This window comes from Cheilinus undulatus, linkage group 3, assembly GCF_018320785.1.
Source record: "Cheilinus undulatus linkage group 3, ASM1832078v1, whole genome shotgun sequence".
Classification (NCBI taxonomy): domain Eukaryota; kingdom Metazoa; phylum Chordata; class Actinopteri; order Labriformes; family Labridae; genus Cheilinus; species Cheilinus undulatus.
Window position 1 is genome coordinate 54639531 of NC_054867.1, and position 60948 is coordinate 54700478.

The 60948-nt window shown below is 40.9% G+C and overlaps 2 protein-coding genes across 2 annotated transcripts; both read left to right on the top strand.

The window, feature by feature from the left end:
• Positions 1-23748: 23748 nt before the first annotated feature.
• Positions 23749-34834, top strand: LOC121507345 (CMP-N-acetylneuraminate-beta-galactosamide-alpha-2,3-sialyltransferase 2-like). Its single transcript, XM_041783628.1, has 6 exons — positions 23749-23973; positions 24067-24263; positions 26630-26809; positions 31134-31167; positions 31245-31364; positions 34660-34834. The coding sequence occupies exons 1-6, from the start codon at positions 23749-23751 to the stop codon at positions 34825-34827; spliced, it is 924 nt and encodes a 307-aa protein (XP_041639562.1). The 3' UTR covers positions 34828-34834.
• A 1154-nt stretch (positions 34835-35988) lies between these two features.
• On the top strand, positions 35989-57213 carry LOC121507346 (CMP-N-acetylneuraminate-beta-galactosamide-alpha-2,3-sialyltransferase 1-like). Its single transcript, XM_041783629.1, has 7 exons — positions 35989-36120; positions 46754-46996; positions 47075-47262; positions 49336-49512; positions 53182-53215; positions 53289-53408; positions 57046-57213. The coding sequence occupies exons 1-7, from the start codon at positions 35989-35991 to the stop codon at positions 57211-57213; spliced, it is 1062 nt and encodes a 353-aa protein (XP_041639563.1).
• Positions 57214-60948: the final 3735 nt, after the last annotated feature.

Consider the following 60948-nt stretch of genomic DNA (forward strand, 5'->3'; position numbering starts at 1 on the left):
AGGGAGCGTGAGAGCGCCCCCTTGTGCCAGCCGTCAAAAAAACACTTTGATGTATATACGTCAATGGCACTCAATGAGTTAAATTAGATAAAATCTTTTTTATAGTTTGTAATTTGTATAATTATAATATCCCAGTCCAAGCCAAACATATTTTTACACAACTTTGTATAAAGCTAAAAATGCTTGAGAGCAAATACAAACAAGACTAGGTAAAAACCTACAATATGACTGACTGTAACGATCTGGAATGACTGTTGAAATGCCTGTCTGGCAGAGTGATTTTGTCATTATTGTTATTTTGTGAGCAAATTTTATTATGGCTACTTAAATGTACATAGCTACATGCTGTCCTCTCTCTCTCTGTCTCTCCTCTTAATAAAGCTCTTCTCTGTGTTCATATGAAACTCTACAGAGACATGAGTCAGACTTCACTGATGGAGACAGACAGTGTCACTGGAGATTATTTGTTTTTTTGTCAGATATGTCTTTAATGGTAGTAGTTTTATATTAACAATAAAACAGTAACTGTTATGAATGGTTTAAATAAAAACTGCAGCAGGTTTCATGAACATTTCTAATATTCCTCCGACAGGTGTGTAAGGGTCTTAATATGTGTAAAATTAACCCGAATTTCTACTGTAGTGTGCCTATCCTTTATTATATCTGTTAATTATCTGTGAACAGCACATTTATCATATTCCCTCCAAATGAAGACGTGCTCAACGTTTAAGTAGCATTCTCTTAACACACAAAAATGCAGAGATTTTAACTTTTATTTGTTCCCCATAAACATATAGTATTAAGGGAATATTTAACAAATATTTTTATGTAACATAGGACACTCCTGGCTCATGTGGGTGACACAGACACACACAGCTGAAGCGCACACACACAGCGCTGATGCGCTGGTCCACCATGGTCAGAGAGGAGCTTTAAGAGGAGAAAGTTCTGCTGATTATCCTCCAGTATTCTGAAACTTTTGTCCTTAACAGATAGAAGCCTTGAGTCTACACTACCAACATGTTAGCGCCAAGGGTGGACTTACCATTAGGCAAACACAGGCAATTGCCTAGGGCCCCAAGATTTCCAGGGGCCCCCAAATGTCTCATAAAAACTGATTATTGATTTTTTTTTCTTCAATTTAAATTACATATTATTCGCCTGGTGTGTCAGGTACCAGATGGATGTGTGAAACACATCCATCTGGGAAAGCTTCAATATGACACATTTGGGAAAAGGCAAAGGCTTTGAAAAAAACTTGGAGGCTGATTGGATGAATGTTCTCTGTCATATTTCTACGGGCCGATCAGTGCAACAAAATATGTGACATAGCAGCTATCAAGCTGCGCGTGCGCAGCTACCGAGGAATACCACCAAACATGATGACTATACAGTACTATAGTATTGTGTATAGTAGTATGTCAGTACTCGACTTTTGTCGTTACTGACAAGAAAACATCTCACTGCTGTTCTTTGTTCTTCTTTTAACGAAGAAATATCAAGTTCTGATAAAACTTACGCTTTAGCAGCATCCACGCTCATCTCTTCCACCATAATTGCATCAGCCTCTTGCTGCTGCTTGTTTATGTCACGACTCCGCCGTGCCTCAAAGTACCGCCCCTCGTCGCTGATTGGTCCTGTCACTTTCTAACTGGGCCAAAACAGTTCAGATGGGAGATTTGCAAGATGGATTCGCCAGTGAAAAACAAAGAAACGGGCGTATCCATCTGCTCTGCAAGGTTAACAGATTATTGTTTAAGTCTTAATTCACATGCTTAAAAATAGATCAAAATGCTTAATCTATCATTGTTTTGACTGCTCCCCCCTCCCTTCTCATGCAATGGACTATTCCATGTTATGGCACATGTGCAGATTGATTCAGGAAGACGGTAGCAAAACAAACTTGTTGGCGCGGTTTGGAGAAAAATGAAGCGGAGTTACCCCAGTGTTGCGGAGAAGACAAGAGGAAAATTAACAGTTTTTATCAAAATTACCAAAGGCGTCAACCTTTTTCACAGTCACAACTAATGTAGACACGTGACAACAGCAAGAGCCAGATGCACAGCTGAGGAGGATGCAGTAGTTCTGGAGATGAAGTGGAGAGTGACACGAGTGATGCGTTTCATCACAAAGACGTGAGTATTAAAGCGGTCGAAATGGTAAACTATATTAAATGTTGATTAATGTTCTTATCAATTACAGTAAAAGCATAATAAATAATTCACTGGACGGGGGGCATATTAACATGGTTTTGTAACTAGCAACTTAAGCTGACAGATAACTGTAACAGATTTCAAAAGCAGGAAAAAGTGGCCTAACTTGCACACTCAGCTTTTGTAAAAATTGAACTAAAGTACAGAACTTGAGGAAATGCATTTAATTACGTTATGTTACTGGGTAGAAGATTAACACTGTTTCATGTGTTGATTCTCAGATTGAGACGGTAATGGAGCCAGGGGAAAGCCAGTCTCGAGGAAGATGAAGAGTTGGATTGTGAGACTCCATCACTCTCTCAGCAGTTTAGCAATCTCCAGGCTGAACCTACTTGCTGCTGCCACATTGAAGACCTTGTGTTGAGGTGAGAATAAAACTTTTGTAAGTGCAGTATGAGGATGTGGAGGGCCCTGGTTAGCGTGTGTTTCAATGTAGGTGTGAGCATGAGTGCCGCATTTGTGTGTGTGTCACTCTTATGCTGCATGAAAGCAGACGAGGGGAGGAGAGCAGCCAACGACGTTGCAGAAAAGACAGGAGTGACAGGGGGACAGGAGCTCATGATGGAAAAATTGAAAAAAGAAGATTGTGTACGAGTCTGAAATCACGAAATATATTCTCTGCACAAGACAAGCTGTCACTGTGGCTTTGTGCTCTGGATTAAAAAAGAACAGCGGTCCAGTTCGGAGTAAACAGCAGCGGTCTTAAGTCCCATTTATACTCCCTTTATGTACGAAAATGTATACATCCTTTACAATCGATGTTACTGTCACTGCTCACATACTTCCACGCGTCCTTTATGTTGGCATGGATGTTAACCAATAGAGTGGTGCAGTCATGATGTAATTTTATAGGCAAACCCGGAAGTTAGCGTTGCATGGGTTCCCTCAGCGCCCAGAGTAAGAAGTTTATGACAACGACAAACTCAAAAACAAACATGGCAACTGTGGAGGAGGTATTGATAATGTATCTCTTGCATTAGAGACAAAAACAGAGGCAGCGTTTTTAACCAACTCGCACAAATCTTCCTCAAAAAGTTTCGCCATTGTTATTTATTCTCTGTGTCTCACTAGAGCTACGTATTGAGTAGTGACCAGTACCACTGCCCCCACGGTTTGCGGTGGTACTGCTCCGTTTGGCCCGTATCCGTACCATGCAGAAATACAGACAAAATGAATGCGGAGCACAGACAGACGGCTCCGTCCGTATCCGTATTTAAGGTTGAGCATAAATGGGCCTTTACAGTGACGTCCAAGCTAACAGCAGAGCTAATGCCGGACAATGCAGGACAAGCCCACCGCCATGATCGGATAGCCATGCTGAAACTGACGAGAGTAGAGCGAGAACATTTGTTTGTCACAGAAAGCTTTCAGTGTTGTTTTCTGCGCCTGTTTGGATTTAGACTACGGGGATAGATTTGTCTCAAAATTATGCACAAATATATGTCCATGATTTACATGTGTTTTTCAGATCCTCAAATACATCCACAATTTACACGTTTTTTTTTGTTGTGTGTGTGTGTGTGTGTGTGTGTGTGTTTTTTTTTATCATGACTTATCATTTGTAAATCTTCAGTTCTGCTTGTGAACTGTTGAAAGTGTGTTTGTGGATCAACCAGCACACGCATCTATTTTTTAGACAAACATCACGCAGTTTTGAAGAGATTCACACTAAAGTGGAGTATATTCATGTGTGGAAATTGCCGCCCCTCCATCTGCTGGGCAGCAGCGTCGCTGTCTCCGTTGGTGACTGCATTTCATTTCACTGGGAGTCCGACCCATAGACTGGTCCAACCCCGCTGAAATTTCAACCGACTATGGCTGAACAAGGCGGACAACCGGCCACTGACGGGCTGCCGTCATCAGTAAGTAAAATAAAAAGAAACCGCCTTTCTCATCTGTCAGCAAGATACTAAAACCAGCTTATTATTACAGTGTTTAAATAATTATTCATGTTCATGTGTCCATGAAACATAGGCCTAACACATCTCTGTCACGTGTTTATTAATTCATTGCATTCATTTAAATAGACTTGAACAAATTTACCTAAAACATGATCTAACATTAATATAACACTCTATTGTAGAATGCATCGGCTACAACTAACAGTAGTGAGGCTACCAACAAGTTACAGGACATGCAAAGAGTAGTAAGCAAGCTATAACCCTGTCTGTAGGGCAACATTAGCTACATGTCAGAAAACTAGGAGTGAGATAAGACTGGGCCCTTCTGTGAAGTGGGCCTGGTATAAAAGAATAGAGCGTATATTAGACACGTTCTCTGGTTCAGACAAAAGCGTCACTGCAGCTAAGTACCAGCTAACAACTAGCAGGACTGCTAGTCATTAGCTGGGACACGACAACTCAGCGGTATACAACAACTGACCCTTTCCCTGTAACTATCCCACAATCATGCCAAAGCGGGGGTACAGTAGAGCAACAACAGTGCTCAGTGCTAACTCTGATGAAGAAATGTGTTGGTCTGGCTAAGGCTAACATTCAGCTAGCAGCCGTACTACCCCTTTCCCCTTCAACTATCACAGAACAGCAGAGCAGCAAAAACACTTTCTGATACAGAAAGCTTTTAGTGTTGCTGTCTTTACTTGTTTTAATAAAACAAGGGGTGGTGGCTGGTCCAATAGCCCGTTGCGTGGTTAGCCATGTCCACTATCCCTCGTTTGTTCTTTTTGGCCAACGCCTACAGCCCTTTTATTTCATTGATTTATTAACTGTTTGATTAATTAATTATTACTTTCAAAAATAAAGCTTGGCATATTATTTGAAACTACAATCGTTTGTCTGTCCTTTGTATATGTTACTGGTCTCTTTTGTTTGAGCCTTATTTTGTGATTTAAATTAATTTTTTAAGAGGCCATAACCAGAGATGGCAAAAGTACACAGATTCCTTACTTGAGTAGAAGTAAAATATCTATGTAAAAAAAACGACTTGAGCAAAAGTAAAAAGTACTGATCCAAATATCTACCCAAGTAAAAGTAAAAAGTACAGGCTCTGAAATGTACTCAAAAGTACTTTTAAAAGTAAAAAGTATTTCTATTGCACAATTCACTGGCTGCAAAGCTATTAAACACAGGATCATTTAAATGCAATCTACTTTAGCAATGTTATTGTTTGAACAAACACTACCTGCCTAGTATACTAATGTTCTTCACTATATTCCTTTAGGCATTTGTATTGTACACTTAAAGTTAACACATCACACTTCTGAACATTGAATTTTGGACCAGGATTAGCTTCTAAACTATGGTGTCAAAAATCATGCTCATAGGCCCAACTCTTAATCAACCTTTTTAGTAGCACTTATATTAATAGCACATCAGGCAACGGGTGTTGAACACTGTACAGGTGTGTTATTGTGAGTGACACACCTAGGGACTACAGATGAAAATAACTAAGCTTCTCTAGCCATTATGTCCCTGCCAATTAAACTGATAAAAAATGAAAAGACAAAACAAATTGTACACTGTGCATTCAGTGAAGCTCAATGAAAAACCCTTCACATTAAAGACACAATTCTTGTGCTCCTCAGATAAGAAACTCATTATATGTTTATACCTACACAACACATACTAGACCCCCTCTCCATCTCTGTACACTGCATCTCTCCATCCCTCTATACGAGTCTAATGTGAAGGCATGATAAAACAAATCTAACAAAACCTTTTGTTAAGCTTCATGAGAAGCAGGTTTTCCAAGTTCTCAGAAAGTAGCTTAGCCCTCTTGGGTCTAAAAATCATTCCTGCCTGTGCTAAAAAGCCTCTCACAGGCAGCTGAGGCAGGTAGTGGTGTGTTGAGCTTAAGAGACAGGTGGCACACAGATGGAAATGTTTTCAGGATGTCCATGGTATCAGTTGGACTGGCCAGGTAGGACTCTAATTGCTCAGTGTTACCGTCCCGTTGATCTGTCTGCTTGATTGTCGAAAAGAAGTCCTCCTCCTCCGCCAACGACAGAGAGTCACCGGACTGGGCTGCACTACTCTGCTCCTTCAGGTGGGTTTTGATGTAGTCAAGGCCTATGGGGGATTCAAAACCAAATGAAGAAACAGAATTAGCATACAAGAGAAGGGGATGGACAGAGAAAGGAGGGACTGAGAGCAAGGGAGGGCGAGGAAGCGAGGGAGTATGGATGGAGGTGTGGAGGAGGAGGTAGGGAAGAGTTGTGGGGTTGTAAGTGGTATTTAACGGGTGCAACAGTCGGTTACGATCCACTTTGTTTGAATGTACATATAGACGTGAGGGGAGTGAGTTTTAGGGTGTTAAGCATTTTAAACATAATTTAAAAAAATATAACAATACAATAAAAGAAAGTGATGCAGCACATACCACATTTAAGGATGCCTTTATCAGTAGTCCAGCGCGTCCTGAACTTGGGGACAAGAATGGCAGCAGCAACCAGCTCTGGATCAGTGAGCATCTCTCCAAAGCGACGTTCAAGCCCTGCTTGAAGAGCATCCACCAATGGCCCACAGTACTTGGAGGTGGTGTGAAGCTTCTGGAGCTTGGACTTGAGCAGTGTGATGGTGGGTACAAGCCACCCCATCTGCACGTTTGCCTCGCCCTGAAGAACATCAACTGCCTTTGCAACTGGGTCTTCGCATATTCTGTGAGAAAAGCAATCTCGGCAGGACTGAACCTGAGAAACACACACAGATGCACAAAACCATCAGTGTCTAAACAGTCAAACATGTTTACATGATGGAATAATAATGCCAACAACACCTAAAACTATCCAAGGCAGGCAGTTAGTGTTGTGTTCTTTGCAAGTGCATTCTGGCATTATTACCCAGTTCTACTCCCTGTTAGGCCACTAGGTGACACTATAATTTAGCACTACAGGTTATCACCTTCTTTAGTGTTGCTAGAAGAACAGCAGCGAAGAATGTATCACCTGAAAAGATGGTGAATAATGAAACTAGCTGCTCTTGTTGATTATCTCCCACATGTTTACTTACACCAGCCAACCCTACAGTTAGGTGGTAATGCAAAGTAAACTTACGTTGGAATCTTAAGCGCGCTGCAGACCGCTGCAATGGCTGCTTCTCCTTGTTCCTTCACGATCCGTACAATCCTCTCAACAGCATAGAAGAGAGAATTCCACCTTGAAACAATAAAAAAGAATACATAATATTTGTATAGTGCTTTACATCTGAAACAGATTCAAAGGGTTGAACACATCTCAAAATGCAAAGTGTACCTTGTTTCACAAGGCCTCAGGAGCTGGAGTTTGCAGTGTTCTTCAATGATCTCTGTAGCTGGGGTGGATCTGCTGCTCTTGTTCCAGAGAGCCTGGCACTTTGCAAATGATGAGTGGGAGAGCTTCATGTAGACCCGGTCTTCATTCGCTGCTTTGACATCAACTGTTGCCACCTGTGAATATCAAAGGACCGTGTTGGGAATAAGTGTTCAAACTTACATGTCATCCCTTGGATTACCGTTTTTACTCAATCCATAAACTCAATCAATCACCCACCAGGTTCATAAGATGACAGGCACAGCGACGGTGCTTTGGCAGTTGGTATTCCAGGCCATCATCCTGTTCCAACAAGGGACCGGCTTCAACAGCCTCCATCATGATCTCTTCACCATCCTCGTCTCCTTATTAATAAAATAATATATTAATTAGTAGGGTGCTTTTCAAGATATCTAAACACTTGACAATAGTTAAGTCATCTTCACGAACCAATATAACACTCACCTGATTCATCTGGCTCTGCCCCGAGTGGTTCTGCGTCGTTGTTTTCATCGTCGACACCGTACACTCTGAAGGCTTTCAGGAAAATTGGACCCACTATCTGTCGTCGTACGTACAATCTTGTCTCTGATGTTGAACTCTAGACAGACAGACGGGTAAGAAAAAAGGCATACAGATACGTTATTGATCCCACAGGAAATTTAAGTTCACAGCAGCAAGGGAAAAAGCACAGACACATACACATGATTGCACACATTAGCAGTTAAGAATCCAGATATTCAAAGTTAAAGCCACAGTATTAAAATGAATGAATGCAGATGTGACAACAAGCCTAAATATTTAAACTGGATTGGACTCAAATAAAATATTACTAAACCTACCAATAGCCTACGTACCTGTATGGATCTTAGTCAGAGCATCTGCAAGTGCAGTGAAGTTGTGTGGTCCTTTCAGTTGCTTGCATGCTAGTACAGCAGAGCACCACTGCAGACTTGTAGGCTGTATCCAGTGGGCTGTGACACCGATGAAGCCCTTTCTGTTTGCTGTCCAGCAATCAGTGGTGGTCCCGATGAACTCCACATCGTGCATCGCCGCCTTGAGATTCTCTTTCATCTCTGTAGTTGCTTTGTTGATTTTGCTCTTCATGGTATTGCGAACCATGACAGATGCATTGGGTTGGAGGTATTTAATTAGACGTTTAAAACCCGGCTCATCTACGACACTCAGAGGGTGCAGGCCATTAACCACAAAATCAACAAGACGCTCATCCACACCTTTCTGTGTCACGCGAGGCATATCCCACAGTTTCAGCTGCTTGGGTGCTGCTTGGTCATTCAGATCTTGGTCATGCTTCCTTTTCTGAATAGCTAGCTTGGTGTACCTCACCAGGTGTCTCTCATGCTTTCTCTGGAGGGACAAATGTAGGAGAGCCATTATGAGTCAAGTGATACAAATGTGAGTCGGGGCAGCCTACAATGTTACAATGTAGTGGCGCTCATTTTTTTCATGTCTGAGTCATGGTTCAGGTATTTTTTCTAATTAAATAAGATTCAATACAAAATTGGCAATTGAATAAAACCTACAGATTAACATCTGACTTCATGAAATGAAAAAGAAAAAACCCCCACAAGTTTCACTATAACATTACTGCTGTTAACAGTACTGTTTACCTTTTTTGAATTTTAACAGTAGCACCACCTACTTAAAATCATTTCCCCAGACAATGTTTGTATCCCTAAGAACAAGAACATGAATTCATGTTAATCTAGATGTTCATAGCAATGATGTCTGCACTGTAAAATGTTAGGTACTCAAATGAGGACTAACACACTTGGATGTGGTGCTCATTTTAATATTTTCAGTGCTCATGAGTACAGAGCACCAGCTTATGTACAGCCCTGGTCATAATACTACAGCTGACTAGTAGAAAAAAAGCGCAATTTCGGCCGTTTCTGCTCAAACCCAAACTGACGGTGGCAGCTACCGTTAATGCTAGCCAGCTTTCAGCACAGTCTGATAACGGTAGCTAACCTAGCCTTCTGCCCGTGCAAGCGCTTATCTTTGCGCGCTCTAACATTAGTGCAAGCTAACTAGCTAACACGTAGCTAGCGCTAATGACTCATTTTTATGTGTTTCCTGAGGTTTGACGGACTGTTCTTGAACGCCAATACTTCCTGGAGTTTTGGTTTGCACAAGATGCAACGCATTCACCAGGAGTTTTTTTTAGCACCGACAAACTCAAACAGCTCTGTTAAATAAGGCCATGGGTGCTGCTCGTCGACAGACTGCACCGGTGACTGTGTGGGATCCTCACCGTTGTCCATTTCGTGCAGCTGCTCTAACGTTAGTGGAGTAAAAGGTGTGGGCGGAGTGGCAGACCTGCTGACACACACCACACGCTCACGCTTGCACGCACGCACACACGCACACGCACACAGAGACAGCCGTGTCTCTTCCTGCGTCTTTCAAAACCCAAAACAGTTGACGCACATTGGTGTCGCGGCGCCAAAAAAAAAAAAATATATAGGCTTAGGCTATTTAAAGTAACGAGCCTTTTTGGGAAATGTAAGGAGTAGAAAGTACCGATATTTATGTTGAAAATGTAACTGAGTAAAAGTAAAAAGTCATCAGAGAAATTAATACTTCTAAAAGTACAAAGTACCTGAAAAATCTACTTAAGTACAGTAACGGAGTATTTGTACTTTGTTACTTGCCATCTCTGGCCATAACAGTGTGCAATTGTAAAGGGTCTCTTATTTTTACAATAAAAAAAATAAGATTGCCATAAAGTGTAGCAGATTTCTCACTCTTTTAGATTTAAAAAAAAATTGTCTTAATGTTGCAAACATGTTTGTTCAATTACTACAGGGCCCTTTATTTGGGTTAAATAAGACTGCCTAAAGGTTGCCTGTCTTGTGAAATCTAGAAGGTGCTCTTTTAAAGTTAAAATTACTGTTCAATCATTGCTGAAGTAGTTGATCAATTCAAAAATTGCTTGTCAATTTTTGGTAAAAAATTTGACTGTCCTAAAGTTCCCAGTATATTCATGCAGTTTTTTAAATTCTCTCTTATTTGGTTAAAAAGCAGCCATCCCAATATTGTCAAAATATACCTGCACTTTGAATAGTGGTTTCTCTTTTTGGTCCAGCATATGACTGTTCAATTACTGCCAATATAATTGTGCAATTTGGACCGGGATCTTTGTCTTTGGTCGAACTTGGATTGTCCAATTGCTATTGGTGTATTTATGCTATTTAGGTTGTGCTCTTTCCTTTCGTCTGGTTGAAATTTGGAGAGGCATCTGGCTGCAGACTGCTATGGTGGGGGGTATAGGAGCAGACCACTGGGGCGTTGACATACATTGCCCGAGCCGCAGACCTCTACACCGGGGCGTTGATGGTTGCTGCTCTCTAACGTGACGGACAAACCAAAGGAGCACAAGAACACATATAAAAACTTTTTTAAAGCCGTTTTTTGTTTGTTGGTTTTAACCAAAGTATTTAATCTGTGAGGAAATGTTAAGGATTCAAAACGGAGTAACTTTTCCCCCTATGAGGATTACAAGACATGATACCATCATCTTTATGTAAAAATAAGTGATAATACAGACAAAAATGTAGACTATTTTACCACTAAAGACACAAAAAAATGTCTTTTTGTGTGTGTGTGTGTGTGTGTGTGTGTGTGAACATTATGTTCAGTATCAGTTTTCAGTGAATTTCTACTGTTAATTTTGATCCTCAGCCATTGTCATGGAAATCTACCAGCCATTTGTTTTTTTTAACTTTATAACAATTATTGAAAAATACAAAGTGTAGATGAGGAAATACAGACACCAGAAACAATTCAACTGGATAAAAAAAAATTGACAAGGCAACAAAAATGAACTGGGGGGGGGGGTTGAATAAATATCAAATCTACAAGCCGTTCATAATAAACTTTTCAATTGTGAGGCAGCGATGACAGCATTTCCCATGGCCAGAGTAGCGTCCGAAATCATTTTTGTGTTTTGCAGTTTAGTCAACTAGATAGTCCACTGTATGCTGCTCAGTGGATTGGTAGTACGGAATGAGTGTGTGGTTTCGGACACAGCCATGGCTACTTTACACAACCGCACAGTTTTATTAACAAAAAAGATCGAAAATCTGACAAGTCTTGTAATTTCGGTAATATATGTCATCGCCCCAGTGTATAGGTCTGCTGCTGAACACCCCACCATAGAGGTATGCCAGATCTTCTTGGAAATTTGTGCCTAAGGAGCTGAAATTTTTCCTTTTTTTGGATAAAAACACAAACTTGTCTGATAATGGTAATAGGTGGGAGGCTGGTGTTTGTTAGCTAGGTCCACAGCAGTCAGGGATCCAGAGGAACCTATGAGACGAGGGGGTCACAGATCTCCCAGGAAGGTGAATGGTTGATGACTTCACTTGTTTTAAGCCTGTAAACATTGTATGTTTGTTTGTTTGTAAGTCTTTATTGTCCCCAAGGGGCAATTCGGATGCAGCATAACCGAACATACACACTAGACAAAGTGCACAAATACAAATTAAGACAAATACAGATCTAGAGGCCACAGTTTAACTATACAAGTACAAGCCACCTACCAGTAATCGGATAGTGCAAAGCGGCATCATTTACAGAAACAGATAATAATGCATAACATGCAAGCATGGGTCATCATTTGTACAAGACCCAGTTTTTTTTTTTTTTTAAGGTTTATTTTGGGCATTTTTGTGCCTTTACCCGATAGAGGACGATAGTGGATAGAGTTGGAAACAGGGACAAGAGCGGGGGAGAGATGTGCAGTAAAGGGCCTCAGCCAGGCCGTCCGCATACATGGGGCACGCCTTAACCACTCGGCCACCTGTACCCCACAAGGGCCAGCTTTTACTGGAAGACAGTGAAGGGGCCAGGCTTCCCAAAAACTACATTTCAAGGCTTTACACCATCTCTCTGATACCCATGTAGTAGCTTCACATGGTTACAGCTCAAAAACTCATCAGTTTCTCACACTGGCACTCTGAAAAACCCTTATTTAACCTCTGTTAAATGTCTGCTTCGTTTTCGCTGTTGCCCCCCCCCCCCCCCACGGATCCGGCTTTCCTCCAAATGGCCGATTTGCCGGAGGTTGGCTGGCAGCAGGACTCAATGTTTTGTGCCTGCCACCCTTCAAAATAGCTATGTTTACGTACTTGTAAACTTTGAATGAACCGGTCCGACTGAGTGAAATATGGCAAATTTTGATATACGTCTGTACGCGTTAGACCCGGAGTCTGATCCTGATAGTTTGGTGAGAGATAATCATGAAATAATCATGGAACATTACGAGACTGAGATGTTTTAAAGCTAAATGCAAAGCTGGAACTACACTCCAGACATGGCTGCTGCACTGTCACTCCGCCTACTGATTTACTCAAGAAGTAGTTCAGAGTATTTGCTTCATGTGTCGTAATGTTACATAATTAGGGCCCGAGCACCGAGTGGTGCGAGGACCTAATTGTATCTGCTAGGATTATTCAACATATCATTTGCCGTCATTGCATGGACTTTTGAGGCCCTTTACATTTATGAATTTGCAGGGAAACTTTGCACGTACATCCGGTCTTGCGAAAATTTCGATATTTTTTGGGTCTCCAACATGAAAATTCAAAATTGCAAAAATAGCGCCCCCTAACAGGTTTCAAAGTTAAAGCCCCCTCCTTTGACTTTGTCATAGATTCATCAAATTTTGTGTGCAGGTGTGGCTTGGGGAGATCTACAAAAAAGCCTCTTGGGCCTACACTCTATCTCCAACAGGAAATCTGTCATTTTGAATAAATAAGCAAAAACGGGGCTGTTTTTGGCCTTTTTCAGGTGTCATAACTGAACAAACTCGTTCGAGGAATTTCATCAGATCAACTTGTACTTCGGCACAGAGCTACATGAGACATGGCTGATGAAAATTTATTCGGGGTTTTTTCATTAGTTGAAAGGTGTGGCCATGGCAAGCCCTCAAATTTGCGTATGATTCTGGTAAACAGGAAGTAGTTTATAACACAGCCGTGTATTGTCCGATTGGAGTCATATTGCTCAGGTATATTGGCAGTCATGGCCTGCACCCATTTATATGGTCAGATTTTTTAACAGATCAAAGCGCCACCTAGTGATGACAGGAAATGTCAAGGTTTATGGTGCAAGCTGCAGTTTAAAAACTATCCAAGATATCCACTTCAAATTTGTGTCAGGATGGACTAAAGAAGTGGGTTTAGCTTTCTTGAAAAATCAAATTGACTTTTCGTCAGAGGGCGTGGCCAGTATGGGGCGACAAAGTGAAGAGTCGCCATTTTGTCTCATCAAAATTATTTAAACAGTCATAACTTTAGTATACATGGTCATATCTGAGACAGATTTCATGTGCTTGGTAACAGTCCAGGCCAGAATACATCCAAATTTGAAATTTTGAAAAATTGTACAGCGCCACCCTCTGGCAACAGAAAGTCAATACTCCTGAATTTCACATTGCAGAGCCTACATGGTTGGGCAGATCATTCTGAAAATTCACTCAGGCTGTTCCCTAGGAGTTGGCCTTACACATACACAATGGTCAAATGTCTACGTTAAAAGGCGTGGCCATGGCGATTTTTTGTTTGCCATGAAAGAGGAAGTAGATTTTTCAAATGGTTATAAGAAATGTAGAGTGATGAAACTTGCCAAAAAAAATCTCATTGGCATGCTGACATGATTGATATTCATTTTGTAGGTGGGCGTGGCCTATTGGTTCAATGGCGCCCCCTACAAATGTTCAAAAATTTGGCCCCCCCAGCAGGTTAAACCCAGGCTTATGAATTTCGGTGTGCATATATGTTATCATCAGTCCTACAAAAAAGCTCTCTGGTCCCATGCCAAAATCTCAACAGGAAGTCCACTAGCCTCATTGGATGAAACACAAAGTAGAATTCTCAGGAGCTTGTGATATGTGTAGAGCAATAAAACTTGGCAAAAACATTCTCATGAGCATGCTGAGATAATTGATGTGATGTTTTTAGGTGGGCGTGGCCTATTGGCTCAATGGCGCCCCCTACGACATTTCAAAAGTTCAGCCCCCTCAGCTGGTTTGACCTAGGATTTTCGAACATGTGTGGGCAGATGCGTCATGTCAGGACGCACAAAAAGTCCTCTTGGATCGATATCGTAAGTCAAACAGGAAGTCGCCACTTTGAATTTTTTGGTAAAACAAGGCATATTTTAGGGGTTGTATTTGAATGAACTCGTCCAAGGGCGTTCATCCAAACTACTTCATCTTTGGTGGAGAGCAAGAAGAGATGTCTTCGGTCAAAAGTTATTCGGGGTTTTCTCATTAGTCGAAAGGTGTGGCCATGGCGGCCCCTTATATTGAAATGCTTCATCATGTGATAAAAGTGGCTGATGCTCGCTAAAAAAATTTCCATTTATTACAAGATTGGCCAAATCCTGCTGAAATTAGCCCAGAGACATTTTTCAAGGTAGTTATTACTCAGATTTGATGGTCAAGAGTCCTTACCTAAAATGGTGTGGTGGTGACAATTTTTTCATTCGCCATTTAACAGGAAGTAGAATTATTATTATTATTATTATTGGCAGGAAAATACTCAGTAGCAAAATGAGAGGATTGATAGGATGAGTGTTGGGTGTGCATGGCTTTTTGGCTCAGTGGGGCCCCTACAATTTTGTAAAAAATTCAGCCCCTGCAGCAGGTTTAACCTAGGATTTTGAAAATTGTTGAGCTTATACATCATTTTAATTTCTGCAAAAAAGCCTCTTGGACCCATGCCGCAAAACAAACAGGAAGTCCGCCATTTTGATTTTTGTGGTCAAAAAGCAGCACATTGCAGACTTCACAATTTTCAAAATTCCTCATGAGAAATCATCCAAACACCATCATGTTAGGGATATTGTAAGAAGACATGTCAAAGTTGAAAATTTCATTAGAAATTTTTCATTACTCAAAGGGGCGTGGCCACGGAGAATTTTTCCTCCCCATGAAAAGGAAGTAGAATTATCCTAGGCTTACAAAACTTAAGAAGCTATGAAACTTGGCAGAAAAATACCAAATTAGGAAATGAGAAGATTGATAGGATGATTGTTGGTGGGCGTGGCTATTTGGCTCAGTGGCGCCCCCTACAACATTTCAAAAAATCTGCCCCTGCAGTTCATATTACCTAGGTGTTTGAAAATGCTTCAGCATATCTGTCATCTCAGGATCTCTTGGACCCAAATTGTAAAACAAAAGCAAGTCTATTTTTGTTATTTTCCATGTTGAAATGTTTAAAACTCTGTCCTCTCTTAATGGAACCGAAATCAAGGCTATGCTGCCATCTTTTGATGATACACAGCATTGCACCATATTTAAGGACAGGGTCCAAACAGCAAACAACACATTACAAAGTATACTTCTGTCTATCCATGAATATGAGGTAAATTGCCAAAATGAGATAAGATATAAAAGCACTGAATAAAATAATGAAACAAACATGTACGCATCTGTACCTCTGTATTTTATGCATCTTTATCTGTTTATTTTACACATATGTCGCAGTGGCAAAACATTAAAAGTCATGAAAAAAAAGGTAGGGGGAACTAAAAGAACTGGAAAAATATCTTCAAAAATGAATGATTTAGCAAGAGCAACAGTCTAGATATAAAAGAATTAGGTTTATTATAAAGTGTCTGTAGTCAAGATCTTTTAGACTGTGATCAATAGTTCCATGTATGCATAGACAATTCTGAATCCTGCGTTTCAATTGTGTCATGTCAATGGGTGAATTTGCCAAAATGTTGAAGTATCTCTTTAAAGCCTGTTGGGATTTTAAAAAATAAAATTCCCTAAATACCACAAGATATTTTCATCTGCACATTTTCTGATTTTAAAAAATTTCTGGGGCCGGACTGGAAGCTGTGGTGGCCTGATGTGGCCCCAGGGCCCCCGGTTGATGATCACTGCTGTAAAGCTCCTGGAACAGTGTTCTATAAACAAACCTGCCTTACCTTGTTATATTCCCTGTTTGTTGTTACTGCCAAACCCTGGTAGCTTGTGGGCTTTTTGTTCTGTAGCATCTGACTTGTTACCTTCACTCTGTCCTCAGAAACTTGCTGAAGCAGTTTGGCTTACCCCGTCATAATTATTGGTTTCTCAGATGGGAACAACCTTGAATAACTGCATTCCTGTATTGCAAAGGAAGATGATTTTCCATAACGCTTGTTTTGTCACATCAACTGCCTGGGGTACAGCTGTCTGATGAGCTCTGTCACCATCCATGCCTTGCTGCTGCATGCGTTGTCAACAGGCTTAGCAACTCTGTACCTTTCTGTGAGGTGAATCAGATCTAAAAAAAATGGAGAACAGCATAGGAACAACAGGCCGTGATTGTGATTGGTCCATCCTCTACCTGTTTCCTATTGGTTGGGTTAGAGAAAAATCAAAGAGCAGAAATACATTTAGAGCTCAGAGAAAGTTTCGTACGCCACAGAGAAAAATCAAAGCCGTTCAGACAAACAGGTGGAATCAACGTGTTTGAGAGAAGATGGCATTGAACTGAAACAAGATTCAAGATAAGCAGAGAATATCTAAGAACAAGGAGGCCGTTTAGAGCACAAAGGCAGGTGTGAACAGAAAGATAAGAGAAAAATCAGAGACCAACATCAATAAGACATGATCTCAAAAGTTTCTGCATTGATGACTTCACAGAATACTGCAGACCAGTGACCTAGGGCCCACATCAGGTCCCCAACAGCCTCCAGTCCAGCCCCAAGAACGTTATTTAACTCAGAAATGGGAGATGAGAAATGTCTGGTCTTATTTCTGGTATGTACACTATATTTCCAAAAGTATTCATTCACCCATCCAAACAATGTAAATCAGGTGTTCCAATCACTTCCATGTCCACAGGTGTATAAAATCATCACCTAGGCATGCAGACTGTTTCTACAAACATTTGTGAAAGAATGGCTCGCTCTCAGGAGCTCAGTGAATCCCAGCATGGTACTGTGAAAGGATGCCACCTGTGCAACAAGTCCAGTGGTGAAATTTCCTGGCTCCTGAATATTCCACAGTCAACTGTCAGTGGTATTATAACAAAGTGGAAGCCATTGGGAACGACAGCAACTCAGCCACCAAGTGGTAGACCACGTAAAATGAGGGTCAACAGATGCTGAGGCACATAGTGGGCAGAGGCCGCCAACTTTCTGCAGAGTCAATGGCTACAGACCTCCAAACTTCATGTGGCCTTCAGATTAGCTCAAGAACAGTGGTAGAAAGCTTCATGAATGGGTTTCCATGGCCAGACAGCTGCATCCAAGCCATACATCACCAAGTGCAATGCAAAGCGTGGGATGGAGTGGTGTAAAGCACGCCGCCACTGGACTCTGGAGCAGTGGAGATGCCTTCTCTGGAGTGACCAATCGTGCTTCTCCATCTGGCAATCTGATGGACCAGTCTGGGTTTGGCGGTTGCCAGGACAACAGTACTTGTCTGACTGCATTGTGCCAAATGTAAAGTTTGGTGGAGGGGGGATTATGGTGTGGGCTTGTTCTTCAGGAGCTGGGCTTGGCCCCTTAGTTCCAGTTAAAGGAACTCTGAATGCTTCAGCATACCAAGAGATTCTGGACAATTCCATGCTCCCAACTTTGTGGGAACAGTTTGGGGATGGCCCCTTCCTGTTCCAACATGACTGTGCACCAGAGCACAAAGCAAGGTCCATAAAGACATGGAGGAGAGAGTTTGGTGTGGATCAACTTGACTGGCCTGCAAGGAGTCCTGACCTTAACCCCACAGAACACCTTTGGGATGAATTAGAGCGGAGACTGAGAGCCAGGCCTTTGGTCTTAATTTGAGAGCCTGGCAGGGTCAACATTTAACCATAAACTGTCAATCTTATTTTCAACAGTAATAAATTATGGGGAAAAATTAGCACTGATGATAATGTGGTGATTTGTGTAATCGGTTGTTTGTATAAGAACCCAGGAGCAGAGCCAGAGACAGTTGAAGCAATTAAAAGGGTTTACTGGGCAAACACAGGAGTGAGGGAGGGGGAATCCAGGGTCCGGGGAGTGAGAGAGGGATCCAGTGAGACGTGAGGGGAGGCGGTGGAGGTTGTGTGAGGGTCCGGTGAGAGAGTGTGGCAGCGTGGCAGAGCACTGACGGCACGTGGAGGCACTGGAAAGGCGAGGAGAGATCAGGGTTAGTCACAGGTAACAGGAGCACAGAGCAATCTTACAAAATGTTTCAATAGAGTGTCAAAAAGTCACTAGAGAGCCGAGATACCACATGTGAGCAGGAATAATCTGGCGCTGGAGAGAGCAGAGCTTAAGGCGGGGTACGCACATAATGATAATCAGGCTGTTTTTGTCCTGATTTTCCCCCTTCCTGACCAAGGACGGCAAACACCCGACTATCTTAGGTCTTATAAGATCATCCTCTAAGATTATCCTGTGGTCCGAGGTGTGTTAAGAGTGAATTTGTCCCCATAATCATCTCCAAAAATGGTCTGGGCTGACGATCGTAAATATTAAAGGTGTTCAATATTTACGACCAAAAATCTTCGTGTGTGGGGAAAGCTGACGACTCCAGAGTCATGACTCCGCGAATTCTGACGTGGAACAGAATGTAGCCAATCAAGAAGCGAGTTGATTGACAACAACCATTATGCAACAACCGACATTATATACGTATATAATGTCTATGACAACAACTCACCTCTAGCTCGCCCAGTAGACTATAAAGTCCGTGTTCGCACTGTCTCCAGGATTTTCTCCACCGTCTTTTTTTTTTTTTCTTTCATGATTTTTCTGTTAAAAATAGTCCCAGGAACACCATCATTCCCTCTTCTTGTATGTCCTCTTCGATGTTGCGTGCTGTGTTTTCCGGTTGTTGCTATGTTTCTTCTTCATAGTTTTTGTTAGATCACGTGTGATCATGCAAGATTTCTGGCTTGGAGGACGAGATTCTAGATCAGTGGTGGGACAGAGTCATGATGGGTGTGGTGTGCTGTGTTGGGATTATCGAAGCACGCCACACACAGTACAATCAAAAGTGTTCAATGGCTGATTTTTTATCTTCATGTGTGGGGTCTCTAACAGATAAAAAATCACTTAAGATTTAGAAAATCCTTATGTGTGTATGATTGGGTGATTGCGGTGATTCCATGCAGGGTTGAGGTGCCAGAGACAATCAGTGCAGGTGACGCCCAACCTCTGTGAAGAGAACAAAAAACAGTCAGAGCAGGAAGCAGTCCACAGGAACTTGTCAAAATAAAACTGGAAAATGTGCAATCACCACAGATAAATGATTTTGAGATTAAAAGAAGTCAAAATGATAAGTTAAAAAGGCTCAAAATCTGAGATAAATAGTCAAATGTATTAGTTCAAAAGTTCAAAACTCATAATTAAGTCTCAAAATAATGCTTTAAAAAAGGAAAATATGAAAAAGGAAGTCAGAATGATGTTTTAAAGGTCAAAATATGAGATAAAATTTTAAATTGTGGGGGTTAAAGGTCAAAATATGGAATTAAAAGTCCAAGTGAGGAGTTGAAAAGGTCAAAACATGACAAATAAAATTTAAAAAATGAATAAAAAAAATTAAAAATATGACTTAGAATTTAAAATTATGACCTAAAAGGTTTAAAAAATGACATAAGTAAAATCTAAAAATTTTAAAAAGGCAAAATATGAGAATTTTATGAAAATAATAAGTTTTAAGTCATTATTGTGAGATGCAAAATTGCATCACCACCCAAGCAGGCGTTCCCCAAGGTTCAGTCCTCAGCCCCCTCCTCTTCCTCATCTACATATCCGACATCTATTACCCCCCACCCACCATCACCAAAGTCTCACAGTTTGCCGACGATCTCTGCTACTGGTCCACATCCAAATCCCCACAGCTCGCTGCCTCAAAACTCCAACAATGCATCACTGAAATAGAAGACTGGTCAAACCTCTGGAGAACCACCCTCAACCCCGTCAAAACCCAATGTGTCATCTTCACCAAAAAACCAACACCGACAGTTCAACAACATCCACCTCACCCTTCACAACCAGCCCATAACCATCAGCAAAGAAGCAACATCCCTCAGTATCACCTTCCAAAGCAACATGACCTGGACCAAACACATCAATACCCTGGAACACAAAGCCAACAATAGATTCAACCACCTCAAAGCCCTCTGCGGAAAGCATGGTGCCTCACCCTCCACAATAACCAAAGTTTACCTTGCATACATCCGTCCCCTGTTTGAATACTCCGCCCCTGTCTGGATCACCGTATCAGACCACCAACTCAACCGCCTGCAAAGAACAAAGCACTGAAACTGGCCCACAGACTCCCACCATTCATCAGCACCCACTACGTCCACTCCATATCCGGCATCAAAACCATCAAACAACATAAAGCAATAGCCATCAAGTATATTTCATCTGCCTCACAAAACCCCGCCCTCAGGAAAACCATCAAAGAAGCTTACCAATCAGTCAACACCCCTCTGTCACTCATCCTTCAGTTTAAAGACCCCCAGCCTCCCAACCCGCCATAACCCTGATCACTGCTGCCTGAGACAACACACAACATGAATATACACTACACAGCACTACACAACACCATACAGTACCACACCACACATTACACAGCATGCACACGCTCTGATCATTCACATTTACTCAAATAAAAAAAATCAATAAAGACCAAAAATCAATAATAATAATAATAATAAAACAAACAAAAAACAAAAACAAAAATCAGTAGAAAACAAATAAAAAATAAGAAAACAAAACAAAAACAAGCACCCCTCAACACCCCCGCCCTCTCTCTCTCTCTCTCTCTCTCTCTCCTCTTTATTTTGTTACTTTGCCTTGGTACCCACATGTGTCTCATCCTCTCGAGTCCTCTTTTTCCCTCTTCTTCAGCCAAAATCTCAACCCTACCATGGACAGAAAAGGGCACAGGCCCTGAACTGTCCCTCCAGGCTCAAGACTACCTTTGACCTTTTGACTTTGCTCTGGGCTCATTCTCTCTCGGACAGTCTACTGCTTGGACCCTGTCCCTGTCCCTCACCACCCCCCACCCCCCCCCACCCCCCCCTTTTCCTTACTCTCTCTCTCTCTCTCTCTTTCTCTCTCCCCCTTTCTCTCTCTCTCTCTCTCTCTCTCTCTCTGTCTGTCTGTCTGTCTTGTAATGCTTACTGACCGCTGTACATGTGATTTATCTTATAATAATAAGCCTTTTTGTCGGCCGGCAGACTTTCTAATATATCTTTTGTTCACCAGCAGCAATAAAGAAAAATTTCATCCACACCCTTTAGGTCTCTCTGTCAGTCCACGCCCTCATAACTTTACGCCCATCTCTAAAGACACTCCTTTTGCTTGGCACACGGTAGCATGTTAATAGAAACCCCACCTTTATCTTTGGAATCCATCTGCCGTGTGATGTGATTACACAAGCATGTAGATGTGGATTCTGTCGCTCTTAAATGGAATTTTAAAGACGACTTCTGAGGACTAAAACCAAAAACACACTTAGATCAGGTAAGAACTGAAAGAGTTTGGAGGTTCCAGACCTTAATCTGCTTATGTGCATATTTTGTTTTCTTATCTTGTCAACAGCTTCTGTGTCTCTATCATTCGGGTCTGAGTTCTTTAGTTTAACACCAAGAGAGCGAGGGAGAGAGAGCTCCTAGTATCCAGTGCTCACCTGGAGGCCTGACAGTCTTTTAATGATAATTTAACTGGTTTCAGGCTAAATATGTGTAAACTTTGGGTTTAAAACATCATCAAATTGAACTTTGGGACTTTTTAAAGAACATTCTATTTATTCTGTTTATCTTCCCAAAAGTGAAGGTATAATACTGTCTTTATCAATAAATGTTGTTATTTTCATTTTGAATGCGGTTATTGGGTACTTATTAGTGGGAACTTTTACTCCACATTTTTTCAGTAAATTATCTTGTCCTCATTTTTTTTTTCCAAAAAAACAAATTTACATCAAAGATGAATAAATCAATTGTATATTAATTTTCAAAATGATTTATCCTGAAAATGTAAGTGTATTTATAAGACATGACTTAGTTAAATCATTTTTACTTCTGTCATTGCCTCGGCCAAACTAAATATTATGTATGTTGGATTTAAAAAGTCTGTTCTCCACTTACAGTGAGAGCAGTAAGGAGGCGGATCAGCGAGCAGGAGTCAGACTAGGGGCGCCTAACAGGTCAGAAGGGTGGCAACGAGGTTGACCAGGTGGACAGAGTAGGTCAGGAGGGACAGGGGGGAAAGAACAGGTCTGGGGGGGGTGACAGTAAGGTGGAGTGGGGGAAGATCAGGTCAGAATAGTGCTAAGGAGGCAGACCTGGGGTCAGGAGGGCTGCAAGGACAAACCAGGACTGTGGCATTAGGTTAACAAGGGGGCCAAACAGGTCCGGAGATCGACAAATCAGTGGAACAGGGGGCATGGTGGGTCAGGAGGTTGGACCAGGGGAGAACAGGACTGGAGACAGGCAAGAAGGCAGACCAGAGGGTAGGGCTGGTCTGGAGGTAGGCACAGACAGTGGACCAGGGGGTAGGGCTGGTCTGGAGGTAGGCACAGACAGTGGACCAGGGGGTAGGGCTGGTCTGGAGGTAGGCACAGACAGTGGGCCAGGGGGTAGGGCTGGTCAGGAGGTAGGCACAGACAGTGGACCAGGGGGTAGGGCTGGTCTGGAGGTAGGCACAGACAGTGGGCCAGGGGGTAGGGCTGGTCTGGAGGTAGGCACAGACAGTGGGCCAGGGGGTAGGGCTGGTCTGGAGGTAGGCACAGACAGTGGGCCAGGGGGTAGGGCTGGTCTGGAGGTAGGCACAGACAGTGGGCCAGGGGGTAGGGCTGGTCTGGAGGTAGGCACAGACAGTGGACCAGGGGGTAGGGCTGGTCTGGAGGTAGGCACAGACAGTGGACCAGGGGGTAGGGCTGGTCTGGAGGTAGGCACAGACAGTGGACCAGGGGGTAGGACTGGTCAGGAAGGTGGAAAGAAGAGGTTGGCCAGAGGCTAGAGCTAGCCTCTTTTGATACTCTGATTTTATTTTGCTGTGTCACGTAATTTAAAATGAAAAAATAAGCTGTCTAAACATAAACACATTTTTTGTGTGTGTGTTTTTGTAGTTAAACAAATTCTGATTTAGAGATTTTGTTTTCATTTTAGTTGAACTGGCACCAAAATTACAAAGATTTGGTCAGGGCTGTGTAGATGTTTTATATCCACTGTTAGTTGTAAACAACCCTCTGTTAAAATAACAGGACATGTTTTTTTTGTGATTTTTGACTCTTTTGCAGAGTTTGGGACTCAGTGGAGGAAGATGAAAACTACAGTGAAGCTTCCTTTCCTGCTGTGTGTGATCCCATTGTGGTCGTTGGTGGGGATTTACGTGCTGAAATTCTCTTCTAAGTCACAGTCCGACTGTTACTGTGAGAAATGTTTATCAGAAAATGAACCCTGGTTTAAAACTCGCTACAACAAATCAATCCCAGTCTTTCTGACTGCTGACTACCAACTACCAGAGAAGGATTTCAAGTGGTGGAATGTGAGAGATGGCTTTGATTACGTAACCATTTTATCATCATGTAGGTGTCATAGCACTGGTCTAATCTGACAGCATTGTTCCTGTGTTCTTCAGGTCTTACGAGGTAAAGGAGGAAACTACAGCACCTACATTGAACTAGTAGAGGAAGTATTTAAGGTGATCCCACATCGTCCCAGTGTGATGAACGAACGCCCTGGCTGCTGTAAGACGTGTGCTGTCGTTGGAAACTCCATCAACCTGAAAGGATCACGCTATGGACCGCTGATAAACTTACATGATGTGGTCATGAGGTAAATATATAGACACTAGGAAGATGTTTTAATGTTTTTAGCCCCTCCAGGTGGGGAGTGAGTCTCTGCCTCAGGTGAAGTAGTTCAGGTATCCCCGGGTCTTGTTCGCAGGGAGGGTTTAAAGGAGCGTGCGATAGATTGGTGCAGAATCAGCTGTACTGCGGGCATTGTGGTGAAGAGGGAGCTGAGCCAGAAGGTGAAGCTTTCCACTTACTAGTTGATCTATGTTCCAACCCTCACCTTTTGTCACGATCTCTGAGTAGAATGAGATTGGGGAAACAAGCAGCTGAAATTAGGTTCCTCAGGAGGGTGTCTGGACTCAGCCTTGGAGATGTGGGGAGCAATCCAGGTATTCAGAGGGAACTAGTGCCCTGTTTACACGACAACGTTTTCAAGAGAAAAACGCAAAAGTTTTGTGGTGTTTTGGCTGTCCGTTTACACGGCAATGATGTTTTGGTGTCTGTAAACAGAAGTTTTCGGAAACAGGCTCCAGAGTGGAATTTTTCAAAATGCCCCCATCTCCTTCTCCTTCTCCGTGTAAACAGGGAAACCGGCACTTTCTGAAAACAGACATGCGCCTGGAGGCTGCTGGTGGTTTGCAGGCCCTTGGGATGTCCACAGTAAAACCAGGGGCTTGGGGCAACCCTACCTGAACAGTACACTAGGCTGAACATGACCTCTAGGAGTGGACTTTGCTATTTTCAAACAGTCATATAAACCAAGGTTGTGCGAGTCCTCCTCATGATGCCCAGGCTCACTTGCCACTACACACCTTAGTTTGTGGGAACTGTCCCTGATTTTGTTTTTTTTGTTTTTTGTTTTTTGTTTTTTTTTTAAAAGTCAGTGTCTGTGCCATGGCGAGACATCAAAGTTTGACAGGTCACAAGAAAAAAACTGTGTTTTGAACAAGAGCTGAATTATAGCTTTTCACAAAGGCCTCTTGTAATGGACATCCAATTTAGAAATCAATGAATGTTTGCCTTTGGAAGACCTAATCCTTGAGGGATCCCTGGAAATTCCTTTTTTTCCCACTTTTCATCAGATTCAAAATAGCAGATAATGACATATAGCAATGGCATGTTGAATATGTGCACCACATTACAAAATCCTAGGTTGAACATGCAGTGGGAGCTGAATTTATGAATTATTCTAAGGGGCGACAGTGAGCCACTGAACCATGGTGACTGACAATCTGTAACAATCATCTCCTTCTGCCAGCAGGAATTTTTCTAACAAGTTTCATGGCCAAAAAACATTTTTTACCCCCTGATAAATTTACTTCCTGTTTCATGGCGAACAAAAAAACCCCATGGACATGATAAATGAATGAATGTAATGGATAAAAAGCCAAGTCACAATGGTACATGGTGAAAGTCTTTGGATGTCTTAAGGCAAATTTGGGTGGCATTCTATAAACTCCTTAGAAACTGGGTAAAAATATAGATGTAGTAACTTTCTGGTTCCAGTAAGTGGCGCTATGATGAATTCAAATGTTTAAAAGTCACTGAGTTCAGGATGGTAATATGGCCAAGCACATGAAACTTAACACAGATATGAACAATTAAAGCCAAGTTATAACACTTTAAAATTTTATGGTGACGCATCATGTCCAAATGGAAATTTGCATCTACACCCTCTTAAAGCAGTTTTGATGTTGAAAAACTCAGTAGCTTGAAGATAGACAGGTCCGTTGTCATTCAAATAAAGTTTGAGCCAGATATCATGATGAACAGACGAGAAAAAACTACTTCCTGTTTACTTTGTTTACTTTTTGTACACAAGCCAGGTATTCATCCATCTTTAAGGTCTCTTTAAGTTGTCTACCAAAATTTAGGTTGACTAGATGGGTGCCCTAGGAGGAGTTCATCTCAGAAGGAAACGGACAAAAACAATAATTGTGTTATGGTGGACTTCCTGTTGGGAATTCTCCATGGCGATAGACATTTTAAAGTCTCATGATGCTGGATATGTCTACCAAATTACATCCTTATAGGTCAAACTCATTCCAGGGTTTGCCACCTTGAAAGCTTTTAGGGGGCACTAACGAGCCAATTTTCCCCACCTTTTTTGAAGACCTACAAAATATCTTCCTTTTTACCAGGCGTGATGTACCTACCAGGTCTGATGGGTTTTTGAGCATGTCTCAGTGTTGATAATTGAGGAACTGAGTAGAAATAAGGAATTCTTAGGGTTTTATAAGGTCCTCACACCCTCAGTGCTAGGGCCCTAATTATGAACCCATTATTTCCACTGATGATCTTTATGGGGGTTGTTGGGGGCAGGAGCCAATCTCAACTGTCATTGGTTGATCATATTGCTACTTAAATGTTGTTCTTCTCTTCCTGCACCCCCATCTGACACTTTAGGATAAATTATGCTCCAACCAAAGGCTGGGAGGCAGACGTTGGGAGCAAAACCACCCACCGTATCATGTATCCGGAGAGTTCCACACATTTGGACAACAAAACTCGTCTCGTCATGTTTCCATTCAAGTTGGAGGATCTGCTGTGGCTGCCCAAGACTTTAACCACAGGGTATTTTGTACGGTGAGTCTGATTTCTGAAGACTAGACAGCGATTAACTCACTAGTAAACTGAGTGTGGATTTTATGTTAAAGATCACATACTTTACCCCGTGAGACAAGTTTACATCGCTTTCAGAGGTCCCCCCTACATGCCTGTGAAGTTTGTTGCTGAAAAAATCAAATATTAAATCTTTTACATCTATAAACTCTTCTGTTTCAGCCCTGCCCAGAACAAGCTGTTTCTGTGTCTGTGGCTTTAAATGTTACTGAGCTGTCTGACTCCGCCCCTCTCAGGGAATGAAAAGGTTTTTTTAAAAAACCTTATTAGTATGATATGCATTCAAACTATGAACTGACAACAAATCCTGGCAAACGTCCTATGCATTTAGTCATGCCAAAAAAAAAATATAGAAATATAAAACTTTGACAATAGGAAGCTTAGAGAAGGATTCAGAGGGCAGGGCTTTTCTCTAAGAGGGGGCGGGGCTAACCCCCCACATAATGCCAGAAGGGAAATTCTGAGAATGGCTTGTCTCGGCACACATTTTATGAAAGGTAGAGGAAGAGAGGGGGGTAAGGAATGGATTTTTCTGATTCTTGTGAACAGGTCAGGGGTCTTTAAAAACTCATCAGTAAAAACAAAAAGAAACCCAGGCGGGCTATTTCAGTGGGCGGAGCTTACTGCTCTCATACTGACAGTGGGAAGTGGCATAGTCCAACTTCAGGCCCTGTTTTGTGCATACATGTTTCTGAATGAGCCCCCGGTCTGTCGTCTTTACTCAGATGTGAGTCCGTCCAGCCTGTCACCTGTTTAACAGTCCAGGTATTTTCCTTTGCTGTTAGTTCTGCGTTCTTTTTTCTAAATGAGAAGTGAATCTCAGACTCTCCTCGCCGTCTTTGTGCTGTGACCCAACTCTGGATACAGAAATAAATGCAGTACTCCCAGTTTATCAGGGAACACCCAGAGTCTATGTAGACGTGACTGTTTCATACCAGCATGAACAAACCAGACTGGTTAGAGGTGACGCTGTCCTGACATTACCTTCATTCTGAAAGAGTTTAGTCTCTGTTTCCATCTTGATCAGGGATGATTCTATCATTTATAGATTTTATACTGATGTAAACAGGGCTTGAATTGAACTTTTTTGCACACTAGCAATGGTGACTAGTGGTTTTGCAAACTTACTAGCCACTCGATATTTCCACTAGCCACTGTTTTGGTCTTTCGAAGTTGTATGCCAAATTTGGATTCTCAGGGTTTTTTTTTTCCCTTCAATGGATTTTAGGTTTACGCTGATATTAAAATACTGACTGCTTATTAGGAAAAAACTACAGCAGATCTCCAAGAACATCTCTAATCTTCACTCTGACAAATCTCCACCAGAGAATATTTATAGTCAAACTTCTCCTCGTCTCTATTTTCCTTAAACTTTAAAGAGGAAATGTTTTATAGGTGTGAACTATTGGGACTAAAGAATTAAAAAAATATCATCCTGCCAAAAAGTCTTCAAAATATTCACATTTTTACAAAAAAGTCCTTGCACTTTTGGCAATTTGAGTCGGTCATAGCAGTGGTTTTCAACTTTTTCAGCCCACGACCCCAAAATAAAGGTGCCAGAGACCAGGAAACCCTGAAGGTGGTTGAACACAGCCATGCACAATCAAGAATAGTCATGTGCAGACAAGGTCATCCATAATGGGGGATAATTAGTGGGGATGCTCAGTAAGCATCCACACTATTGATATTTGCGTTGGCCATTTTGTTTATTATTATTCTTCCACGCCAGCTATCTCCTCCTTCATACTTTGTTGTATTGACACTGTTTAAACTTAAAAAATTTCATTTTCATTGTCATTCGACTGCTATGACTTTTCTCATTTCTAACTTGTATAATTTTTAAAATATTTAACTTTTTAACAATGTTAAACAGATGGCCAAATTTCACAAATCTGCACTTTCTTCAACTCATAACTTTGGCATTCCTTGGGCTATTTTCATCCTATTCAGCTTCTTGTGCTCTTTTCAGCTATTTATAATACTTTTTTGTACTATTAACTATTTTGCTTTTTCTAAAACTAAAATAACATCATCTCAGATGGGCCAGCTATTTAAACCCTCTAAAACTCCTTCAACTTCTAAGGCTTATAACTTCAGCTCACTTCCACACACAGACGTCATTTTTGCTTTAAAACATAGACAAACTCTTCAGCTATGTAGGACTGATTCACATTTTTGATATCTTCTATAGATTTCTAAAAATCACTGATCAAACTTCATGTATATTTGAGCTCTCTCAGACGTTTACAATGGGGGTAAATGGAGAGGCTTAGAGTGATGACATCACCGCTACAGTGGAGGAGAGAAGTTGAGCTTAGAGGCAGCACTTCCAAACAAACTACGATCCTGAGAAAAATACTGGCTCCAGAGAAATAATTTTAACAGCAAAACGTAGCCACACGTCTCCTCTTGCTCACAAAAAGATTTGAGGTCACAGGGAACAACGGTTTTGGCACAGTGATCTTCAGAGCGTGACCGGCAGCCCTTCGGCTGCCATCTACGGCAATACAATTTTGGACTCAGATCCCTGACTGTGAGCTTTCAGAACCATGTTTTTAACTAACGATTGAAGCATGATTTTTCACTTCCCACACATAAAAAAAATATCACCACGCTCAGCTGCTTCTTCTGATTCTCACGATACCTTTGGTTTTCTGCTAGCTTTCATAACTACAGCTTAAATTGACTTTGTTTGAGTGCATGTGGTGGCCAATCAACTAGGTTTTCTGAAGTGTCTCAAACAGAACCTTTAACAGGTGTCACTAATTACTTTGATCTAAGCTGTGACTGATGACTATGATGTAATGCTGGCTTTGATCACCATAGCAACCTGGCGGTCTCTCAGACACACCTCACACATCAACACTCTCTTAAACTGACACACTATGAAATTTATTTTTTTACTGCCATCACTAGCATTGCAAATAATATTTTTAGGGCTCTTTGAAGACATGTACTGCATCTTTATTGTCAGATTCTACTCTGTCAGTGAAGCAGTGTTTTACTTTTCAAAATTCTTTTCTCTAATTAATGGGGGGGGGGTTCAGTAGTTTTTTTTTTTTTACATTTTTCACTAATTAGGTGTTGCACTCCACAGCTTTTATGATATTTTCAACCATTTTAATGCTTTTTAGCTATTCATATGCCTTCTTGCTATTTCATGCTACTTGTATGCTATTTTCAGCTATAAAGCTATTTTATGCCTTTTTTGAGATGTTATGCTATTTTTAGTCATTTTTATCCTATTTAGCTATTTTCAGCTATTTTTATGCTATTATGCTACTTTATGCTTTATTCATGTATTTTTAAGCTATTTTAAGCTATTTTATGCTATTTAGCTTTTTGGGGGGATTTTTTTATGCTATTTGCAGATATTTTTATGCTATTTAGCTATTTTATGCTATTTTTAGGGATTTTATGCTATTTGCAGCCATTTTTATGCTATTTAGCCATTTAATGTTATTTTTAGGGTTTTTTATGCTATTTGCAGCTATTTTTATGCCATTTGGTTATTTTGTGCTATATTTTAGAGAATTTTATATGCTATTTTAAGTTTTTTTTATGCTATTTTGCTGTTTTTTGCCATTTTCAGGGATTTTCAATGCTATTTCCAGCTATTTTTATGCTGTTTAGCTATGTTATGCTATTTTTGAGGGTTGTCATGCTATTTGCAGCTATTTTTATGCTATTTAGCTTTTCATGCTATATTCAAGGAATTTTTATGCTTTTTTGCAACTATTTTCATGCTATTTCGCTATTTTATGCTATTAATAGAGATTTTTATGCTGTTTTCAGCTATTTTTATGAGTTTTAACCGTTATATGCTATTTTCAGCGAATTTGTTGCTTTTTCAGCAATTTTCAGCAGTTCTTTCACAATTCATCTCTCAGCATCCCCACTCAATTTCAGCTGAAAATGCAATTTTGATGTAGTTAAGAGAGCTTTCTGGGGCCCATACAAACTGGGGGCTCGTGGAAGGCAGCAAAATCATGGTCCACTGTAAAGTTAATCTGTGATAACCATATTTATATTCAACTTGAATAATAACCACTCTTGTCAATAAACATTTTTTACTCTTTTGTGCCATAGTATATAGCCTTCTTAACAATGTAAACCCCTTTTCTTAAAACAGAACTGAAATGGATTTAAAATGACTAAAATTGGTTTAAAATGGAAAAAAATGGCTACAAATCTTGGCTTTGAGGGACATTATCAACCAGAAAACTACTCAAAGTATTTAACTTAATTCCAGCTTTTTCATTTAATGTCTTTCTCTTTACTTTGACAGCTATAAGCCAAAGCTACGAGCTAACAAGACCTTGGTGAGTATTTTAATCACTTTTATATTAAAACGTACCATCTGTCAGTCAGATTAATGGTGATGTCTGATTAAAAACAGGCAATGGTGGTTAATCCAGCCTTTATGAAGTACGTTCATGAGACCTGGCTGGAGAAGAAGGGCTACTATCCTTCTACAGGGTTCCTGACTCTGATGATGGCTGTGCATATCTGCGATGAGGTGAGTTTACCTTTCCATTATTACACTTTATCAGACAAGAATGTTTAAAGCCTAAAACAGTGCAACTAAGATCTGGTCCAGATCTGAACCGGCCTTGACTCTAACTGACAAATGTTTAAATTTACACCATCGTAAACTGGGGGCTGGTCCAAGCCTGAACAAGCCTTAAATATAAGGATATCAAAAACAAATGTTTAAGCCTATAGCAGCATGATTATGGGGCTGCCCCCATCCTTTAGGATACCAGTGAGTAATGTTAGAGCTAATGCATCCTGAACTAGAGGCCGGTCCAAGCCTGAGGTGGCCTTTAATGTATGCTTTACCATAGCTGATTGTTTTTTTGTTTGTTTGTTTGTTTTTTTCTTTAAAGATTAATTTTTGGGCTCTTTCATGCCTTTATTCTATGGAGGAGGACAGTGAATAGAGTTGGACATGGGAGAGACATGGCAAAGGGCCACAGGCCGGATCTGAGCCCAGGCCACCCACATGCATTGGTAGTGCCGTAGACCGCTAGACTATCCGTACGCCCTACAACTGATTGTTTTAATCCTATAGCAGGCAGTCCCTCATTATAGCCTATAGCATCATTTTCTGAGGCCAAGTCAGAGCCATCTCTAACTACAGGCTTTTTCAGCCTTTATTGTAAGTACACTTAGGTTTCAGAAAAGGAGATGTTTAAGGTTAAAGCAGCCAATCCAGGCCTGATCACACCTTTTGTAAAGGAGTATAAAAAGAAATAATTAAGCCTATTGCAGCACAATAAAGGACACCCATCTTGATCCAGCCAAATCAAAAAAGGGTTGTTTTAACACCATTAAGCGCCAAGGTTGCAAAATTGCGACAAGCAACATTGCTGAATTAAACAGGCTGTAGCTGCAAATATGGAAATAATACTGCAAATAATACCAAGTCTGGTGAAACCATGGGTAAGACTGATGGTGTGTCTGTGAGCACCAACAGCGCGTCCATGCGCCATGATAGTCCACAAGCAGCACATACCAAGGCCGATGCTTTGCCTCACCGTGGCGGGGGAGGGAGGGGACATTATGGGGTATCGGGGGTGGTCAAAACACTGCAAATAGTGACGGAGGTAGGGAATGAAAAACACTGCAGAGGTAGAGGCAGCCATGTTAGAAGCCGTGGGAGAAACACAGCCAATGGCAGCGGAGACCACCTGGTGATGTCAGAATGTGCAAATTAGATGCGTGCATTTACTCCCATCACAAACTTTGGGTCATACTGAAGATTTTTCTCATTTACAGTATGCCTTTATCTCTAACCACTTTCAAGCTACTGCCTTTTGAAATCTTGATATCAAAATTGAATATTTTCTTGAAAAAACTCTGGCGCCCACAGAGTTAAGTCTCTAGGCCTGAACCAGCCCTCACTATATGGATACCATTAACAAATGTTTAAGCTTATAACTTTCTCAACTAGGGGCTGGTCCAGGCCTGAACCCTTGGTATAAGCTCGACAGACAAGAAAAGCTTCAGCCAATAGAAACATGATTTGGTCCAAGCCCCAGCCACTCCTTACTAAAAGGATATGAATGCTAATGATGATGATATCCTTAACTGGGGGCTAGTCCAGGCCTGACCTAGCCCTAACTATAAATATATCAATAAGAAATGTTTAGCGTATAACTTCCTTAACAGGAAGTTTGTCTGAACCTGCACTCTTAATGTAAGATACCTTTTAAGCCTATAGCAGCAGGTTCCATCCTGAGCAGGACTTACCTTAAAGCCCTTTTCACACTGCCGCGCAGCAGCTCACTCCCTGTTATTTTAATGAGGGATAGGCAGCAGATGGAAAGCAGTTTTAACCGCGGAGGTAGGACCCAGAAGCGGTTGCTGCCCACGTGAACGCACACAGATTTTGCCCTGCCGGAGTTCAGCGTGTTGAACTTTCTGGCGGCAGCCGCCTGGCAGCAGCCAATCACTTCAGAGGAGGGAGAGAACCCAGAAATAGCAGGCTTCGTGGGTCCAAGCACGCAATGGAGGAGCTCATAACGTTGGTGTATCCTGAATATCCTGAGCTCTACAACACGGCTCTACCGTCGTACAAAGACAACCAGAAGAAAAATTGTTGAACCAACCACTGAAACGTAGTTTCTACTGGGAATTATTTTGATGACGGAACTTTATTTTTCCCTTTGTTTTATTGTACACTATACATGTTAATATACAGAGATTGTGAGGTACTCTACATGTTTTTGAGGAGGGGGGTGTGATGGACTTGTGAGTGGGCTCTGCTGTGACATTCACTGAAGCACCTCTACGTCATTGCTGCCTCGTACCGCGGCGCAGCAGCCGCTTTAAAAAACACTCGACAGGGAGGCGGTTTTCAGGGTAGTTACCGCGCGGCACTGTGAAAAGGGCTTTAGGATAATTATAAAGACATTTTGCCATAAGGAAAAATAATAAATGTTAAAGCCTATAATATTCTAAAGTGGGGGCTAGTCCTGGCCTGAATGAGTCCTGACTTTGAGGATATCAGTAACAAATGTTTAAGCGTATTACTTCCTTAACAGGAAGTTGGTCTAAGCCTGCATTCTTAAAATAAGATCCATTGAAAAAGTAAGTTTTAAGCCCATATTAGCCGGTGCCATCCTGAGTAGGACTTACTGTTAGGATAATGATAAGGAAAGTTTACCATAAGGAAATATAATAAATGTTAAAGCTTATAGTTTTCTTAACTGGGGGCTAGTCCTAGCCCCAACTATATGCTTTATCACAATAGGCATGTTCTAAGCCTATACAGGGAGACTCAGGGCAGGTCCAGGCCTGAGCTAACTCTAAATACGTGCTTTATTGAAAGGAAAGTTATAAGCTTACAGCAGCATAACTAGGAGCTGGTCCTGTTACCAACCAGCCTGTATCATCCACTTAATGGAGAACAAATGTCTTAAGCTAATAGTGGCATAATCAGTGCTGCCCCAAGCTTAACTTTGAGGTCAACATAATACTTTTCTTCTAGAAAGGGGAGTTTTAAGTCTACTTTTAAAAACAGAGATGGTATATCCCCCACTGACCTTGACTATTCGATGATTCCAAAGGAGAAGGAGCTGATAACTGATGGCTCTACCTCCCATACTACTTTTAGAGACTGAAGGTACCACAAGCTTTAGTGTTTTTAAGTCTAGTCACTTTGTTCAGGTGTATTTATTAGACAAAAATAACCATGTTGAATCCTGAGTAGTGCAATATGATGAACATTTGTAATATGGATAATTTAATTTTCGATATAACTCAGAGTTTGTTTGTTTTTTTGTTTGTTTGTTTGTTTTTTACCACAGATCCATGTGTTTGGTTTTGGGGCAGATAAATTTGGAGACTGGAAGCATTACTGGGACATAGGACGGTATCATTTGAAAAAAACTGGAGGACATCATGGAGTTTTTGAGTATGAAATCATCCAGAAGCTCACCCAGCATCGAATCATCCAGTTTTTCCCTGGATGGTGATTTTTAACTCAGCATTCAAAGAAACGTGGGAGGAGGAACCAGTCAAGGCCGAGAGGGAGGACGCCAAAAGTGAAACAACTGAGGGCGCACTCACACTAGGTCATACTGTGCCGTATTCTAACTGTGCTGAAGCCCTCCCCTTTTCCCCCTTTGGGCCCCACTCACACTACTCAATGCATCCAGGCCTGGGCACGGATACGTCATGCGCTGACATCATCACATGAATCATCCACTGTTGAAGAACTTAAACGTGTTGATGACTCAGTATAAGTAGTGTTTTTTTGGCTGTAAAATAGCAACAGATTTATACGATATCTGATCTGACACCAGGGTTATTTCACCTGACCTGGGATCAGTAGGCTACGTTAACTATACAGAGCCCAGTGAGGAGACAGCGAGAAAGCGGTTCATAGCAGAGTTATCACTCACAGCATATAATCTGGAGCCTGATCAGAGTTCCAAGCACTTCTGCTGAATGAAACCCTGACTTTTTAGCTCATATGAGCCCCTACAGTCAATCTTCTGTGTGTCCGTGTACTATCTGAATCCCCCTGGCATTCCTTTATGTGCCATGAACTGTGCCATCTCTCAGCATAATTTTGGATGCCTTTCATTGCTGCACCAAACAAGCTGTGATGTCACAGGACAGCCTGTGTCCAGAGCAGGATTAAATGTTCAGTTAAAATATTTTTCTAACCATGAAGAGAGCAATTTAACCATCTGACGAGAGCTAGAAGTGAAAACGCCCAAGGATTAATAAACGATGCTCCATTCAAACGTCAGCAATAAAGGTCACAATTTCTCTTCATAATAACATGAAATAGAATCATAGGTATATTAATTCAGTGGGTGACATTATGGTATAATTTTATAACAGAGGTTAAATCAGGTTAAAAGTGGACAAGGCTGGGATCCATTAGAACAAGGTCATATGGAGCTGTGCAAAGTTAAATTCTTCAGCTCTGATAAAATCTTTGTAACTTGTTGAAAAACAATGAGACAAAATAGCCTATATAGTTGTATCTTTCTAGGAAAAATCCTGCTGTCTTTAGCATGCAGCTGCTGCCTGGTGTGCTCTCTGTGCTCTGAAGCGGGTCCTCTTGTTGTTACTTCATGTTACATCACATTCCCATATGTGCTCCTTGAATTTGCATCCATGCCATGCCTAGGCCTACCTCATCCTTCCGTGCTGGGGCCACGAAGAGTGCCGCGCTGAAGCACGGAATGATTGCACTCACACTGACCAAACTTACCAGACTGAAACGGGCCCAGGCACAGTACGGATGGCCTAGTGTGAGTGCGTCCTGAGACTTTGAACCAGGGGTGGAAGAGCTCCCAGAGGTCACGGTTCAGTTTGTACTTAAGTTTATACGAGCATGCTTAACAGGAAAAAACACAACATAAAACCCTGTTTGAATAAAGGTTTTATCTCATTTCTAATTTGAACCCCTTCCACATGTGTGTCATTGCCTTTTTACCTCTTTGATAATTACATAGCCTCAGGGGGAAATCCTCTTCTGCATGACCCTTCATGATGCTGGTGGGTCAGCAGTCAATGGCATGAACGTTGATGGCTTATTGATGATGCTGGATGTTTACAATATGCTGTCTTTAAATGCCTGTTTGTTATAAAGGACTCTTGACACTATTAAATGAAGGCTGCTTTAACACCTGTGGTTTAGTTGTTTTGTTCCAATTCAGATGATGAAATAATTTATTTTCCACAAAAACCCCATGTTGAATTTTTACCAGATCTGATATTTACAGATAAGTGCTGGTATTTAGGATGTATTTCAGACCTAAAGCCAAAAGGACTTCCGAATGAAAAGAGAAGCAATGTTTCATCCATAATGATACTTAGAGTTAAATGAATGAGGCAAAAAAAAAGAAAAGACTGATGTAGGTCTGTTGGTCCTGCCTAAACCTCCAAAAACATCTTCATACATCAGGACAATATTAACAGCTGATATAGACTGATATTTACAGATGATATAGACTGATATTTACAGATGATATAGACTGATATTTACAGCTGATATAGACTGATGTTTACAGATGATATAGACTGATATTTACAGATGATATAGACTGATATTTACAGATGATATAGACTGATATTTACAGATGATATAGACTGATATTTACAGATGATATAGACTGATATTTACAGCTGATATAGACTGATATTTACAGATGATATAGACTGATATTTACAGCTGATATAGACTGATATGTACAGCTGATATAGACTGATATTTACAGCTGACAGACAATGATATTCATAGGCGATATACTGATATTTACAGCTGATATAGACTGATATTTACAGATGATATAGACTGATATTTACAGCTGATATAGACTGATATTTACAGCTGATATAGACTGATATTTACAGATGATATAGACTGATATTTACAGCTGATATAGACTGATATTTACAGCTGATATAGACTGATATTTACAGCTGATATAGACTGATATTTACAGCTGATATAGACTGATATTTACAGCTGATATAGACTGATATTTACAGCTGATATAGACTGATATTTACAGCTGAAATAGGTCACTGTTTACAGCTGATACAGACTGATATTTACAGCTGATATAGACTGATATTTACAGCTGATATAGACTGATATTTACAGCTGAAATAGGTCGATGTTTACAGCTGATATAGACTGATATTTACAGCTGATATAGACTGATATTTACAACTGATATAGACTACAGCTGAAATAGGTCGTATTTACAGCTGATATAGACTGATATTTACAGCTGAAATAGACTGATATTTACAGCTGAAATAGACTGATATTTACAGCTGATATAGATTGATATTTACAGCTGATACAGACTGATATTTACAACTGATATAGACTGATATTTACAGCTGATATAGACTGATATTTACAGCTGATATAGACTGATATTTACAGCTGAAATAGACTGATATTTCCAACTGATATAAACTGATATTTACAACTGATATAGACTGATATTTACAGCTGATTTAAACTGATATTTACAGCTGATATAGACTGATATTTACAGCTGATATAGACTGATATTTACAGCTGACGGACAATATTCAGAGCCGATATAGTGATATTTACAGCTGATATAGACTGATATTTACAACTGATATAGACTGATATTTACAGCTGATATAAACTGATATATACAGCTGATATAGACTGATATATACAGCTGATATAGACTGATATTTACAGCTGATATAAACTAATATTTACAGATGACATAGACTGATATTTACAGCTGATATAGACTGATATTTACAGATGATATAGACTGATATTTACAGCTGATATAGACTGATATTTACAGATGATATAGACTGATATTTACAGCTGATATAGACTGATATTTACAGCTGATATAGACTGATATTTACAGCTGATATAGACTGATATTTACAGCTGATATAGACTGATATTTACAGCTGATATAGACTGATATTTACAGCTGATATAGACTGATATTTACAGATGATATAGACTGATATTTACAGATGATATAGACTGATATTTACAGCTGATATAGACTGATATTTACAACTGATATAGACTGATATTTACAACTGATATAGACTGATATTTACAGCTGATATAGACTGATATTTACAACTGATATAGACTGATATTCACAGCTGATATAGACTGATATTTACAGCTGATATAGACTGATATTTACAGCTGAAATAGGTCACTGTTTACAACTGATATAGACTGATATTTACAGCTGATATAGACTGATATTTACAGCTGAAATAGACTGATATTTACAACTGATATAGACTGATATTTACAACTGATATAGACTGATATTTACAACTGATATAGACTGATATTTACAGCTGATATAGACTGATATTTACAGCTGACAGACAATGATATTCATAGTCGATATACTGATATTTACAGCTGATATAGACTGATATTTACAGCTGAAATAAGTCGATGTTTACAGCTGATATAGACTGATATTTACAGCTGAAATAAGTTGATGTTTACAGCTGATATAGACTGATATTTACAACTGATATAGACTGATATTTACAGCTGATATAAACTAATATTTACAGATGACATAGACTGATATTTACAGCTGATATAGACTGATATTTACAGATGATATAGACTGATATTTACAGCTGATATAAACTGATATATACAGCTGATATAGACTGATATTTACAGCTGATATAGACTGATATATACAGCTGATATAGACTGATATTTACAGCTGATATAAACTGATATATACAGCTGATATAGACTGATATTTACAGCTGATATAGACTGATATTTACAGATGATATAGACTGATATTTACAGCTGATATAGACTGATATTTACAACTGATATAGACTGATATTTACAGCTGATATAGACTGATATTTACAACTGATATAGACTGATATTTACAGATGATATAGACTGATATTTACAGCTGATATAGACTGATATTTACAACTGATATAGACTGATATTTACAGATGATATAGACTGATATTTACAGCTGATATAGACTGATATTTACAGCTGATATAGACTGATATTTACAGCTGATATAGACTGATATTTACAGCTGATATAGACTGATATTTACAGATGATATAGACTGATATTTACAGCTGATATAGACTGATATTTACAGCTGATATAGACTGATATTTACAGATGATATAGACTGATATTTACAGCTGATATAGACTGATATTTACAACTGATATAGACTGATATTTACAGATGATATAGACTGATATTTACAGCTGATATAGACTGATATTTACAGATGATATAGACTGATATTTACAGCTGATATAGACTGATATTTACAACTGATATAGACTGATATTTACAGCTGATATAGACTGATATTTACAGCTGATATAGACTGATATTTACAGCTGATATAGACTGATATTTACAGATGATATAGACTGATATTTACAGCTGATATAGACTGATATTTACAGCTGATATAGACTGATATTTACAGCTGATATAGACTGATATTTACAGCTGATATAGACTGATATATACAGCTGATATAGACTGATATTTACAGCTGATATAGACTGATATTTACAGCTGATATAGACTGATATTTACAGCTGATATAGACTGATATATACAGCTGATATAGACTGATATTTACAGCTGATATAGACTGATATTTACAGCTGATATAGACTGATATTTACAGCTGATATAGACTGATATTTACAGCTGATATAGACTGATATTTACAGCTGATATAGACTGATATTTACAGCTGATATAGACTGATATATACAGCTGATATAGACTGATATTTACAGCTGAAATAGACGGAGATGAAGGCACTAGAAGAAAAAGTACCAAGTAAGTTAGTCTCTATGAAAAAACTTTAGAAAATGACAAAATCTTTTCAAAGAAAGCTCGAGCAAGATCCTTTCACCATGCTGGTTATGGCATACTCTGGCAACTTCTCCTCTTCAGCCAGGTGAATATGAGCAGGAGCTGATCACTTCACATTGCTTGCAGCTGTGTATCTGGAGAGCTTCTGGTCCTCTAACCACTCCCACCAGACTGCAACAAAAGGATACAGAAAGAGTTAAACACACCGCCCTCCCAACTGCAACAAAATACAAAAATAAAATCATCACTAGAAGAAAAAACAAACACCACTAGTCCAGTCTCACATAAACAATGAAAAAACACAGAATTCAAACTGTCTTTGGGTTTCTGCTTTTGCATTGGGGTATTATGAGCAGCCAGCAAGGTGATGAGCTGTCAAGTACGTCGTTTTTTTACATGAGACGATTAAATAAGCACCGACTATGACATGTTGCTATGGCCACACAGAAGCCAAGCGAGGTACAGACATGTATTTGAATGTATTGTGTCATCAAGTTTTATTCCATTTCCTGCCTTTAGTTCACAAGTTGGGCACTTTGCTTTCACACCTCAAACAAACTAACCTGACACACCAAATGTATTTGTGTCACACATCCATCTGGGAAAGCTTCAATAGGAAACGTTTGAGAAAAGGCAGAGGCTTTGTGTGATTGGATGAACGTTCTGTCTGTCACATCTCTACGGGTCAATAAGAGCAACAAAACACGTGACGTAGCCACTATCAAGCTGCTTGTGCACAGCTACGGGGAATGACGCGAGACATGTAAGTACTTGACTTTTGCCGTTTTTTTTTTAAAGAAAACAACTCACTGCTGTTCTTTGTTCTTTTTTAACAAAGAATTGTTGTCAAGTTCTGATAAAACTTGCGCTTTAGCAGCATCTACGCTAATCTCCTCCTCCATAACTGCACCAGCTCTTGCTGCTGCTTGTTTACGTCACGACTCTGCCGTGCCTGAAAGTACTGCCCCTCGATGTACTGCCCCTCTGATTGGTCCTGTCACTTTCAAACCAGGCCCAAACGATTCAGATGGGAGCTTAACAAGATGGATTTGCCAGTGAAAAACAAGGAAACGGGCGTATCCATCTGCTTTGCAAGGCTACAAACGAACTGCATCAGGTATCATTTGAAAGCAGACAGAGACCCCCTGTTTTCAAGCGGGACCAGAGTCTGCTTGTTTGGTCTGCACCAGAGTTCATGTGAGCTTTCACACCACTCCAAGCGAACCGGACTATCCGGGAAAATGGACCAGAGTTCATTTAAGGTGGGGTTATTATGACTTTTTTTCAAGGCTTTACACCATCTCTCTGATACCCACGTAGTAGCTTCACATGGTTTACAGCTCAAAAAACTCCTCGTTTCTCACAGTGGTGTCCTGAAAAACCCTGATTTTAACCTCCATCTGTAACGCTTCGTTGTCGCTGCTGTCTCTTTAACCCCCTCCCCACAGACCTGCTTTCCTCCCATTGGCTGATTTTCCGGAGACTGGCTGGCAGCAGGACTCAATGTTTTGTGCCCGCCCCCTCCAATGTGGCTAATTTGCTATGCTAGTATTTGTAAACTTTGAATGAACTGGTCTGACTGAATAAAATATGGCGAATTCTGATACACGACCGTACTGTTAGACCCAGAGTCTGATCCTGATAGTTTGGAGAGAGAGGGGGAAGAAAACCAGCAGCAGCCAAGGATAGAGCAGTATCTGTTTGGTAAGTGTTTAATTACTGTGTTGCTAAATGGCTAAAAGGCCTTGTGGGGGCGGTCTGTTCCGCTTCGCTCCATCAAAATCTCAACTCGGGAAGATCTCGGCGAGATTCCCAACAAACCGTTTTCATCAGTTTACACTCTAATTCCAAGATTACTGCCACATACATTTATCTTGGGTATTGAAAATTTGCATACGTGAAGTATGGACACCCGACATTGTGACTTTATATTTATGTTTTAATAATACCCCCTCTTTAAGCAGACCAAACAGCTCTGGTGTGAATGCGCTCAAAGTCTGTTTTCTGTCTCAAATCTCTTTTCTGATGCTTTCAATGATCCATAGACCACTGTGGCTGATAGATTTGGTAAATTTTCCTCACAATGAACAAAAGAACAGCATTTAACTGACTGTTAACTTTCAATAAAGGCAGTGACAGCTAACAACAGACTGGACTGAGATGAACTGCTCTGTGATTTTAGATTGTTGTGTTAGAGGGGCAACTTTAGATCTCCAGGTGGTCTAGTTTATGCAAAAAAACTGTGGAGTCAATCAGATGAAAGTCCTCGGACAAGTTCATTAGAATGCGAAATGTGTGCTTTTGCGAAAATGGAAAAATTTGATCAAAAATGTTTTGTAGTTCGGTTCCTGTACATTTTAGAGCCTTGGTTCCCAACCTGGGGTCTGGGACCCCCCAGTGGGGGTGCCAGAGATCTTAGGGGGGGCGCAAGGCTTTGTCTGCTCTGAGGCTGCCAAAAATAGGTTTGCAAATATTGACTAAAAGCATGATAAAGCCGTTATAAAGTAGTTCATACAAAGTTCTTTTGTTAAGAAAAGTATGCATGGACCTTTTTTCAGGGTTTTATCAGTGGAACAGCTAAAATCTATGTTGATTTTTGGCAGCAATGTGTCACTTTTTCTTCTCTCTTGGGTCCTAGAGGAGCATGTAGGGGGGGCTCCAAGGAAAAATGGTTGGGAAACACTGTTTTAGAGGATGGTCATGAATAAGGAGTGAACAAGGATGAAGGCAGGAGCAGCTCTAAGGTAAGGTGGTGATGTAATGAGGGTCATAGCTTCAGTTAAAGGGAGAAACCAAGTTGTTGTTGATGTTTGAATCAGAAGACAGCCAAATATCGTCTATCGTAACGTCTTTAGATGCTCCTTTTTTAACTCTTTAAACTGCTGTAGGAATGCACGATCAATAGACCTGACGTTTTATTCACGGTGTTGTTTCTGGCTAATCCTGGGAGGCTGTCACGCATCCTTTGTGCTAAAAACAACATGAACCGTGTATAGCTGATTTCCCGTAGAGCAGGATGATTAATTCTCAAAAAATGTTTTGTCCTTCTGGTTAACATCCACAGATGTAATCAAACCTGAAGTATCAGCCTGGGCTTACTGAGGCTGTTGACATGTTTGACAGTTTGACTCTGCATTTAAAATGAAATGAAAATCCATCAAAATTATATCACATTCACTACACATCTGCCTGGTAGGAATTTGGTATTTAAAAACTTCCTGTTAGCAGACACTCGTTCCCATTTAGATTGATAGTTGACAATCCCACAGTGCATCTGGCACAGTCTCCAGACAAGCTGATGAGGAATTTCAAAATAAAAGCCATCTGAAAAACATCAAATTTACTATACATCTGACATATTTTAACCTTTTATTTTAGTTTATTTCGGTCACTTAAACATGAAGACTCAGTTGCACAACATAAAGTGAAAATTTACAAGTGAACAAAAGTTGGGTTAATGCTATTTCTGCATTAACACCAAACAGTTAACAACAAAAAAATAAAACCAACAAAACAAATAAGAAAACAGGACCGAAAAGGTGTAGGCTGAAGCCTTCGCTTATTTCACCTACCCTAATCTAAAATTAAAAATAAACTCCCTCTTGCCACAGACGTGTTCCAGTTTAGATTGATAGTTGACATGGTCGAGTGGCTTCAAGTGGCTGGCCTGGGCGCACGGGCACGGTCAGTGGCTGTTGTCAGTTGGTGGGGCTTTGCTGCCGGGTGTGGTTCGCGGCCCACCGGTTTGTCTTTATGACGGCATTATACTGTCAAAATTCGAGAGCAAATATGAGATCCACGTGAGCAAATATGAGATCCGCGCACATAAATATTAGATCCGCACACAGAAATATGAGGTACCCACGCACGGCTGCAGAGGAGCCGTGCACACGCATACACGGGTCACAAAATCGAAATCTCATCTCGGGAAGATCTCGGAGAGATTCCCAACGAACCATTTTCATCAGTTACACTCTAATTCCAAGATTTCTGCCACATACGTTTATCTTGCGGTTTGAAAATTTGCATACGTGAAGTATAGACACCCAACATTGTGACTTTATATTTATGTTTTAAAAATCAGAAAAGTATAATACCCCCGCTTTAACCAATTAACCAATTTAGGGATACGATCACGACCCGGTCCGCCCACTTACTGCCAAAAAGAAAATCTGCTCGCGAGCGAGCAGGTTAAGGCTTCGTGAGCAGAAGAGCAATGACAGTAGTTGTGTGTTCCCGTAGATTCTGAGTGCGCTCAAGGCATGATTGTACTCTCTCAGGCCACAATATTGTTCGTGTGGGTAGAGATACTCTGCGCGCAAGCGCTGTGAAAGCTCTTGCAAAAGTAATTTTTCATGCACAAATATTTGAGTCATGCAGGCGGCTCCTCTGCAGCTGTGCGCGCGGATCTCATATTTGCTCGCGTGGATCTCATGTTCACTCTCAAATTTTGACAGTATTATGCCGCCATAGGTCCTTCTAACCTGATCAGGCTTGGCTTCAATAGCAGAAAAGTACGGGAACATGCGGAGGGCTATTGTCCATTCTGTTGCGATATATGCGCTCATACTATGGATGGTAGGCGAGGGAGGTAGAACAGCCCTCCCAGCCGATATGCACCTATAAACTCCATGAAATTCAGCCGAGTGAGGGTGGCTGTGTTCTACAGCGAGACCCACTCACTCCCCCTGGGTATGCATGGAAGAGGGTATCAGTGGTGCATACTCAGGGCACCCATCGCTACTCTCCGGCTGCAGATTTAGTTTGCGTCCTCAGAAATCATCTTTAAATCGTCTGGTCTTTCTTATAGTCACTGTAGACTGGGGTGTTATACTTTTGATTAAAATCTTCCGTAGGAACCTTCCTAACCCTGTGGCTAAGGAGGGCGTGGCTTGATAAGGGGTAACTTCCTGTTGAAGGATTGACTCTGGCTGCTTTAATTACCAACATATATTCTCCCTATCATCATCATTGTTGATTAGTCTTATATTAGTACAGCACACAGCGTGTCCCTGTCATTAAAGCATTGCAACTATAGTTTTTACTGCTCTTTCTGGCCACGCCCTCCAAACAGTGACACATCCAGAACTTCTTGGTAGACAGTCCTGTTTGGAGCACAGCAGCATGAACAATGATAAGAGAAACCACTCCTTAACCTCAGGAATCCATCCTATAATAACAGCAGCATGTAGACGCTGACTCTGCTGCTCTGACGTGGATGTTTAAGACGATTTCAAGATGATTTCTGACCACCCAAACTAAATCTGCTCTTATCAGGTAAGAATTCAAAGATTTTAGAGGTTTCAGCCTAATCAAAGACGTCAGGGATATCTGATATTTGTATTTATTTATGTGATTCACCTCTCTGAAGATGACCTGATTTGAACTAGATCTGTCTAATTCTGTAGTCAATCCTGATTAATCTCACTTTATCGTCACATTTTGACTTCCTGTTTAGGCACAGTCCTGCTTTTATTTTGAAAGGAACATAAACTAATGGTAGATTACAGATTATCCTCCTACGTCCCAGCACCCTCTGGGTTCCCTGAACTATTGCTCGTCATTCTGCTGAGCTCAGACCTGTTGGCCTCCTTCATGGACTTAGGGTCAATCTCATTTCCCCACCTTAGCCCTTATCTTAGCCCCTCTCCTTGTTATTTTGCGTTCTTGTCAGACGAAGGTGTGTCCCAACTCTCTTTTGAATTGAGGGCTATTTATTAAATGTAACTTTAAGTGTTTTTAGAGTGTAGTTTCTTTTTCTGAAATGTAATTTTAAATGTTTTTAAAAGTGTTTTATATTTCCTATATTTAACTTGATGTGTTTTAAGAGTGTATCAAATTTCTTAAATTTAACTTTGTTTTTAGAGTGGATTTTATTGCTCAATTTAACTTTATGTCTTTTTAGGGGGTATTTTACTTCTTTGATTTAACTGTAAGTGTTTTAAGAGTGTATTATATTTATTAAATTTGACTTAAAGCATTGTTAGAGTGTATTATATTTCTTTAAATTAACTAAGTGTTTTTAGAGTGATTTATATTCCTTAAATTTAACTTTAAGTGTTTTTAGAGTGTATTATATTTCTTAAATTTAACTGTAAGTATTTTCAGAGTGTATTATATTTATTAAATTTAACTTCAAGCGTTTTAAGACTGTATTACATTTCTTTAATTTAACTGTAAATGTTTTTTACAGTGTATTATATTTATTCAACTTTGAGTGTTTTTAGAGTGTATTCTACTTCTTAAATTTAACTTAGTGTTTTTAGAGTGTATTCTACTTCTTAAATTTAACTTTGAGTGTTTTTAGAGTGTATTCTACTTCTTAAACTTAACTGAGTGTTTTTAGAGTGTTTTCTATTTATTAAATTTAACTTTGAGTGTTTTTAGAGTGTATTATTACTGCTTCTGCCCGTCCTGACTTTCATGTTGTATACAGTATAACCCACTTCATTGAAACTCTGTGACCCATTGTTTTATTTTTGACTCATTTTTCACAGATCAGTTCTCACTGGATGAAGATGAAGACTCTAATGAAGTTTCCTGTGCTGCTTGTGATCGTCACGGGGTCGTTTTTGGGGCTTTACGTGCTGCCTGACGTTTCTCAGTATCAAAGCCACTGTCCCTGTGAGGAATGTACATTAGAAAATGATCCCTGGTTTAAGGCACGTTTCAACAAATCAGTCCCCGTCTTTCTCACTGCTGACTACCAGCTACCTGAGGATGCTTACAGATGGTGGAAGGTGAGTAATCAGGTGATGTTCATCATTAGGTGTGATGGTTTTGAACCAGTCTAACCGCAATGTTCATGTGTCTGTCAGAGAATACTATTCTCAAAGGGGAACCACAGCGTCTATGATGGACTTGTGGAGGAAATATTCAAAGTGATCCCACACCACCCCAATGTGATGGCAGCAGGCTCGAAGAAGTGTGCTGTCGTTGGTAATTCTGTCAACCTGAAGGGATCACTCTATGGACAGCTGATAAATTCCCATGATGTGGTGATGAGGTAAATATACAGACACTGGAGAGACTGGACTACTTTAAGTCTAATGAGCCACAGTGAAAGCTGGTGTAAAGCCCTCTGAGACAGAGGTGGGGGGCTATGTCAGCATTAAAGTGAGCTGTCTATTAGGACTGGGCAGCACCCATTTATCACTGTTAAACCTTCCTAAAACATTCCTGCTGCAGCGATCACCAAACCACATTATACAAGTAGGAGGTCAGACCAAGAGAACAAAGAGGCATAGAGAGCAGAGCAGGGAGTGGGAGTGGGAGTTTCATTCCATCCTCAATAAAAACAAAGAGGGATGAAACAACGAGGACGTTTATATCAGAGCTGCTGGAAGAGATGGATCGATGCAGTGTTGTTCACACACTCAGAGGAAGACTTCACCATCAGGAACCAGCTTGGTTTAGTTCAGTCCAGTTTGGTTCAGTCTGGTTTTATTCAGTCCACTTTGGTACAGTCCAGTTTGGTTCAGTCTGGTTTTATTCAGTCCACTTTGGTATAGTCCAGTTTGGTTCAGTCTGGTTTTGTTCAGTCTAGTTTGGTTCAGTCCTGGTTTAACTCATTAAACTGATCCTACCTGTGCTTCCTGAGCTGATGTCTGTCCAGTCTCTTTCGTTGTGACAAGAAATCCGTCTCTTTTTAGAGATCCAGATCATTTGGCTCAGCTCAGTAGAGCTGGTTGTTTGGCTCCCAACCAGCTCTTTATTTGGTACTAGTTATTTAAATGATGATCAGGCCTGGGCAGTTACTCGAAAATTAAATTCAATTGCAATATGGCCTAATGCAATTTTTAAAATGTAGAAGGTGCAATATTTCTTTGACCTGAAAATTGTGTTAAAATGCCAGTTTTGAACTGAGATGTTATACATGACATATCATGCAGTCATTCAAGCGCCATTTTTTAGAGTAGTCCTCAAAAATCCTTCTTCTTTCATTTTTGGACATTTTTCTTATTAACTCATTGAGTGCCAGCCCTTTTATGAAATGGAAAGTGGCTTGTGCCAGCGTTTTTGGCCATTTTGAGTCATCTTTCAAAACCCACAGAATATTATATTAGAATATTACTATGATTCTGAAAACACCAAATAGCTCAACTGAAAGAAGAAACTCTCTATTTCATCATGGAGAAAAACGTTTGTTTGCACCTTGTTCCGTTCTTGATTTATCTGAAGTTGAATAGCGGCTAGTTTCACCAAAAAGACCACTTTTTTCTAGAAAGCTGAGAAAAATGCTTTTTTGTGAAAGAGAGTCTGTCAAGCAGAACAGTGATTTGGACGTTATAATTTTGCCTTCAGTGACATAAAAGGCATCTGAAAATTGTATTACAAACGATATTTTATTGTAAAATAAATAATACTTCCAGTCACTGTCATTCACACTCTGGAAGTGGACGGCCTCCATGTGACCCCCTATATGCCCACGTCCTCTCCTGCTTGCATGTCCCCTGGCACTACCTGTAAATTATATAAGTAATATAATATATAATATGTTTTATATGTAATATATAAAATCTATAAAATAGAATTTTCTCGTTCGTACCTCTTTTTCCGCCAACAGACGGTGTTGTAGAACTGCATGGGGCTTGCTCTTCTCTCAAGTCTGCTTCTGAAATCACAGGATCATGAGTGATGGTTTCATTCCATAAATTTGGCTGAAAAATCAGGTTCCTGACGTTAACTTACCTCCATCGCTCTGGGACGGAGAACAAGATCCACTCCGCTCACTCGGCAGTCATTCCTCAGAGTCTGGGTCGGAAAAGTCCGTCTGAAGTGTCGTCGCTGTAAGCATCAAGCTGGCTATGAATATTTTAGAACTTTTAGCTTAGATTACCTCCATCCCAGCTTCACCACTTCCTGCTCTGATCTCTGCAGCTTTGATCTACCATCTCCCGTGTTCCGACTACGTATCCCAGAAGCCCCAAAATTACTCACAGGGAGCGTGAGAGCGCCCCCTTGTGCCAGCTGCTGAAAAAACACTTTGACGTAAATATACGTCAATGGCACTCAATGAGTTAAACACAAGCAGCACCGTCTAGACACAGGCCCTAACATTCTCCTCTCTACACTTTAGGATGAACGCTGCTGTAATCAAAGGCTTCGAGGCAGACGTCGGGGACAAAACTACTCATCATATCATGTATCCGGAGAGTTCAATGCACTTGGACACTAAGACTCGTCTCGTCCTGTTTCCCTTTAAAATACTGGATCTGGAGTGGCTTCCCAAGGCTCTAACCACGGGAGCTTCGCGGTGAGTCTGCTGTCTTTTAATCCAAGAAACAACGGCTCACTGAAACGACTTTGCTTTTGTTACTGGGCACAAATCCCTGAGCCAACACACCAGATAGCCATGGTATCACACATTCAGCTGGGCAACACCCCATAGACAGTGCTTGGGAAGGGCAGAACCTTTCAAAATAAAACTCAGAGGGTGACTGGACGAACCCTCCATTTGTTACACTCATTAAAGGCCAATCAGAGCAACAATACACATGATGTAGTTGGAGTAAACTCCATCAGGTGATCTCTCCAGTTGGCTGTTGTTAATCTGGGATCGTTCACTGTCAGTGGAGCCGGTTGGTAAATCTAAGTCTTTTAACCCTCAGTTGGTGTTTAATAGTTACACTGAGGCTGGTTGTGACCATAAACGGCAGCATACAAAATAACGATATTAACAATTTACTTTAATGTTTTTCTCCAACTTTTCTTGCATTATTTTTAACATCGAGATCAGATATTACATTTTTTTCTGAAATTTAACCTTTTAAATGCCAGTTTAAGTACAAAACTCTGGTGTTTATTATAGAGAAATAATCATCATTCACTGCATGTAAATTGGATTTTCTTTCAGGGGATTTTCACAGTCTTGAATATGTCAATAATTAGCAACAACTTTGGTTTTTAATACATTTATTTTTGATTTTAAGATTGTGATAAATTGTTACACTCAGTGTTAATGACCAAAAATGGACAGCATACTTTCACTCCTTAATGCCTGTTGTCGCAAATTTGATACATACTTTCATGATACATCTAATCAATATGCTCAATAAATTACTTAAAAAACTTCTGAATACAATCTGATAGATGATAGAAATGCCCTCAAGTGGATTATCAGTTACCAAAAACACCTAATGAATGAAAGGAGATACTAAAAATATACATGTTAAATTTTATGGAAATTTGGATTTTTTTAAAATTTCAGTAGAAAGTTAAATGAACATTTCAGTTCCAAAAATTTAGAATTTTCTGGCTATTATTTGTGTTTTCAGGCTTTAAGGGGTTAATAGGAGTAAACATACTGTAAGTAAAAAAATAAATATAAAATTCTAGTTAATTTTCTGGGAATTTAACTATTTCATTGCCATTTTAAGTGACCAAAAACACCTGTTTTAATGTGAAAACACAAAAGTTAAATATTTTTCATATTCTACATGCAAATTGTTTTTCCTCACAGAGGATTATCACAGCCTTGAATATGATAATAATGAGCAGCACCTTTGATTTTTATTCATTTTCATTTTTAGGGATGCATACTTTTATTGGTTTAGTATCGATATCGACAGATATGAACATTTCTGCTGATATTAACAACTAATATTTAGTCCATAAAAATCTGCCTCTCAAGGTTGTTAAACCTTGCTGAGGACAGAGGACCAGAGTGAGATGCATTCAGTTTGAGCAGAGGCAGGGATAAAACGTAAGAATGTGTCATCAGAGGGGAAATCTGAACCAGAAGGGAGGAAATATTCTCTCCCTGATATAAAGACATAACTGGTAACGAGTATTTTTACCACATAATGACTTTAAAAAACAATCATAAGTCTGTCCTTAGCTCGTTCTCTCTTCCATCTGTCTGTCTCTCCGTCTCACTCTTCCTGCTAGAGCGCCCCCTGGAGGCCTGGAGCTTTTTGTTGTTTCTGGTTTTGAAGAGCGTTTTGGATTAGGATGGTTTTGAGTGTGGAATCGTTTCTGTATTAGAAGCGTGTTTGTCGTTCATGAATTAGTTTTTGATTTTTGGAGAGCGTTTTGTCAGTAGCAGCTCGTTTCCCCTTTTGAAGTTCGTTCGGACTTCTGATCTCTAAAGTTGAAGCATTTCTCTTATTGAAGCTGTTTTATTTCATTTGGAGTGCGTCTGGCTTTTGCGGACCGTTTGCCCTTACCGGCCACCATAGGAGAAATACAACGGTTTAGGTCCGAACGGTTTAGGCCCAGTTAGAAAGGACCAATCAGCGACGAGGGGCAGTACTTTCAGGCGCAGGGGTGTCGTGATGTAAGCATGCAACAACAGGAGCCTTGCACAATTATAGCAGGAGAGATTAGCGTGGATGCTGCTAAAGCGCCAGTTTTATCAGAACTTAACATCATTTCTTTGTTAACAGAAGAAAAAAGAACAGCAGTGAGTTGTTTTCTTTTCAAAAACCACAAAAGTCATGTACTGACATGTCTACAGTCGCCATGGTTTGTGTTATGCCTCGGTAGCTGTGCACGTGCATCTCGGTTTCAGCTATGTCACGTGTTTTGTTGCTCTGATTGGCCCATAAAGATGTGACAGACAGAACGTTCATCCAATCACACTCCTGAGTTTTTTCACAGCATCTGCCCTTTCCCAAATGCTTAATATTGAAGGTTTTCCAGATGAATGTGTGAAATTAGGCCGGCCACACACTAGACGATTTTTTAATCTGAAACGATTTTAAAACCGTGAGAGACCACAGACTTTAGGACAATTTCCAAAGATTTTTCATCTTTAATCCTCTGAACACACACACTAGGACTCAGCCAGATTGTCAGATCACTGCAGACCACACACCTGCCCACCTGCCTACGACCTTGCGTGATCAAGTGACTTCAGAAATAAACACAAAACACTGATGTCTGTCGATACCGTCTTGCTGTCTCTCCACAACAGGCGGTATCGTTGTGTTTATGGTTGTGAGCGGTGATTCGTCTGGTGACGCTACCCGGTCTCCTCGCTCTCATTGGTTGTTGTGGGTACTCCGTCAGCAGCACTACGACCTAGAATCGTAAATATCAAACATGTTTTTTGTTTTCGATTCAGGGTCTGGGAGGCTACGACGCGATTTGGAGCAGTAAATGAATCGTGTTGACACCACACACATGCTGACTACTCAGACAAAGAATCGTTTGCCACGAGGCCCCAGTCGGTGTACGCCCCCAAGATCGCCAGGGGAGTCAAATCTTGGCTAAAATCGGGCTTAAAATCCTGTAGTGTGTGGCCGGCCTAAATCCATCTGGCGTGTCAGGTTATGAAGTTGGAGGACAAACAGGAAAAGTGTAAATTTGAATCAATAACTCCAGAATGAAAGCCTAATATTATAAACGCATGTGTTTTTACTGTGATGGCTGGAAGATCACACATTGTGGTTTTAATGGGGCATTTTTGGTCCCCAGCAGCCTGAGTGGGTATGAAAAGTCTACAGAGATTATTAGTGTCCTGTTACAGGCTCTGATATTAAAACTTCACATTGTGGTGACAAAAACTTACCCTTTAAAATGTTTTTAGCATGAACACAGTCAGAATAAACTTCAAAGAAAACAGAAAATGAGCAGAAAAGCCTCACCAGTCTCTGTGGGATAATAAAGAAAAGTCCAGTTCTGATCAAACTGCTGCACCCACGTTCATCTCTTCGCTGACCACCATTGTTTACAGACATGCAGCCGGTTCAACTAAACCACGCCCATAGATACCACCTCTTTCTGCTTATATGATCCTGATTGGTCTGGTTCTTCTCTGACCAGGAACAGGCCAATCAACTTGAAGCATTGAGAGATAGATCCCGATAACAGACATGAATCAGGACGACCCGTCAGCTTTGAGGGGATAACTAATCTTTATCAGCCTGCTGGTTAATGAGGGAGGAGCTTTGACATCTGATCTCTTTTTATTTTTTTCCAGCTTTCGAGCAAAGATCAGAGCTAACAAGGACTTGGTGAGTATTTTCATCACTGAAACAGTCAAATGTATCCTCTGTCAGAGAGATTAATGGTGATGTTTGAAAACAGGTGATGTTGGTAAATCCGGCCTTTATGAGGTACGTTCATGTGAACTGGCTGGAGAAGAAGGGCAACTATCCTTCTACAGGCTTCATGACTGTGGTGCTGGCTCTGCATATCTGTGAAGAGGTGAGTTTACCTTTTCATGATTTCTGGAATGATCCTGAGCCCATGCAGTGATTTCAGTACAGAATCATGCCTGTTGATTTGCTGCTGACTTTGAACCCTAAAATGATGTTATGGACCAGTGTTACTCAACCCTGCCCAACCAAGGACCCAAATTGTTAAAAGAAATACCTTTGCAAGAGCCACAAAGTGGTGAAAAATGGGTTAAAGTGGCAATAAAAATAAGTTAAAGTTGGCAACAAAGATTTAAAAAAAAAGTGGCCAAAAAATGGGGGACCAGGTGTAAATAAGCAGAGAATGGCAACAACTGGGTAAAAAGTGACAAAAAAGGTGGGGAAAAAGTGGCAGAAATGGATGAGAAGTGACAAAAAATTAGTTTACAGGTGGCAATGATGAAGAGCGGCAAAAAGGTAGCAAAAAATGAGTGAAAAGTTACAAAAATTGGTAAAAAGCAGCAAAAAGGTGGGAAAAGTGACATATAATGGCAAGAGGCACCTTAAATGGATAAGTCGCAGCAAAAAAGGGAAAAAAATTCAACTTGCAAAAAGCAAGAAGAAAAAAAAGGATAAAACTGGTGAAGAGGGCAAATAGGATTAAAGGAGCTAAAATGGTTTAAAGGGGGCAAAAATTTCAAATAGCTGAATAGAAATGTCCATCCATCCTTCCGTCCGTTTTCTTCCACTTATCCGAGGTCGGGTCGCGAGAGCAGCAGCTTAAGCAGGGAAGCCCAGGCTTCCCTCTCCCCGGCCACTTCGTCCAGCTCTTCCCAGGGGATCCCAAGGCTTTCTCAGGCCAGCTGAGTGATATAGTCTCTCCAGCGTGTCCTGGGTCTTCCCCGGGGCCTACCCCCAGTGGGACCTGCCCGGAACACCTCACCAGGGAAGCGTCCAAGAGGCATCCGGACCAGATGCCTGAGCCACCTCATCTGGCTCCTCTCAACGCGTTGGAGCAGCGGCTCTACTCCGAGTCTATCCCAGATGGCCGAGCTTCTCACCCTATCTTCTAAGGGAGAGCCCAGACACCCTGCGGAGGAAACTCATTTCAGCTGCCTGTATCCGTGATCTCATTGTTTCGGTCACAACCCACAGTTTGTGACGATAGGTGAGGGTAGGAACGTAGATCGACCAGTAAATTGAAAGCTTTGCCTTTTGACTCAGCTATTTCTTCACCACAACAAACCGATGCAGAGACCGCATCACTGTCGATGCCACTCTGATCCACTTGTCAATCTCCTGTTCCATTCTTCCCTCACTTGTGAACAAGAACCCAAGATACATGAACTCCTCCACTTGGGGCAGGATCTCATTCCCAAACTGGAGAGGGCATTCCACCCTTTTCCGACTGAGGACCATGGCCTCAGATTTGGAGGTGCTGATTCAACGTCCTGGCTGCACCTAGAAATTCTGTCCATGAAAGTTATGAACAGAACCAGTGATAAAGGGCAGCCCTGCCGGAGTCCAGCCCGGAAACGAGTCTGACTTACTTCCTGCAATGCAGACCAAGCTCTGACAACAGCCTTTATCAGGGGGGTCCAGTACCCCATACTCCCAGAGCACCATCCACAGGATTCCCCGCGGGACACGGTTGAATGCCTTCTCCAGGTCCACAAATCACATGTAGACTGGTTGGGCAAAGGGTTCCCAGAAGACCCTCACAATACGTTTGGGCCTGCCAGGTCTGACCGGCATCCTCCCCCACCAGCAGAGCCAACTCACAACCAGGTGGTGATCAGTTGACAGCTCCTCCCCTCTCTTTACCCCAGTGTCCAGGACATGTGGCCGCAAGTCCGATGATACAACTGCAAAGTCGATCATCGAACTGCAACCTAGGTTGTCCTGGTGCCAAGTGCACACGTGGACACCCTTACGCCTGAACATGGTGTTCGTTATAGACATTCTATGATGAGCACAAAAGTCCAGCAACAGAACACCACTCGGGTTCAGATCGGGGGGCCGTTGCTCCTAATCACCCCTGTCCAGGTCTCAATGTCATTGCCCACCTGAGCATTGAAGTCTCCCAGCAGAACGAGGGAGTCCCCAGAAGGAGTGCTCTCCAGCACCCCCTCCAGCAACTCCAAAAAGGGTGGGTACTCTGTGCTGTCATTTGGTGCATACGTACAAAAAACAGTCAGGACCCGTCCCCCCACCTGGCAGAGGGAGGCTACCCTCTCGTCCACCAGAGCAAACCCCAATGTACAGGCTGCCAGCCCGGGGGCAATCAGTATGCCCACACCTGCTCAGCGCTTCTCACCAAGGGCAACTCCAGAGTGGAAAAGAGTCCAACCCCTCTCAAGAGGATTGCTTCCAGATCCCAAACTGTGTGTCAAGGAGAGACCAACTATATCTAGTTGGTACCGCTCAGCCTCACGCACAAACTCAGGCTCCTTCCCCACCAGAGAGGTGACGTTCCATGTCCCTAGGGCCAGCTTCTGCAGCCGAGGATTGGACTGCCAAGGTCCCCGCCTTGGGCTGCCGACCAGCTCACACCTCAACTGACCTCTATGGCCCCTTCTACAGGTGGTGAGTCCATGGGAGGGGGGGCCCACGTTGGCTCTTCAGGCTGTGCCCTATTGTTGGCTCTGTTGACCCATTATCGCCACTATTAACCCCTCTTTACCACTTTTTATTTCACATTTCTCAATTTAATATGCCTATTTTTTTGCCAGTTTAACGCATTTCTGCCTATTTCTACCTCAGCTAACCCTTTTTTGCCAGTTCATACCAATTTTTCATCCCATTTCACCAAGTTTTCACCTATTTGTGCCACTTTAACCCATTTTTGCCAATATTGGTTATTTTTTGCCACTTTTATCCATTTTTGGGCATTTCTAACCCATTTCTCTAGTTTTAAACTCCAATTTCACCCCCTTTCTCAGCATTTTTTGCCATTATTAACCCAGTTTAGCTTTTTTTAATGTATTTTCTTCTGTTTTAAATAAATGATTAACATTTTTAAGAGCACCACTTACTGCACAAATGAATTACAAATATATTTGTGTCTTTGATAAGAGGGGTTATGATAAAATACCACAGCCTAACTTTACAGTGGACCATGATTTTGCTTAGACCGGTTTGACCGGGCCATTTTCCCCCCTGATGGACGGCCTTGTCTCCACATGACTGTTCTTGAATGTGCATGACTGTGTTCAGTCACCTTCAGGTACAGTGGGGGTCTCAGGTCTCTGATACCTTTATTTTGGGGGTCGTGGGCTGAAAAAGGTTGAGAACCCTGCAGTAATAGTTCAGTCAGGATCACCTTGTTTGTCATGATTGTGTGAAGCTAAAATTGGGATTTAAATTAAATGTCGGTGAATCTCCCAGCACTAATGAAAGCCCTCACTGCCTGGTCTCTCTCCTGGAGTAAAGCTGATGAAGCAGCCTATGAGGCTCTGCTGATAACAGGAAGCTGTTGGAGGCTTGGCTGGTGTCAGTATTTTACTACAAATATCTTTCGCCATGTAACAGGAAGTTAGAACACAATCACACACTGCTGTGGAGCCTTTAGGGGGAATGAACTGACTTTTAACCCTTGGTTAACCATGACACCATATAACCACCTCATCCTTGATCTGGACCATTACGTTATTAATATATGAAATGATTCAAGCCTGATTTTACTCTGTATTTCTTTTTTTCCACAGGTACATGTGTTTGGTTTTGGAGCTGATAAGGAGGGAAACTGGAATCATTACTGGGCCTTAAACAGGTTCAAAAAACTAAAAACTGGAGCTCATCCTGGACATTTGGAGTATGAAACCATCAAAAAGCTGGCTCAGCTCAACATCATTCGGTTTTACACCGGGGTTTGATCTTTGCCTCAGTATGTAATTTTGAGCAGAGAAGGAAGCAGCAAAGGACGAGCTTTGAGCTGGGATGTAATGATTCCAGTGAACTGTGGCCCTTACTCATAAGCCCCCATAGATCTGTACTCTCCTATAGGACTGTCTTAGACACATGTTCATCCTCAGCCATGTACAGTGGAAGACCGCCATGAAACAGGAAGTTGTCTTTTAATTTTTCTACTTTAAAATAAAAACCAAAAAAGCAGTGTCTTTATGGTTTCTAATGCCTGTTTCCTCTTGTTTGGAGTTACAAAAATAAGATTTATGAGATCTTTGAGGCTCATGAGTGACTCCACATATCCATGGGTCACTTCCTGTTTTAAGTTCATTTTCAGTTAAAATGGATTAATTGAAAATAAATGATGCAGAATTATTTGTGTTTTGGTGTTTTTTGATGGTAAATGAGTAAAGAATTAAAAATGTCTCCAACAACATCAAATTCCCTGAATATCCCCATTTTTAACATCAGTATAAATATCTAAGGACTGAAGGAGAGGATTGAAGGCAGCAGAAACAGAGGGAGAACTCTATCACTGTCTAAACGGCACAAAAACACAACAGAGTGGTTGGATGTGATTCTGGAGCTGACCAGCAGATGGCAGTACTCACTAAGTCATATCCATCATCATCACCACCTCTTCTCTAACCTTTAATTGAGCTCTGATCATATCACATTACATGTGTTTAATCCTCTTTCAGGAACATTAAATATATATTTTTCATTTTTAAATCACATAAGCAATCCATGCTTTACTATTTATGAACAAATATATGTATATTCACAATAACAATATATACTTCTATCACTTTTAAGAATATTTTTATCATATTAGAATTACTTTAAATACATTTACTTTAAAAAGTTGGATTTTTTCATTACAGAATGAGACAAAATCAAGATACATCACTACAGCATGAGACAAAATCAGTAAGCTCTATGTAAGGACACTTTTGGCGCCCATGATCCTCACCAACAGAGACTTCAGCTGATCCCACAGTCTGCTAACCTTGCAATGCAGATGAATTTGTCATTTCCGTGTTTCTCACTGGTGAATCCATCTTGCAAAGTCTCCTGTCTGGGCCTGGTTAGAAAGTGACAGGACCAATCAGCGACGAGGGGCAGTTCTTTTAGACATGAGCAAGCAGCAACAAAAAGCCTGTGCAATTATAGCGGAAGACATTAGCGTGGATGCTGCTAAAGCGCCAGTTTTATCAGAACTTGACGACATTTCTTTGTTAAAAGAAGAACAAAGGGGCGCACAGATGGTCGAGTGGTTTAAAGCGGCCAGGGTTCAAATCTGGCCTGTGGCTCTTTACCGCATGTCCCTCCCCACTCTCTTCACTGTTTCTGAGTCTATCCACTGCCCTCATCTATCCAATAAAAGTATGAAAAGGCCCAAAAATCTAAAAAAAACTAAAACTAAAACAAAAACAAAACAAAGAACAGCAGTGAGTTGTTTTCTTTTCAAAAATGACAAAAGTCGTTTACTGACATCTCTACAGTCGCCATGGTTCGCTAGGGGTGTCTTACTCTTTAATGCATTGTATTCATTGTGCACCATGTTGAAATGTGGCTGTCTATATGCTGCTGTGCCTGCTTTGCTGAGCTTACTGAGGCTGTTAACATGTTTGACGGTTTGACTCTGCATTTTAAAATGACAGTGTTCTTTGTATGATCAATATGATCATAAGAAAATTTTAAAACAAAATTTAAAACAAAGTAGTTCATGAGACTAATGCTCTCTAAAGCCTGAAAAAGTGTATTTTGCATAATATTTGATCTTTAATTTTCTTCCCCATTCTGATGCTCGGTTTGAACTTTAGTAAGTCATCTTCGACTAGTCTATATGCCTAAATGTGTTGAGTTACTGCCACGTGATTGGCTGGTTAGCTATTTGTGTTGCAAGCAATTGAACACGTGTACCTAATAAAGTGGCTGGTGTGTGTATACTGCATACATCCCTGGACTGCATGTACAGTAACATCTGTCGGCTCAAAGGCAGGAACTTGCATTGCTGCTCAGTCTGACAGAATAATCAGAAATCTCTGGTTATTTTGATTAAAACCAGTCAGGCAGCTCAATGGGTGCAACAATGGTGAGTTAACATCACCAACATGCCAGCACGCGTGTGTGAGTACATGTGTGTGCCCATGAGGTTTTGTGGTGCACACGTAGAAGAGACAGCCCTCTGTGCTGGTTTGACAACTATTTATGAGGTGAAAGTTATCTTAAAAAAAACACAGTGACACAACGCTCTCTTATGGGATTTCAAAATAAAATCCATCAAATTATATCACATTCACTACACATCTGCCAGGTAGGAATTTGCTATTTAAAAACTTCCTGTTAGCAGACACTCGTTCCCGTTTAGATTGATAGCTGACAATCCCACAATTCGCAGGCCACAGGTCGGTCCATTCTGTTGCGATATGCACGCTCATACTATGGATGGTTAACCTTGCAAAGCAGATGGATACGCCTGTTTCCTCGTTTTTCACTGGCGAATCCATCTTGCAAAGCCCCCATCTGAACCGTTTGGGCCTGGTTAGACAGTGACAGGACCAATCAGCGATGAGGGGCAGTACTTTCAGTCATAGCAGAGTCGTGACGAAAACAAGCAGCAGCAAGAGCTGGTGCAGTTATGGAGGAAGAGATTAGCGTGGATGCTGCTAAAGCGCCAGTTTTATCAGAACTTGATGACATTTCTTTGTGAAAAGAAGAACAACAAACAGCAGTGAGTTGTTTTCTTTTCAAAAATGACAAAAGTCGAGTACTTACATGTCTATAGTTGCTATGTTTCACGTTATTCCTCACTAGCTGCGTACGCGCAGCTCGATAGCAGCTACGTCACGTGTTTTGTTGCTCTGATTGGCCCGTAGAGAAGTGACAGACAGAACGTTCATCCAATCACACTCCAAGTTTTTTCAAATCCTCTGCCTTTTCTCAAACGTTTCCTATTGAAGCTTTCCCAGATGGATGTGTGAAACACATCCATCTGGCGTGTCAGGTTAATGGATGGTGGGTGAGGGAGGTAGAACAGCCCTCCCAGCCGATATGCACCTATAAACTCCATGAAATTCAGCCGAGCGAGGGTGGCTGTGTTCTACAGCGAGACCCGCTCACTCCCCCTGGGTATGCATGGAAGAAGGTATCAGTGGTGCATACTCAGGGCACCCATCGCTACTCTCCGGCTGCAGATTTAGTTTGCGTCCTCAGAAATCATCTTTAAATCGTCTGGTCTTTCTTATAGTCACTGTAGACTGGGGTGTTATACTTTTGATTAAAATCTTCCGTAGGAACCTTCCTAACCCTGTGGCTAAGGAGGGTGTGGCTTGATAAGGGGTAACTTCCTGTTGAAGGACTCTGACTCTGGCTGCTTTAATTACCAACATATATTCTCCCTATCATCATCATTGTTGATTAGTCTTATATTAGTACAGCACACAGCGTGTCCCTGTCATTAAAGCATTGCTACTATAGTTTTTACTGCTCTTTCTGGCCACGCCCTCCAAACAGTGACACATCCAGAACTTCTTGGTAGACAGTCCTGTTTGGAGCACAGCAGCATGAACAATGATAAGAGAAACCACTCCTTAACCTCAGGAATCCATCCTATAATAACAGCAGCATGTAGACGCTGACTCTGCTGCTCTGACGTGGATGTTTAAGACGATTTCAAGATGATTTCTGACCACCCAAAC

Coding starts and splice junctions, on each gene's coding strand:
- LOC121507345 (XM_041783628.1), top strand. CDS start 23,749: ATGAAAACTACAGTGAAGCTTCCTTTCCTGCTGTGTGTGATCCCATTG. Junction 24,264..26,629: donor TTACATGATGTGGTCATGAG/GTAAATATATAG, acceptor CTGACACTTTAG/GATAAATTATGCTCCAACCA. Junction 26,810..31,133: donor ACCACAGGGTATTTTGTACG/GTGAGTCTGATT, acceptor TTACTTTGACAG/CTATAAGCCAAAGCTACGAG.
- LOC121507346 (XM_041783629.1), top strand. CDS start 35,989: ATGCCTAGGCCTACCTCATCCTTCCGTGCTGGGGCCACGAAGAGTGCC. Junction 36,121..46,753: donor CACAGTACGGATGGCCTAGT/GTGAGTGCGTCC, acceptor CATTTTTCACAG/ATCAGTTCTCACTGGATGAA. Junction 46,997..47,074: donor ATGCTTACAGATGGTGGAAG/GTGAGTAATCAG, acceptor TGTGTCTGTCAG/AGAATACTATTCTCAAAGGG.